At 39.0% G+C, this 62,524-nt stretch overlaps 1 protein-coding gene across 1 annotated transcript; it reads right to left on the bottom strand.

Annotated features, from left to right (window-relative positions):
* Positions 1 to 21,387: 21,387 nt before the first annotated feature.
* Positions 21,388 to 57,573, bottom strand: LOC139742460 (uncharacterized). The gene is made up of 20 exons (XM_071653001.1): positions 57,504 to 57,573; positions 56,170 to 56,363; positions 54,910 to 55,097; positions 52,999 to 53,124; positions 52,024 to 52,189; positions 51,298 to 51,423; positions 50,723 to 50,815; positions 50,025 to 50,245; positions 48,293 to 48,404; positions 47,243 to 47,364; positions 45,309 to 45,522; positions 44,310 to 44,472; positions 43,577 to 43,766; positions 42,741 to 42,889; positions 29,014 to 29,117; positions 27,842 to 28,058; positions 24,976 to 26,910; positions 24,283 to 24,354; positions 22,445 to 23,120; positions 21,388 to 21,514 (listed from the first exon to the last, which is right to left on the bottom strand). The coding sequence occupies exons 1-20, from the start codon at positions 57,571 to 57,573 to the stop codon at positions 21,388 to 21,390; spliced, it is 5,265 nt and encodes a 1,754-aa protein (XP_071509102.1).
* Positions 57,574 to 62,524: the final 4,951 nt, after the last annotated feature.

Below are 62,524 nucleotides of genomic sequence, written 5' to 3'. Positions count from 1 at the left end.
ATTTCTCAATTTTTAATCTCTCCCGATCAATCAATTATTCAACTGATCGCCCATTCAATTCATCTTCACGTATCTGTTTGAGTTGAGTTGAGCTTGCTACTTACCAGCTTTAAGCTGTATTTCAGCAAGGCCGTCTGTCTATCTATAGTGTACATCTGAATATATGTGCCCATCTATTCATTTATCTACATGTATACACACACACACACACACACACACACACCTATATATGCTTTTCATCAAAAACAAAACAATTCACTCTTTCTCAAGTGTCGTTATTGCTCTCTCAGTATCACACTTGAGAAACAGCGAATCGCTCGAAAATTTGTGTGCCGAAATATACTGTTGGTGAATACAGCATGAACTTTGTTTTTGATGATATATCACGCCAACATGTGGACAACTTATTCAATAAATATATACATGTATATGTATGTATATATATATAATATATGCCTGAAGAGGACAGTTGAGGTGAGAGAGTATTATGTACAATGTATTAGCAAATAGATGTAGACACACGCATACATAAACACATACATACAAACATACAAACATGCATACACACTTATATGCATACATAAGTACATTCATACATAAAATCATGTTGTTCGTAAATACATGTATTTATGCAGGACTTAAGTTTTTATGTATGTACTCAGTACCCGCTGCTATAAGAGATTAGAACAATCACTGGCTACTGTATCGGGCAGAAGCTGGGCAGTCTAGTGGATATTACTGTAGAAATCAGCAGGTCATTGATTCAAGTCTCAGTGTCCATTACTGTCCGACCCGAGTATGTTTGCCAAAGAGTTTTATCACGGCTATTACTAAAACAATGAAAAATTGGTTTTTATTAACGTTTATGTTGGGCAATTTTTCAGTCAATAAAAAAAAACTCGATGCATTTGATCACTCTTTGAATTATGCATACATAAGTTGCTAACACATTCATTCATAATACACTGTACATGTACATTGATTGCTTCAAGGATATGACTGAATGTTGCCGTATATCGCTTTGAAAACTGACTATGTATCATCTCTTAGATGGAAAAACACATTCAGCACTAGAAGCAAGCAAGCAAGCAAGCAAGCAAACAAACAAACAAACACAAACAGGAGTCAAAAACTAAACAAAGGAAGCATGAAAATTATGTTGGGACAGACCCCCTTTTTTCAACTACAAAATGAGGGAGATCCTTGTTTTATTGTTGCTAGAATCTCTAAACTGTAAATGAAAATTTGAATAATAGCAGTGATGCATGTTTAAAGCCCTACTGTTATCCTGGGGCACTATACCATGAGTCCTCACAGTCAAAATGTCTGACTTTCTGACACGCAAGTGTTGGAGATGAGTTTGTTAAAACATTGTTATTCAGCATAACATAGAAAGGTTCACTCTGGAAGACAAAGTATCGATATGACATTATGTATACAATAGTATTCATGCTGCTGATAAGGTGGAACATGACAAATCTTAAAATAAATGATGTGGCATTTAACGCTATTTTTTGTCATTGCTACATTTTAAACCACAACACTGAGTACATTTTTGCATATTTTCTTCTTGCTTGCCACATCTCACAGAGTGAGGAGAAATGAAACATACATTAGTTGGTAACTTGGTGGCTGTTTGGAATTGGAAACAGAAGTATGAGGAACAGTGTCTACGTCGGCAATTGTGAAATAGACCACCTGTACAGATGCGTAATGAGAGTTGTTTATGACAGCCACAGCTCAAGCCAGAGTCTTGTCCAACATAGCAATAAGTACAACATGCAAATTGAATTCAAAATATATGTACTTAAATGTTCAAATAGAGTAAGAGTGAATGAAACGAGTACGTTATTTATCATTTTGAACACAACGCAAAATATATACATATGGAGTACCGAGTTACAAAGAAGCAGTGAACAGACCTATTGATGCATGTACATAAGAAAGATACACAATTTATATTTCTACATACATTATTTATTGATTAAAAAAATGACACGTATGCAAAATGTGCGATATGGCATGCTGGAAAAAATTTCAAGTTCTAAATTCCTAAGAAAGCTTAAAATAAGCTATTTTTTATGCCTAGATATTCTTTATAGTAATACAAATGAATTTACGTGAAAAAAATGAGGAATTGAAATTGTTTTCTTATGTATTTTATTGGTTTGAGAATTTCTTATGTATTTCTTTGTTTGAATTCATTACTTTTTTGTTATTATCGTTTTTCATCGTTTCTATTAATCCCGGGTATTAATCTAGAAAGATTTATAGTAACCCAAATTAATATTATCTGAGAATAAACAGGTAAAAACATTCATCTGACCAAAGAAAATCTTTGGATACTGCCATTTTCGGTGGCATTGGTCACAAAAATGTGTTCAGTAAGTGTAACTCCGATTTTTACGAATAGGGTCTCAAAATGTGCTCAAGATATGTAAGAAAATAGAAAAAAAAAAGAATTAAGCACTTTAAAATTAAGGCGAAAATGTCAAGAGGATCCTTGTTTAGCCACCGCCACCCCAGTTACAATTAAAAGACTTCAAACATTAAGTAATAATAAGAGCTGAATTTTTACTTCACCTAAATTTCGCAATTTGTCACAACTGTCTCATGTTCGTTGTAACGGGACCATCCTTTATCTGATATGAGAACGACATCTCCATAATCTCAAACAAATCGTTAGACAGGGGATCCCCTGTATTACTGGAGTGATATTGTTTATCTATGTTCATATAATTGAGTATGACGCACTACATAATATAATGATTGTATCAAGATTGACCTTTAAGTGCAGTAATAACTGTTATGTGTACTTAATCTTTAGGAAAGAAGTTTTGTCCCTCTCCATTGAAGATGGTCATTGAACAACTTAGTCTGAGTATATTCTCTCGCTAGTACGTGTGCTCCTATCCTTGCCTCTCTACGTTGACAGTGAATGTCTATGTATCCATCCCCTTCAACTTGCCTCTCTGATTGTTTGTAGGCGCTCTCAAAAGAAGGCGTCTAATCTTGTTAGTTCCGCCTACTGAGATGGTTGTGAGAAATCGCTGCAGCGGCTTTTAGGAAATCCACGTGACGCTGATTCATGCTTTCTTTCTCTCTAAAACTCGAGATGATCTAGTCGTTCGATGTCATTTTGGTAGACACAGCTCGAAGCAATGTCGACTTCTTCGTAATTAGATTCGTTCGAAGACCTGATTGGCACAACCTCGAGGCTGGTGGTCGTGTCGTTCGCTGTGACGGGGGTCTCCGGCGAACTCGAGTTCTTCGGGGAGAAGACACCCATGGATGTCATGTATTCATGTTCGCTGGAAGCACTAGAATCTTGTTGATTCTCGCTTCTTGAAGTCGGGCATCAAAACAAGGAAATGGAAAAATACGTTTTGTAGAAAATGCGAGACGAGAAGATCTCAAAATACGCCATAAATTATGAAACGAGTTCCCGCTTTAAATCAGTCATAAGTCATGGTAGTAAAAAATGAATATATATTTAATGATAAATACATCATTATGGACATCTTTCATACAACTTTAGCTTTGTGTCGTTCTCCAATTCTACATCGAATGAAAATAAGAAAAATCGCGTTAATTATGTGATGTCTTGCTGTGTGGAACGAAGAAAATAAATTAATGCCAACATGATAGGCCTGTTGGGGTCCACGGACCCAAACTTGAGTGTTCCAATAAGTACAACCAAAAAAACATACACGTTGGAAGATGAGAAACACACAAAGAGAAGCAAAATAAACAAACTCAAAATGCAAGACTCATATACTACCACTTATGAATATAAAGTATTTCATCTAAATTAGCATTCTCTTAAAGGAATAAGGCATACCATGTAATGATTATTTACCTTTGCCTGTGCCGATGAAAGATACACTGACCGATAATCGTAAGAGCGAGGACTAAGCATATGGCTGTCAAGATGACTGTCGTATTTTCCACAAAGAATCCCTGACGTTCTGCTCCTGGTACGGCTTAATCAGTGCAGAATAAAATAGACAAATAAATATCGGATGAATATTAACATATAAATCCTCCCCTTGGAAATTTTCAAACCCTCGACAATCATTTGACTCGCATTTCAGATTATCAGATAACTTGATCGGTGAATGAGAAAATCACGCAGTGATTAAAGAAAAATGGATATTTATTTTTGTGTTGTGTTTTTGCTAATTATATTTCTCGTTATCCTTGTGTGGAAAAAACAGAATACTATATTGATATCTGTCACCACTCCATTCACTGTTGTTTATTTTGCCATAGCTCGTGAGCGCCAAACCCCTCCATAACACCTGAATTCTCTCGTGTTGGAGTTGGAGGGGAGTACCCCCTCCTTACATCACCCCTCTCGCTCGCTGCGCGGAGACTCCCTGCGAAATTTTGAATTTCAAAATTTCGCAGGGAGTCGATCGCCACGGATGCAGACTTGATACGCAAGTAACAATTAGTAGCTTCGGGACACAGACCATCCAGGAACATTTTTGAAGGCCCTGTCACACCTTTCCAGGCAAGCTGCAGGAATTTCCAACACGCAGGATAATTTTCTGAGAGGAATTGGGCGAGTTTCTTGCGCGTTTTACCTGCTGGACTTGTGCTACTAACGTTCTACTTACGTTCCAGTAACGGCCGACATACGGGCACTGCGAAGTACGTGCGTAACAACTGTGTGTTACCGGCTTGGAAGTTGCCTGCGAGGTGCTGCCGCTACGGACCTCGTAATGGCGTTCTGCGTGGACCTCTGCGAGCAATCCCCGCGATTCATCTGGAACAGGTTTTGAGCACTCTCAAGGGCCTGGGACATCTTTCGCGGCAAGTCTTGCTTGTGACTTGCGGGGGATAACTTTTACTACCCGGAGGTCCCCCATAAATGGCCCGCACCTGACAGTACCTAGCACGTAGTCGCCCGTAGTTTCCCGGAGGTGCCCAGCCAAGCTTTATGAGCCAGCTCAAAGATTTGTTCCGGGTGAGTCGCGGTGATTGCTAGCAAAGGGTTCACGAAGAACACCAGTAGGAGGCCGTATAGCTTCCGCTTGAAGTATACGTAGTTTGCCTCTGGATCTGTGCCCTTGCGCCGGACACTCGTTTAATCTGCAGGCATTCTACGATTATAATACGGGTGTTTAGTACTGGCAAGGAACGGTGTCAATACTGCCAACATCAGCGTACTTGCTCAGTTTTGCGGGCGTGGAGCGAGATAACTACGAGTAAAACTATTGCTTGCATGCTGAGGGTCTTACTGCATGAACCTCTGCTGGCAATCCCCGCGACTAACCCGGAACAAGTTTTGAACATGCTCAAAACTTGGCTGCGGACATCGGACTTGCGTGCGCACGGGCGACTACGGGCGACTACGGGCGACTACGTGCAAGATAATATCACTGTCTGTGAGGACCGCCGGGTAGCAAATATAATTGTTCCCCGGAAGTCACAAGCAAGGCTTGCCGGGAAGCGTTTTTTTTTTTTAAAGACGGCACAGATTGGGGCATGGCGCGTGTTAAACCTATGGGAAAAACGTCGGGTTAGGGTTTTTGGTTAGGGTTAGGGTTAGGGTTAGGGATTGATGGTTAGGGTTAGGATTAGGATTAGGGTTAGGTTTAGGGATAGGGTCCCCAATAGATTTTTAGGGTCCCCAATCTGCGCCGTCTAAAAAAAAAAAACACGCTGCCGGGAAAGATATGACGGGCCCTTGAGCATGGCCAAAATTGTTCCCGATGAATCGCTGGGATTGCCCGCAGAGGTCCACGCAGAACACCAGTAGAAGGGCCATAGCGGCAGCACGTAGCAGGCAACTCCCGCTCAACTTGAGTAAATGAAAATAGCACACGTCCGTCAGGTAAGACGCACGCGAAACTCGCCCAAATCCTTATCCGCCAGCAAAAAATTATCCTGCGTGATGGAAAATCCATGCACGCAACAAGCCCTCGATCATACCTTGCCCCGAAAGGTATGACCGGGCTTTTGCACCAGAAAACATCACCAAAATAATTACAACTGACCATGAAAAAAAGTACTACTTTCCTACCGCGGAAGAACCCAGTCAAACGTCTGGAATACCATCGTTGTTTTGAAGCATTTGCGTTCGACTTTTTTTAATGCCATTTGTGCAAGTGTATGTATCTGTGCGTACTAATATTCGATTAAGCTTAATATGTCGCTTGTGGTAACCATCTTTATACAGTTTTCGAAAGTGTTGTGCAATGGCTTTTCAACATGGTGCTTATATCTAACAGTTTTGATAAGTAATTCTGAAAGAAGACCGCTTCCATTGCCAATCAAAAGTCACTTCTCACAATGAGTGGTTTAAAAATACGAGTCAAAACTTATAGCTGCAACATTACACGACGCAATCACGGATTCGAAGACAAACACATTTCTCCCACCCCCCCCCCCAAAAAAAAAAAAACACTTACAATTAATAACCCCGTCACGGGCAGAGCTAATGACTTGTGTGGAAGAAAATTTGTTCGCATGGCAACGACTGAAGACGTCATTTACCAAAAAAAAAAAAAAGGCAACAGGTGGATTCGTGTTCATCACCCTCCAAAATAGGGGAAAAAAACAACTCAAAAATGCAAAGAAAAATTAGTAACTCGCCGTTGACTAAACCACGAAGAGTTCGGTCTACATAATTTCTACATCGAAACAAAACTTCAATAACTGCAATAAATGTTGTTCGGATTCGTATACAACTCAGCACCACCAACCCGCCCCCCCCCCCCCTTGAACATTAAAAAAAGAAAAAAAAATCTTCAGAAAATTGAGAAAAAAATTAACTCGCCGTATACACACGCAGGCTATTAAAGCCGAATAGAAACAACGGTCTACATGTGCCTAACGCCAACTAATGTAGAAATTTTCTACATTTGTGGTTGATGTTTGAATTTTGTTCGTGGGCGTTTTCTACAGTAGTGGGCACTGTTCGTTTCTACACTTGTTGGCAATGTTTTCTACATTTATGGGTAATTTCTACATAAGTGGGCGTTTCTACATTATGTTGTGGGCCTTTTTTACATTTGTGCGTTCAACAATCCTACATCAATTTTCAGCTGATGATGATACTAATGGTAATGATGAACGGTTATAATGATAATGATAATAGTAAGTAGTAAATGATAACGATGACAATAGTGATAGTCATGCGATACTTATCAGTTTCGTAATTGTCAATGTTTTCTACATTTATGGGCAATTTCTACATAAGTGGGCGTTTCTACATTATGTTGTGGGCCTTTTTTACATTTGTGCGTTCAACAATCCTACATCAATTTTCAGCTGATGATGATACTAATGGTAATGATGAACGGTTATAATGATAATGATAATAGTAAGTAGTAAATGATAACGATGACAATAGTGATAGTCATGCGATACTTATCAGTTTCGTAATTGTCAATGTTTTCTACATTTATGGGCAATTTCTACATAAGTGGGCGTTTCTACATTATGTTGTGGGCCTTTTTTACATTTGTGCGTTCAACAATCCTACATCAATGTTCAGCTGATGATGATACTAATGATAATGATGAACAGTTATACAGTTATAATGATAATGATAATAGTAAGTAGTAAATGATAACGATGACAATAGTATAAGTACTATAGTCATGCGATACTTATCAGTTTCGTAATTGTCATAATTGTCATAATTTTCATCATTATTTTAGAAGTGGAATTGTGAGAACTGCTACTTCAATTACTGAATGTTTTTGAACTTACTCTTTTCACAGTGAGTTCCTTGGAAGCCTGGTAGACACGTACAGTTATAGTGATCAAACCCAGACCGACACCATCCGTTCTCACCACAAGGCGAACTTAGGCATTCGTCGACGTCTGTGAAAACAATTCAAAAGTTTTTACGAAGTTAGATGTTCTCTCATCCGTATAATGAAAAACACAAGAAACTACTGATTGCAATAATCATTTTGATTTTGATTTAGGCAGTGACGGTCTGACTTGGATATTGGAGAACGAGGCGATAGATAGATTTTTCATAGTGGTTAAGTAATAGAGCTATCTAGATTTTGTAAAATACATTGAATGACAGCTGTAAATTTGCATAACAACAATATAAAAACATTCTATCATGTAGTATTTTAAACGAAGTATTGGGCAATTACCAGGAAAAAAAAACACTATCCACTTTTAACTAACACTCCCGCCAAATAATAACAATAATAGGGCTTAATAAAATAATATTATTAATGATATTGATAATAAAAAATAATATCATATATGCATATATATATATATATATATATATATACCATATCCCCCCCCCCCAAAAAAAAAATAATAATAATACAGCGATAACCTCCGCAAAAAAAAAAATTGTGAATCAATCCAAATACAATTTCAGGGTGTGAAACTATAACTCATTGCCCACATCTAATACAGAAAACCCCATTCGATTTGCTTCAGTGGTCAAAGAGAAATTTGGAATTTTGTAGAGCATGTCAGAAATCCCTTCCCTCCAAGTTCTGTCTATTGTGTTCACACATTAATATGCATTTCCAAGAGCATCCAAGTGCTAAACTTGGAAGAATCAGACTCATGACATGCTTTACAACAATTTTAAGCGGTCACATTTCTCTGTGACCGCTTAACCAAATTGACTGCTTTACCAAATTGAATGAGGTTTTCTTCAAAATAGAGCTAAGATGTTATATTTTAAGACCCTGACTGTCTGAAGTAGCATTAACACGGTTAAATCATTATTGGGTTTAATCAATGCGAAAAGTGGATTGTAATTTTTGGGGACATACTGTATATATATACAGTGTACATTCAGTAGAATACAAAGAGTAGAGAGCAAAGTTTTACTTCAAGACATTGCATATTTCACATTTCAGATGTCTCATGTCTTCTACAGGTGATGATAGACATTGCGTCTGAATGACTACTTTACAAAAGTTGAAGAATGCCAATAACAAATAAATTTACTACCTACCTTCATAGCAGGACGCTCTGAATGTAATATTTCCGGTGATTACGAGTATTCTACCACTTATGAAAAACTTCAAGTTATTTCCCCGCGTTAGGAAAGAGAAGTCCGTAAAATTCCTCAGTCTCACATAGTGGTTCGTACTTATAACGGTGTCAGTGCTTTCCACCAGTTCAATGTTCAAGTCGTCTCTGTTAATAGAACGAACAGATAAACGTATCCGCCAGCTGTAGGGTACAAATATTTTAAAACTAATTTCGCCCACGCGTCTTCCTTCATCCGCCATAACCTCACGGGAGAACGATCCAAACGGACAGTGCAGTGTATGGTCTGAAATAATGAACAAAAACATTGCAAAGTCTGAACAAAACAGCCCAGCATTTGTTCTAAGATATAATGAGAAGACAACTGAATATAGAATCGATGAAGTTAGATATCTTCTTTTTTTCACTTGAAGTTTTTAAGTAAACATGTTTGCCTTTCAAGCAAAGCAAAAGTCATTAACATTCTATAAGGCAGAACCCTCTGGAAGAACAGTGAGAACACCAGAGAGACGTAAACAAAATATTCAATTCAATTATAGTTTATTTCCAATCAACGAAAATCAGAAACATAGTACAAAGTATACATGTCATGAAATAATATTGTTCAAACGTTTGCAAAAGATTCATGTGGTATACAAGATAAATTTCAGAACAACATATAATATATACAAAATAAACAAAATATCATTATTGACAGCATTATTATCATTTAATTCAATTCAAACTTTATTTCATATTTTCGAAAAGAACATAAAATTTTTCACTTTCATTGTCATTATCATTGTGAACGTTATAGGCCCTAATAATCCATATTGCTTCTCATTATTTTTGTTGAATCATTAGCATAAGTAGTGTTAACATTATGTACAGTAAATATCATTCTTACTGCAGTCATTGTTATTGCATAATTATAATTGTTATTATCGTCATTATCATTGTCATTATCATCACAACCGTAGCAATACACTGTAATGTCATTCTACATATAGTGTACTCTAAAGGAATGTATTTATGTCAATTTCAAAAAGTGAACATATTGAAAAAAAAAGTACTGCGCAATCCCATGCGCAGAATACGCAGATAAAGTCAAACCCACGCAATGAGGATCGTTACAGTTCGTCATTCCGAAGGTTCGTTATTCCGAAGATTCGTTATTTCAAAGGTTACGAAAAATGAAAAAATGAAATAAGTTTTGTTATTCCGAAGGTTCATTAAACCGAAAATGAAATAAGGTTCATTATTCTGAAGGTTCGTTGATCCGAAAATGAAATAAGGCTGGTTATTCAGAAGGTTCGTTACGGACCCCATTTCATTTTCGGATCAACGAACCTTCGGAATAACGAACCTTCGGAATAACACCACAAATGTTCGCATCAACGAACCCTTTTTTCGTTTTCGGAGTAACGAACCTCTAGGTATAGGGAATTTGTGTTTCGGATTAACGAACCTTCAGAATAACGAACCTTCGGAATAACGAACAGCACCCATGCATTAAGACAACTAAATTTTAGTTGTTCAAAGTGATGAATTCTTGCGTCGAATTGCTTCTGTCGCAGCTGACTGACAAATTGCCCTTCATTGACGTAAATAATCAAAGAATATTACAGTGCTGTAGTAATAACCATGATACCAAAATAATAATGGGCATGGCATACATACTCAGGCTGGATCCGAACCAACGATTCCTGATCACCGAGAGGCGTTGTATCCACTAGGCTATCGAGCTTCCCTCAACAATCATTGCTGGTTCTATTCCTTATAACATTCAGTGGGTCCTGCGTATTTATTCAGATTGATCTATTTTTGCATCGAGTTGTTGTTGGAACTGTTTTGACTCTTTCTTTTTGTTGTTGTTGTAATCATGACTATCCCAGTACAACATTGAATAATATTTGCCTATTTTACGTTGATGAAGGGCAATTTGTCAATCTTGCAGTTGCAATGATTTCAGTTATCATTGGAGGATGGGACGTATTACTTACTGATCATTCATGCAGCCACTATACTTTCGGAAATTATAAATTTAGATAGACTATCCAATTCTTCTCAAATTTCAGTAATGCTGCTTGCTATGACCAAAGTATAAATTTCCATGTATACAGTTAATTCGTTGTACAATTATATAAAAGAAAAAAGAAATACAGTAGAATATACTCACTTGTTGTCGCGCATGACGTCACAATGAGATGGTGTAAAACGCATGCCGACAATATCATGTATTTGTTCAAGTTTGTCATGATGATGGAAGTCGAGGATTTCGCATTTCTCTCCTACTTATATTCGACTTCCCTACTGATGGATAATCTACTTCAGAACGGGTGTTGAGGTTTAGATGCCTTTATGAACTGCTCAAGAGGTGGAGAAGAGGTCAGTCTGTGCCTTTGAAAGGAAGAAAAAATTATTCAAATCACGAACTGAAGAGGTTCTTCTCCTCAATAGCCCTCCTCATTGATTACTCAATTCAGTGTGGATTTTTAAAGGCACTTCGTGTATCACTTGTGTATAAACCGAAACCATCGACATGACACAATTGTTCTTCAATGAAATGCAGTGTGATGTGATAATAGAGATCCCGGGTGTCCCCAGCACCATTCTACCATGGGAACAGCAGGAGCGACAGTGGTAAATACCAGGGATATTACATGTCATCTCGCTTTAATCACGTTATTGAATATTGATAGGGGTGCAGTGATGGCAATGATACATGTATACACATTTCTCAGATTCCTAGCTCTCCTGATCAATCATTCATTCAATAACCATATTATTCATCATCAAATTAATTCATCTGCATGTACAGACTATCAGGGGCCGCGGAACGTTTTTCAGTTTGGGGGGGGGGGGGTATCAAGGTCAAACCCCCCCCCCCCCCCCCCCCCCCCCCGCTTAGACGCACCGGCGTAGCCTGGATAATGATCTTCTGATCTTGGGAGGGCGGCGGTTAGGCCTACTATGCGAGGGAGCCAAGCGACCGAGCCCGAGCGAGCGGAGGAAAGGGGGGGGGGGTTCCCCCTCCCACGGTGAGAACTTTTTACATTTTTATGTTGTAAATGGTACAATTTGATGCATGTTTTCCGTCTTTTATCGACTTGAAACGGCCCCACTTGTTTGAGGTAGCAGGATATTTTGATGTTGATTATTATTGAACAATTTGCCTATAAAGACTTGAAACCCCCGCTTACACGTACCGACGTAGCATGGATAATGATCTTGTGATATTGGGAGGGCGGTGGTTACTATGCCAGGGAGCGAAGCGACCGAGCCCGAGCGAGCTTAGGGAACGGGGGGAGGGTGTGGGAGGGGGGTGTTCCCCCTCCCACGGTGAGAACTTTTTGCATTTTGATGTTGTAAATGGTACAATTTGATGCATGTTTTCCGTCTTTTATCGACTTGAAACGGCCCCACTTGTTTAAGGTATAGCAGGATATTTTGGTGTGGATTATTATTGAACAATTTGCCTATAAAGTGGTAGCATATGAATAATTTAACTTCTTATATAAAATTTATTGTTACAATTAATTTCATGAATGTTGTCTATTAAGCAATCAAACACAAAAGGCATGCTCACGAGGGTGTATATACAAAAGGGATATTTCTCCTCCCACACGAAGGTGATTTTACATTTTCAGACCTGAAATTCAGCGATCTGGTGCAAACTTTTGGTGCAATACTTTTCTAGCTCCCCAAGCCCCCCCCCCCCCCCCACACACACCTAAAAAAAAAAAAATGTTTATGGAAATAATTTAGATTTTTTTCAGGAAAGTGTTAATACTAAATAGCAAAATCACGGCATTTAGCTCTTATTCCGCGTGTGCATCATCTGTGTGTATGTACAAAGTCTAATTAGGTAGAGGGGGAGGGTGTGGGAGGGGGATGCCCCCTCCCAATCGACGGAGCTTTTGCGTTTTTGAAATCAAGATAAAGCGATCTGAAGCACACTTTTTGTGAGAAATTCGGGTAATGTGATTTTCCCCCGATTTTTCCCCTTTCTTTCTTTTTTTTTTTCTTTGATTTTTTTCACGATCCAAAAGTGTGGGGGGGGGGGGGGGGCTACAGCCCCCCAGCCCCCCGCTTCCGCGGCCCCTGACTATAACTGTTTAAGATGAGTTTAAGTTGAGCTTGCTAATCAGTTGTATTTCAGCAAGGTCGTCTGTCTACAATGTACAACTGTATCTATCTGCCGATCTATCATTTAGAGTGAATCTTTCAACCTCGTATGGTCCACGTGACCTGAAGAGGATAAGTGAGGTGAGGGTGTATTTTGTACAATGTATTAGTAAATAGAGATGTAGACACATACATACATAAACACATATACATGTATACAAACATACAAACATACATACCTGTACATGCATACACACTTATATGCATACATAAAAACATAAGTCATGCATAAACACATGTATTTATGCACGACTTAAATGTTTATGTATGTACTTAGTACCCGCTGCTATAAGATATTAGAACCATCACTGGCTACTGTATCGGGCAGAAGCTCGGCAGTCTAGTGGATATTACTCCCATCTATAGCAATCAGCAGGTCATTGATTCAAGTCTTATGAATACTGCTACTTCAACTGTCGAATGTTTTGAACTTACTTGTTTCACAGTGAGTTCCTTGGAAGCCTTGTTTAGAATAAGACGGTTTTGCTTTCATATTGGAGAACGATGCGATATCTACATTTTACACAGTCATATGATTGTTTAGATTTCTTAAAATACTCTAAAATGACAGCAGTGAATTTATATAAGAACAATATAAAGCATCTTATCATAATATGCGGTACCTTGAACTATTGATTGACCGTTCATCGGAAAAAATCACTTTCCGTGACCCAGTACCTCCCCGCCCCCTCCAAATAAATAAATAAATAAATAAATATATATATATATATATATATATACATATATATATATATATATATATATATATATATATATATATATATATTCAGTAGAATTATACGAAGAATAATGATAACTTCAAAATTCTTGTGTCCTACTCTCCCAGCTGAGGATAAGAATTGCGTCAAAATCACTACTTTTCAAAAGTTGTGAGGAAAACGATGTTTAAAAAAAAACTGATTTACTTCTTACCTTCATAGCAGAACGCTCTAAAGATAATTTTTCCGTTTTTTGCAAGTTTTCTATCAAGCATAAACACCTTCAGGTTATTTCCCCGCGAAAGAAAAAAAAACCGCGTAAAATTCTTCACTTGCAGATAGTGGTTCGTAATTAATTTGTCTGTGCTTTCCACAAGTTCAATACTCAAGTCGAATTTGTTGATAGAATGAATAGTTAAACGAATCCGCCAGCTGTATGGTGCATATATTTTAAAATGTATTTCGCTGATTTGTCTTCCTGTACCCGCTATAACCTCACGGGAGAACGATCCAAACGGACATTGAAGTGTATGGTCTGAAATAATGAACAAAAAACATTGAAAAATCTGAGAAAACTGCCCAGCATCGATTCTACGATATCACGAGAACATACAAAATAAAGAATCAGCGGAGATTTTTTCGTATTTGTTTGGTTTGTTCATATAAATCAAAATGTTTTAAGCAAGCAAAAGGAATAATAAAACCAGAGTCCTCTGGAACAGACGAGACCGTATAGAGTCAGTATATAATCATCTGTATAAAACGAGATCATCATTTTCATTCTCATTAGCATTGTTAATATCATTACAATCTACAGAGTTGCCTATATCATTATCAGCATTAGCATTGTTAATACTATAATTCATATCAGTTCTATACCCATTGATCTCCCATAAGCTTCCGCCCTGCGAACGGTGCTGGTTCTAATCCTATAGGCCCTATGTCATGCAGCGGGTACTGCGTAAATTATTCAAATTGATGCGATTCTTGCATCGAGTTGTTTTTATTACCATGGCTACCTATATAACACTGAATAAACAGTGCCTATTTACATGGATGAAAGGCAATTTGGTCAATCATGCAGTTGCAATAATTTGAGTTGCCATTGGCAATTGGATAATGGGACGGGTTGCTTGCTGATCATTCATGGAGCCACAACATTTTGGATAAATCATATTAGGTTTCCAATATTTCCAATGTAAGTACGATGATCATGGCAATTACTGTACTATGTTTCTTTTCTTTTTCCTGATATTGACTGCTATGACAAAAGTATGAATTCCACTTATACAATTCATCATACAATAAAAAGAAAAGAAAACTGAAACAAGAAAATGCGGCAGAATAATACTCACTGGTGTTCATGCATGACGTCACAATGAATTGAAACAAAACGAATGTCAGTACCACGTATTTATTCATTAAGTTTGCCATAATGATGCTACAGTCAGAAGGAGGTGGGCTTGGCTCTTCCTCACCTCACGCGCCATGCATAAGCTCTCATGAGAAGATTTACTGTCCTGCGAAAGTAAGCACAATCATCGATCTTTCCGGAGACGTCTAATCTATTATGAGACACATAGTTGTGTCTATACCAGCATCGTCAAATAGGAAGTTAGGACAGTTGCCATCGATCAATGCGGGGGTGGGGTGGGAGGGGGGGGGGGGGGGTTACCGGTTCTAGTATCTCACTATCCCCTTATTTTGGGCTGGCGGCAGGCGGTTATCCTGTACTCATAACACATGCACAAACATTATGTGCATATATATTATATTGTATCTATATGTATATATATATATATATATATATATATATATATATATATATGATATATATATGTATATATATATATATGTATATATATATATATGTATATATATATATATATGATATATATGTATATATATATATATATGATATATGTATATATATATATATATATATATATATATAGAGAGAGAGAGAGAGAGAGAGAGAGAGAGAGAGAGAGAGAGAGAGAGAGAGAAGGGGTCCCGATTTTATTCATGTTCTTATTATTCGATAGCCAGAAGACGACACGGGGCTGTTGTACTGCGTTATACATGTACAGTGTATATAGCCACTTACGTCTTGCACTGCTGCCACATGTTGTATTATTGTCTACAACTTAAAAATGTTTATTTTTATATTACTATAGTTTTGTGTTATATAACACACAACATGAAGATATGAAATTGGCGTTTTTGTTATATATTTGTATACCTTCATTTCAATTAATAACACGAGTTTGATATGAAATGTATTCAGTAGTATGAAATTAATGTATATTATTATTGTATCCTGTTACATAACTACGGATTCATTGATGAAATAGTCATTATAGACTCACGCTAGTTAGATTTATATTGTTACGAGTGTAGCCATATGAGTGAGTCATTCTTGTATCATAACAGCCCTGATGAAGGTCCTAACGAGACCTAAAGCTCGACTATAAACACGCCGCGTTGATCACTAGCTACGTCCACGATTGCTCTTCTTCTCACACTGTATATATATATATACATATATATAGATAGATAGATAGATAGATAGATAGATAGATAGATAGATAGATAGATATACAGTCCGAACTCTCCTCGACATCTGGCCTCCGTTTATCCGGATCTCTCTATTATGCGGATGCAATCTCGTCATGATTGTTGTTTTTTCTTTCAATCCAATTACGGGAAAGGGAGGATTTCAAACTCAAACAAAATTCCTACTCAAACTTACATGAATTACATATTAATCCCAAGATAACTAACATACGTACATATACATATCTATTCATTTATTTATTCAGACTATATACAATTCATCATTATACAATTTTTTTGTGCGTGTGTGTGTAATGGGTATAATATACCCGTTACAAACGAGACCACGGTTATTGTGTAGATGAATAATTTTTCTTCTAAGGGATTCTGCTGATGACAATTTTAAATATACAGATGAGCTTTGATTGAAATAAAGAATACATTATTATTATATCTAAAAAAAAAACTCTGGCGATCGTGGGATCGTGTTGTAGAAAGTTCTATGATCTTTTGCTCGAATTGTGAAAGGGATTGTGTGGCTGTTTCTTCTGTTTGAAATCTCGTAGGCAGAAAAAGCCCTACTTACACATTCGACTTCTCTATGGATAATTTACTTGAGAACGGGTATTGAGGTTTAGATGCCTTTATGAACTGCTTAAGAGGTGAATAAGAGGTCAGTCTGTGCCTTTGAAAGGAATAACAATTATTCAAATCACGAACTGAAGAGGTTCTTCTCTTCAATAGCCCTCCTCATTGATTACTCAATTCAGTGTGGATTTTTGAAGGCACTTCGTGTATCACTTGTGTATAAACCGAAACCATCGACATGACACAATTGTTCTTCAATGAAATGCAGTGTGATGTGATAATAGAGATCCCGGGTGTCCCCAGCACCACTCTACCATGGGAACAGCAGGAGCGACAGTGGTAAATACAACCAGGAATATTACATGTCATCTCGCTTTAATCACGTTGTTGAATATTGATGGAGGTGCAGTGATGGCAATGATAATGTGTATACACATTTATCTCATTCCTAGTTCTCCAAATCAATCAATCATTCATCATCAGATTAATCCATCTGTATGTACAGACTATAACTGTTTAAGATGAGTTTAAGTTGAGCTTGCTAATCAGCTGTATTTCAGCAAGGCAGTCTGTCTGTCTGTCTGTCTGTCTACAATGTACAACTGTATCTATCTGCCAATCAGAATCAATCATTTAGAGTGAACCTTGCAGCCTTATATGGTCCACGGAACCTGAAGAGGATACGTGAGGTGAGGGTATATTGTGTACAATGTATTAGTAAATAGAGATGTCGACACACACATACATCAACACATATACTTGTATACAAACATACACACATACATACCTGTACATGCATACACACTTATATGCATACATAAAAATAAGTCGTGCATAAACACATGTATTTATGCACGACTTACATTTTTATGTATGTACTCAGAGATTAGAACCATCACTGGCTACTGTATCGGGCAGAAGCTCGGCAGTCTAGTGGATATTACATTGTACTCCCGTCTATAGCAATCAGGAGGTCATTGATTCAAGTCTCAGTGTCCATTACTGTCCAACCCGAGTATGTTTGCCCAAGAGTTTTATCATGGCTATTTACTAAAACACTAAAAGATTGGTGTTTATTTACGTCTATGTTAGGCAATTTTTCAATCAATCGAAGAAAACATACAACTCGATGCGTTTAATCATTATTTGAATGCATACATAAGTTGTTGATACATTCATTCATAATACATGTACATTAATTTGTGTGCTTCACAGATATGACTGAATGTTGCAGTATATTGGTTTGGAAACTGACTACACGTATGTATCATCTCTTAGATGGAAAAACACATTTATCACTGGAAGCAAGCAAGCAAACAACAAACACAAACAGGAGTCAAAAACTAAACAAAGGAAACATGACAATTATGTTGGGACAGACCCCCTTTTTTCAAATACAAAATGAGGAAGATCTTTGTTTTATTGTTGCTAGAATCACTACACTGTAAATGAAAACTTGCAGAATAGCACCAATGCATGTTAAAAGTCCTACACTTATCCTGGGGCACTATATCATGAGTCCTTACAACCTTAAAATTCAGTATAACATTATAGAAAGGTTCGCTCTGGAAGACAAAGTATCGATATGACATTATGTGTACATTGTACAATAGTATTTGTGCTGCTGATAAAGGTGGAACATGACAAATCTAAAAACTAATGGCGTGGCATTTAGTTGCTGCTTTTGATTAGTGCTACACGATACGCTGACACACCGAGTACAATAATTTTTTTGCCCTTTTTTCTTGCTTGGCATATAACACAGAGTGAGATCAGTATAAAAGATGTACCAAGGTCTCAAGGAGAAAATTACAGACACATACATTTGTTGGTATCTTTGGCGGCAGTTTGGTTTTGAAACCCAAGGATATGTATTATAAACAGTATCAAGTACATGTATTATAAACAGTATGCTGTTTTATATCAGGATACAGTATACCTTGTTACAAAGTATAACAGCGAAATACAGGAGACTCCCATTATAACAAAATTCTTAGGATTTTGTTTTGCTATACTGATATTTCTTTACAACAGAGGGGAATTTTGCACTGCAGAATTTCATGATAATGATTCTGGGACCTGAATTTTTACTTCGTTGGAACAAAATGTTGTTATAAGTCATAACCATGTCCGTTGTAAAGGGACCACAATGTACATAACATAACATAACATAACAAGAACATTTGAGTGGTCCCATACAGCTGGTTATACAAAGGGATCCCCAGCATCACTGGAACAATACAGGTTTATTGTACAATGTATGTTCATTAACAGTATGATTTAGTAGAATAAATTACATATGATCCTGTAATTATATCAAGATTGGCTTTCATGTGTAACAGGTTCTAAGTGTAATTAATTTCTAGGGGCAAAGTTTTTTTGCTCCCTGTAGAAGATAACGCGTACACTTTACACAGTAGCATGAAAGCTCTTGAGCTTTGTGTAGAATTTACAAATATCTCTGTCAGGAAAAAAACAAAACAAACAAACAAACAATAATGGAGTTTCACTTCCTTTGTTAGCATGCCAAGACAAGTGTATACATTCAAAGTAGAAAATGAGAGTAAGAGTTTAGTCACCGATGATAAAAAGTGCAGTCAAATTACCTGTGGCAGGGGTGGCAAAGAAATTGGTTTCAAGTGAACATGGACAGTATCACAATGATTTACAACAGCTTAAAGGGATGGCATAAGTTTGGTTGAGATTGGCTTCAGGTTTCCAACTTTTTTTGTGAGATAATAAAAAAAAATCTTGAAATATGAAAGAGCATACAATTCTAGGAGAAATTCAAAGTTTATTTGATGAACATTGGTTTTGAAATGGCTAAGATATCCAAAAACTAAGAGATCCTAATGAAAGGTGGGACCCACGCTTTATTAGAACCACTTTGTTTTACTTTGTTTTTGGATCTCTCAGTCAATTAAAAACCGATTTTCATCAAACAAACTTTAAATTCCTCTTAGAATTGTATGCTCTTTGATATTTTATAAGTGGTTGCTAATCATCTCACAAAAAGTTAAAATCTCAATCTCCATCTCAATCAGAACTATACAATCCCTATAACACAAAAAAGAGAACAAAAACCATGCGCCTAGTATTATGTGTAAGCATAAATACTTAACTAGTCCTTACAAACTGGCAAAAAAAAAAACACCAGAAATTATAGATCACATAAATCATGGGACAATATCTGGCGCAAATCGCTTTGATATTTCAGTTACAAATGCAGTAAGTAAATGGCATAAATTTTCAAGAGATCTTCCACCATAACACTGAACTGAGAAAGGAAAACTGAATAAAATTGCTTTCACCATGAAAATAACGTTTTGTGTTGGACTTCTCATTAGAACATGTCCAACCCTTCTGTAGACAACTTGATGTGTACATGAGGATCAGACTGATTTTTTTTAAAAGTACTTTTTCACATGATTTGTCAAAGAAAGTTAGGTCCTACTATATCACTCGTATAAAATCCATGTTCCCTGATCACAGAAGAGTATAAACCTATACAACCATGGAAATATACACAGTGGGTTTTTGATACTGTATAACACATACATGATACTGTAAAACGAGGAATGTTCGCGTGCATTTTAACTTGGCGAATTTCACGAGAGCCAAGATTTGTGAAATTAAAATGCACGTGAAAGTTCTTGTCTACACTATATGCATTGAATGCTAAAGGCAACTCGCAAAAATTTCATACCGCAAAAAAGACCGTCAGCTCCAATTCGCGAAAATTTCATGCCGCGAAAATATTGTGTTATTGACTATTTGCCAAGGAAACCTTGTAAAACTTGTTCAACATCTAACAAATTAGATGATCTTGTACAGACCAGGTCTACATGCAATCCTTTATCAGGACCTCATTATTTTCTTCATCATATCACAAGACATCAGTGCTTCTTTTCATTTGCTCGTTGTTAAGCACTTGACTGAGTTAGCATAATGCCAAACTCAAATGTAGTCATTGAGTTATTCAGTCATCATCTTCAAGTGTCATCCCCTCGTGTTAGTGTAGTGTTTCATCAAATGACATCATCATATTGAATACACAGCGATATATCCCATGGTGTAATAGTACAGTGTCATCATAGACACCATGTAGTGTCATCACACAGAACCATTGGATTGAATAACATTATTGTCTGTCACACAAATACGTTTGCTCCAGTTGGTGTCAATATCTACATTATACACAGGTATGTGTAAACTAATGAAGACACAGTGTGACTAGTACATCACTGCTCATCAGTGGCAGAACTGCGACACCTGTCGATCATGTTGCAGTGTGACTGATGAGCACACAACGTGTATATCTCCAAGGTTCCAGTGCTATCATTGCCAGGATAAAGTAGAGTTTTCACTTCTGCAGCTTCATCTTTAGCTTGAGGGCAATCAGCTGGAGTTTTTCGCTGCTTCCATCGATGCAGAGAGCCTGTAAGAAAGCTCTCAGGGCACCTTCCATGTTACCCTCAGCCAACTTTGACCTGGAAGTGTATCACATGGGAGGAAAAAAGGTTCATTAACTAATGTATAAACAGACAAATACTTCTTGTGTGTTGCATGTAGCATGGAATATGCAATACTAGTACAGTACTGGGCAATATGTTGGTGCCATTTTGTGATCAACAATGCTATTAAAAATTTTGCTTTGACTACTGTAACTCCAACACTGTAAAGTATAAGCATTTGTCAATCAAATTTTCATTTAAGATTGCAATTTACTTCTGAAAAATTTAAATGAGTAACTATTCATGTCAAAGACTATTAAACTGACTGAAGTAGATGTATTAGACCATTTTTTTGAGTGCACATTCTCTCAACTTGTCACTGATGTATGTTAAGTAATATTATTCCCCCTGCCTTCTGAAAGAGGCAAGTCATGTGTTCTTTTATTGTGCAAGAAAAGTGAAAATATGTTGCATTTTCATTGTTTTCTTTATATCATTCTACACATGTGACATCACAAGCTGTAGTAGTCTTCTCATACAGCAGTGACTGAACAGAAACTTTAAAATTTATAACTTTTGAATGGATAGCCTGATTTTCCTGAAACTTTCACTGATATATTCTAATAATATTGGTGCATTCACTCAATCTACATTTGTAGGAAGGTGGACTTGTCTTTTAAGACATCAGCCTATGCCTGCATACACTTTTGTTCTTAGTTTTTAGGTTAGTTCTTAGTTTAGTTCTTAGTTTAGTTATTAGTTTTGTTCGTATTATCATAATGCAGTGGAGTAATTAAAAGCTTAACTTTTGGTCTGTTTGTCTGTCTGCAATTCATTAGTCTTTTGAAATGCGTTTTTGTTTTTGAAAGTCTTGTGGCTTGCAATAATATTGTAATCTGATCAACATTAAAAAATGAGACTTAAAACTGACACTATCTGAAAACCAGAAAAGACAGCAGTACTTACTTTCCCTTATAAACAAGCTCCTTGTACTGCTCCCTCATCTCATCATCCAATTCATCCTCGTCTTCATCCTCATCGTCGCATTCGTCACTCTCTCCATCAAGTTCCTCCTCCTCCTCCTCCTCCTCCTCTTCATCATCCTCATCTGTTCCTGAATGCCCCATTGCTGCTGCCCTACTGTCATGTTTTTGTCTGGCCATCCCTGAAGGCTCATCATCTCCTCCAGCTCCCCCCTCCAGCTCTCCATTGCTGTCATCATCTTCCACCTCATCATCGCCATCGTCATCCATCCCATGATGCCCTTGCCATGACTGCTTCTTCATTTCTTCCATACTTGGGCTATCTCCAACATCTTCCCTATCATCACTGTCTTCGGCATCATCTTCGCTGTCCTCGTCTGAATCATGCACCACCAGTCTCCTGATTTTCTTTTTACCGCCAAGCTGATGGTGTCTTCCGAGGTCCTCCTCTTCTTCCGCACTCACCCTGTTCTCGCTTCTCCCTCCCTCATCATCTTCCTCATCATAGCTGGATATCTCCTTCCTTTGCCTCTGCTGTCTCCCTCTTGCCCCATGGCATTCTCCCATCTCTGATGTGTCCGACCCAGCATCCTCGGCCAAAGAGTTCTCTTCTTCCTCAGCTGATTCCCCATAGCTCTGGTCCACTGAGCTGTTCATCACTGTCAGTGTATGAATCATGACAGATAATTATGAGTGATTTCCTGACATAGAGTGGTTCAGTTCATGAAAGAGAGTAGTAAATCAGAACAAACTCCAGGTTTAATTGGCTTGGAAGAAAACGAAATGAAACTAAATGAAAACATTTCCCTTGGATGATTATGAGTGATTTCATAAAGCACAGCAGTAAATTGGAGTAAACTCTGGGTTTGTTCAGGGGAAAAATGAAACTGAATAATTTTTTTTTTCTTGACTACACCTGCACTGTGTTCATTAAATTGGATGTTTACTGGTAATAGAGAGGACCATTTCAATCATTCTGTATTGTTGCTATGGATACTGGCATGCAATTGCATTGTTTGTTTTTTTCTTTATTTATAATTGACAACTTTAATGAAGTAGGAAAATACACAATATGATGAAATCTGATTTTGAGGACCACAAAGCCTACTTTTATTCACAGTTAGTGACCTCAACAAGTAGATCTATCAGCAAATCTCCTAGCATTAGTATGAAATATGTTAATCCAATGCAAATCTTCTTGCAAAATTTGGGTGTATGCTACAATTAGAATGAGGAAAGACATTGAGAATCACAGGTATTCATTCCCTGTTAAAATTTCAGAAGCAGAGTTCAATACACTAGCTTAAGTCTGCATGACCTGCTAAAAGCACATCTAAAGACCGCTGACATGAATTAATGTGCAAAATGAACTTAACTCTGAAAGGAGGTACACGGATTTTATTTCTTCTTTATAGTAGTTACTTTACTTTTCTGTCCTTACTACGTTTTACTGGGTCATTTGTAGAAAGAGGGAGAGAATAATCCAAATAAGCAACTTCTCCTAGATCATGCTTATTTCATGCTGCAGAACTGCTAATACGATAAATGTATATACTGTACAGCAAAACATTTTCACGACATAGAATTTTCATTTACTTGACCCAGTGGTTTTCTTTGTTGCATGAAATCTGAAATTTTCTTGAATTGCCACTGGAATTCAATGCATATAGTGTAGACAAGTACTTTTGAATGCATTTTAATTTCGCAAATCTCGGCTCTTGCCAATTTGGCGAGTTTAAAATGCACGTGAAAATTTCTGGTTTTACAGAATGTCTAATAGGACATGACATGCATTAGTAAAATGAACATAACAAAACATACCCGCTACTGACTGATCTTCTGCATTTGAAAATGACATGTCAGAATCTTGCACTATGAAGTCAGCCATGCTGTCTGTGAATGAGACACAAATGAGAAAAATAATGCTTTAGTGTTAGTGCAGAACATTGTAATCTAGTGAAAGGAAATGTCTAAAAATGCTACAAGAGAGAGAGAGAGATGGAGAGCAAACTGGTCCCACATGATGTGACCCATTAGGGAAAGGCGTCATAAAGTTGTCTAGGAACAGAACAGTATAGTGAAGCTAGTGAAATTCTTTCATGAAAAAAGGAACAGTTACCAATCATGATTGAAGTTTGCAAGAGGCATGACAGCCTTGAGTACTAATGTATCATCTTACAGGACGTATGCACACAAATTGAAGAAATGATCTGTTTTTCTCAAGCCAGTGAAGACAGCATGCCCTAAATGGTCCAACATGCTGATATTCTGTGATTCTGTCTTCTTCACTAAAGATTTTCACGATATACCTGTAATGTACGGCTTTCATGCAAAAGATAACAATAAGGACAAAAGACTGCACATTTACTTTGATGATATCATGAAGACTGCAGAAAGATCTTAAACAAGAAAGATAATGAAACACAAAACTTAAAAGAAGAAGAGAAAAAAAAATCACTAAGGAAGACAACAGGAATGAAGGGTGAGGTTACAGAAAATGGGAATGATTCATACCTTCAAGAGCACTGTTTAGTCTAGAGTCCTTGCATCCTGTAGATGAAGAAGCCCTTTCACCATCATCTTCCTCCATTTCATCCTCACTGTTACCAACCAGGACGTTGGAAGGGGTTCTCTTGCGATTCCTATCTGTGTTTGGCACGGACACCTTCCCTTCACACTGTTCTTCCTCCTCCTCCTCGTCTTCATCATCCGAAACCAGTCTCCTCCTGGTCCCGCGTGTCCTAGCAACCACTGGTGATGACGTGTCGACAAATGGGCTGTCATCTGAAGTCAGACCAAGAAGTCTTGATGTTGCATTGAGATCAATGTCTGGCATGGATGGTTTCTCTCTAGGATCACCTTCTCTTGGCGACTTTTCTCTCTGATTCTTGGCTTCTTCCACACCTGATAGCCCCCTGCTATTTCCCAGCTCTTGTTGAAGATTGCTTCCTGACATGTCAAATGAAGAAAGCCGTCCCTTGTGCACATCCCTATCTTTTGGCTCCTGATCATGTCTATCATGCAAGGGAGATGAAGAGCAGTCATTCATGCTGGTATCCAGTGGTTCGGCTTGCACACAGAAGCTGGCAACAGACACAGCCACATAGCTCTCCTCAGCACTTGCCTCACATTCCTCCACGGACTCATCGCGACCTCTGCCTTCACCGTCACCAATGGAGCCAGGACTTCTTGAAGCATCTGCCTCCATGGGTGCATCTGCTCCACCGTCGTCCTCAGTCCCGCTGAGGCAGGCATCATCAGATACACTATCTACATCATCCTGAGCCTGGCAGCAAAAACTTGCAATGGAGACCTCCACCATCTCCTCACAGCTACTCCCATCTGCATCAGCATTATCCAACGTCTCATATCCTCTCCCTTCTGACTCTTCAAACTGTCCGTCACAATTCTCGAACGATGCCTGACTCTGGAGTCTCAATTCACAATCACTCATCCGTCCTTTAGATCCTTCTCCATCTTCCCACTCAATGGTGTGCCCTCTAGAATTGGCGTCACTGCTCCTGCTCTCGGCACGACTGAGAGTCAACGACTTGGACTCTTCCAGGGAAAGCTGTCTTGTTGCATCAAAGTAGGGAACATCTGACTGTCGTCCACTGGCCAACTCAGTCATGCCATAACTGTCTGTATCAGAAGGCATCTGATGCTTAGATGGTCTACTAGAAGTGTCGGCAAGTGCACTCCCCGATGTGAGGACTATATTGGATGTTGCCATGTCTAGAGAACAAGGATCCGAACCTTCTCCTGTGAGCAGTGAACCCGTTGAGCCCTCTGTGAGGTGCTTGGGAGGGCTCATCCCCACTACCAGCTCGTAGCTATCATCATTATCATCATCCATCTTGCGTGGTCCTTCCACCATCTTGGAAGGAGATTTGGGCGAGCCTTGATCGAAGTCCAGATCAAAGTTGACATCGTCATCATTCTGACATGATTTACTCCGTCCATCCTCATCACCATCAACACGTTGAGCTGACGAGTTGTCATGTTCTCCTCCTTCCCACTCATCCACACTCCTCATTGACAGGTTAGAATCCTCCTCAATGAATGCCCTGTCCCCGACGCGACTACCTGGACGGGAGTTGTCCTCAACGACAAAGACACTTGGTGGCCTCTTCACATCATCTCCAACTGGATCTAGACCATTCTCAAAGTCTTCTTCATTGGACATGAGTGAAGTGTCAATTATCACCAGATCCTCCTCATCTTCCTCTCTGCAACTCCTACCAGCTCCAAGCCCATCATCTTTATGGCAATCCTCAATTTTGACTGAGAATTCCTGTGGATCGTCCTGGAAACAGTCGTCATCATCATCGTCTCCACCATCTGTAGCCCTGGTTCCTCTTGTATCATCAAGAGTAAGGTCTTCCATGGTGCGGTCTAAATCCTGGACTGCATCATCAACCCTTGGAAGTCTTGGTGGGGGTCTATCCTCTATATTGTGGAAAGGAAAGGAGCACGTATACTGTATAACAATTCTGTGATGATGGTACAAGAAGTTTGAAGAATGGAAGTCTAGTAAGAGCAATGCATTACATACTGATTTGCCATCTAGTTTCCATGCAAGAACATGACAAAATACTTTGCCTCAGAAGTTATGCAGGAGAGTCCATGCATTTTTTGTGTGTGTTTCTGCTTCAATTCACTGGATGAAACAATTTGTCAGGCACAATTTAACGCATAGGATCAATATATTGTTAATCATATATTCACACATATATTCACACATTATTGACAGACTGTGTAAAATTTGATAATTACAAAGGACTTCATCAGTCTAGCACTACAAAGCATCCAACCTCAAGTTTTCTTTGCTTCTCTATTCTTGTGAGAGAGAGAGAAAAAAAAAAACGCCTTTACATGTAATTCTGGAAGTTGTTGCACACAAAAACGTAATTGATGAGAGAAAGCACATTTCATGTAAATCATTATGCTAAAGGGAAATGTGCTGTCCAACAAAACTTAAAAAACTTACAGAAACTGTGTGCAGATTGAAATGTACATGCAGTATTTGCAGACAAAGATCAGACATGTAGGGCTAGTCTATGTAATCATGCTCCTTATTCTAGGCTGTTCGGTTGTTGTACAATTGCTTTTGTTTTTCGACTTTGTCTCTTTCTGGGCTTCAGATAGATCAGTTATTCCATGACCAAAAATGTAATTCATCAGGTGTTTTCTCTGACTGGAAATTAATCATAGTCACATTACATCCACACTGAATATGCCATTAAACCTGTCTACAGTGGCCACCTATCTATAAAAGCCACTTTCTGTGTGTGTGTGTGTGTCCCTTGAGCGGCTGTATGTGTACATTTGTATGTTTACACTTACACCGACAGTTAGCCAACTCTCGCTCTTGACTTACCCGGTCTGTAATATTTGGGAATGTCCTCAAGAGGAGGTTTGAGGGCGCCCTCCCCACTCTTCTCCATCCACTCACTCTGCAGCCTCTCACGATTGATGTTCATGGAGTAGCGCTTCTTGAGGGCCGACCCGGGCCCTTCAGTCCCACGCTGAATGTGGTCGTTCAGCTTGCGGGTCAGGTCGGACTCTGCAGCCACTAGCTCCTGCGCCCTCTGGACCTGTTCATGTACAACAAAACGCACACACAACAATTGCTTACTATGGGGAGTCTAGCATAAATCATGCTGACTGTACCTAAGTGGCATTACTTGTGAAGATGACCAAAACTACAAAATCACTTCAATTGACATTATAATATGCCATAATGCAGTTTCAAGATTATGCAGGGCTCGACACTAACGGTGGCCCGGGGCCACCAAAAATGAAAGTCGGGCCACCAAATTTCAAAAGAGGGCAAATTTGGTGGCCCGCCTCGGGCCACCAAATTTTTTTGAAAAGTATGTCAATAAATTCGTAACTTTTTGCGCCGGAAATTAGCAGTTAAATTTGTTTAAAGGATGGATGAAAAGGACTGAATGAGTGCCTGAGAGTGAGTGTTGCAAGTTTGTTGAAGTTTATTATGAGTAGATATTTCGAACTTCTAATTCTTACTATCATAAAACTTAAATATTTGACTCATTTAAAAAAAAAGGACTTTTAATGTTTTTTATTGTTTTTTTCGAGACATCAAATTTTTCTCTCGGGCCACCAAAAATTTGAAATTTAGGATTTTGGTGGCCCCATCGGGCCACCAAACAAAAAAGTTAGTGTCGAGCCATGGATTATGACTACATAACAAGCTGCCATGAATTTTTGAGAGGATGGTCATACTGGTAAACTCAAATATAGTGCTAAAAAGCAGTTGAAGATCTTGTCTGTGCATATGTATTTGTTTGCTGGTTTCTTTGTGTTTTTTCTCTTCTAATGCAAACTCTTACTGTTGACATCACCCATATTACATCTATGCTAATAAGGTTACAGTACCGTTGTGTAACACATGATTAGATAGTCTCCCAAACCAAAGCAAAAGCCTCATAAAGTACAGCTGCGGTAACTTCGAGCAAAATTTCATGAATGCTCAAGTGTTGCTCCTAAGATCCCGACATCCTAAGCTCCACACTAAGCCATCCTCACCCTCTGCTGAATGTAGTGGTTCCCTTCCTCTTCGTACTCGTGGTTTTGCTCTGCCTGCGCCTCTTGAGAGAACATGAGATCATGGTCGCTGATGCCAAAGATATCTAATGCAAGAAAATGAGAAGGGAAGCATTGGAAAGTCAACAAGTTCTCATGAGCAGAACTTTACCTCTACAAGATTTCCACCTACATGATTGGCAGCATTTGATATCAGATGCAGACTCACCGTGGATAAAGTGAGGGCAGGATCAGTCTATACAGATGTGGAGGTCACTCACTTAACCCTTTAATGTGCCCAGTCACTTCACTTTCCGTAATAAAGGACCTTCAGTTGATTGGGATGTAAATGCATGTTCAGTTAACTTGATTTATGAGTCAATCCACATCAAATCAACAACTGCTTGTACCCGACCACCTTCACTTTTCTTTAAACTCGCACCAGATGTTCCCCCAAGTGTCTGACAGAAGATTCTGAAATATTTTGCCCCAAGGTCAAACAGTTGTTATAAAATGGGCTTTAGAATCTGTGCAATCTGATTGGACAATTGTCATGCATTGATTTTTTACTGATCCACACTGAGCCATGCATCTGGTAAAATCTGAACGCATGGCTCAAGTCTTGTATAGTGTTGTAGGTGTAACGGACACATGATGGAGAAAATATTTGTATTTCATGAATTTACGGGCCAATTTTATAACACAAATTATGCACAGGCCTATTTTGTGGATCAGTGAGAATTGGATGCTCTCGTTTAACTTTGGAACAGTCTAAAACCCACTCGCTGCGCTCATGGGATTAAACACTTCCAAAATTAAACTTGTGCATCCAATTCTCACCGATCCACTCTGTCCTGTGCGTCATTTGTATACTGATATACAGCTTCCCTTAGCAACCAACATGTCGTCAAACAACAGAGGTTGAATAAAATTTGCCACAAACTGTACTATCTAATGAAAGGGTATACAAAGTAAATGGGAATAAAAGGGCCATGGAAATTAGCCTGCAAAATAAAAGGGCATACAAAGCAGCTGGGAATAAAAGGGTTATAGAACTGGCCTGCAAAATAAAAGGGTGCACAAAGTAGCTGGGAATAAAAGGGTTATAGAACTGGCCAGCAAAATGAAACGGCGTACAAAGCAGATGGGAATAAAAGGGTTATAGAAACTGTCCTGCCAAATGAAAGGGTATACAAAGTAGATGGGAATAAAAGGGTTATAGAAACTGTCCTGCCAAATGAAAGGGTAAACAAAATAGCTGGGAATAAAAGGGTTACAGAAACTGGTGTGCCAAAATGAAAGGGTGTACAGAGCAGATGGGAATAAAAGGGTCAAAGAAACTGGCTTGCCAAATGAAAGGGTGTACAGAGTAGACGGGGATAAAGGGTTATAGAAACTGTCCTGGCAAATGAAAGGGTGTACAAAGCATATGGGAATAAAAGGGTTATAGAAACTGGCCGGCCAAACGAAAGGGTGTACAAAGCATATGGGAATAAAGGGTTATAGAAAGGGTATACAAAGTAGCTGGGAATAAAAGGGATATAGAAACTGTCCTGCAAAATGAAAGGGCGTACAAAGCAGATGGGAATAAAAGGGTTATAGAACTAGCCTGCAAAATGAAAGGGTGTACAAAGTAGCTGGGAATAAAAGGGTTATAGAAACTGGCCTGGCAAATGAAAGGGTGTACAAAGTAGCTGGGAATAAAAGGGTTATAGAAATTTGCTTGCCAAATGAAAGGGTGTACAGAGCAGATGGGAATAAAAGGGTTATAGAAACTGGCCGGCCGATTGAAAGGGTATACAAAGTAGCCGGGAATAAAAGGGTTATAGAAACTGGCCGGCCAAATGAAAGGGTGTATAAAGGAGATGGGAATAAAAGGGTTATAGAAACTGGCTTGCAAAATGAAACTGCCTTGCAAAGTAGCTGGGAATAAATGGGTTATAGAAACTGTCCTGCAAAATGAAAGGGTGTATAAAGGAGATGGGATTGAAAGGGTTATAGAAACTGTCCTGCGAAATGAAAGGGTGTACGAAGTAGCTTGGAATAAAAGGGTTATAGAAATTGTCCTGCGAAATGAAAGGGTGTACAAAGTAGCTGGGAATAAAAGGGTTATAGAAACTGGCGTGTCAAATGAAAGGGTATAAAAAGTAGCTGGGAATAAAAGGGTTATAGAAACTGGCTTGCAAAATGAAACTGCCTTGCAAAGTAGCTGGGAATAAATGGGTTATAGAAACTGTCCTGCAAAATGAAAGGGTGTATAAAGGAGATGGGATTGAAAGGGTTATAGAAACTGTCCTGCGAAATGAAAGGGTGTACGAAGTAGCTTGGAATAAAAGGGTTATAGAAATTGTCCTGCGAAATGAAAGGGTGTACAAAGTAGCTGGGAATAAAAGGGTTATAGAAACTGGCCTGCCAAATGAAAGGGTGTATAGAGGAGATGGGAATAAAAGGATTATAGAAACTGTCCTGCAAAATGAAAGGGGGTACAGAGCAGATGGGAATAAAAGGGTTATGTAATTGGCTTGCAATATGAAAGGGCGCACAAAGCAGCTGGGAATAAACAGGTTATAGAACTAGCCTACAAAATGAAAGGGTGCACAAAGAAGCTGGGAATAAAAGGGTTATAGAAACTGTCCTGCACAATGAAAGGTGGTACCAGGTAGATGGGAATAAAAGGGTTATAGAACTGTCCTGGCAAATGAAAGGGGGTAAGAGGCAGCTGGAAATAAAAGGGTTATATACACTGTCCTGGCAAATGAAAGGGTGTACAAATTAACTGGGAATAAAAGGGTTATAGAAACTGTCCTGGCAAATGAAAGGGTGTAAAAATTAGCTGGGAATAAAAGGGTTATAGAAACAGGCCTGGCAAATGAAAGGGTATACAAAGTAGCTGGGAATAAATAGGTTATTGAAACTACAACATTGAAAGGGTATACAAAGTAGCCGGGAATAAAAGGGTTATAGAAACTGGCCGGCCAAATGAAAGGGTGTATAAAGGAGATGGGAATAAAAGGGTTATAGAAACTGGCGTGTCAAATGAAAGGGTATAAAAAGTAGCTGGGAATAAAAGGGTTATAGAAACTGGCTTGCAAAATGAAACTGCCTTGCAAAGTAGCTGGGAATAAATGGGTTATAGAAACTGTCCTGCAAAATGAAAGGGTGTATAAAGGAGATGGGATTGAAAGGGTTATAGAAACTGTCCTGCGAAATGAAAGGGTGTACGAAGTAGCTTGGAATAAAAGGGTTATAGAAATTGTCCTGCGAAATGAAAGGGTGTACAAAGTAGCTGGGAATAAAAGGGTTATAGAAACTGGCGTGTCAAATGAAAGGGTATAAAAAGTAGCTGGGAATAAAAGGGTTATAGAAACTGGCTTGCAAAATGAAACTGCCTTGCAAAGTAGCTGGGAATAAATGGGTTATAGAAACTGTCCTGCAAAATGAAAGGGTGTATAAAGGAGATGGGATTGAAAGGGTTATAGAAACTGTCCTGCGAAATGAAAGGGTGTACGAAGTAGCTTGGAATAAAAGGGTTATAGAAATTGTCCTGCGAAATGAAAGGGTGTACAAAGTAGCTGGGAATAAAAGGGTTATAGAAACTGGCCTGCCAAATGAAAGGGTGTATAGAGGAGATGGGAATAAAAGGATTATAGAAACTGTCCTGCAAAATGAAAGGGGGTACAGAGCAGATGGGAATAAAAGGGTTATGTAATTGGCTTGCAATATGAAAGGGCGCACAAAGCAGCTGGGAATAAACAGGTTATAGAACTAGCCTACAAAATGAAAGGGTGCACAAAGAAGCTGGGAATAAAAGGGTTATAGAAACTGTCCTGCACAATGAAAGGTGGTACCAGGTAGATGGGAATAAAAGGGTTATAGAACTGTCCTGGCAAATGAAAGGGGGTAAGAGGCAGCTGGAAATAAAAGGGTTATATACACTGTCCTGGCAAATGAAAGGGTGTACAAATTAACTGGGAATAAAAGGGTTATAGAAACTGTCCTGGCAAATGAAAGGGTGTAAAAATTAGCTGGGAATAAAAGGGTTATAGAAACAGGCCTGGCAAATGAAAGGGTATACAAAGTAGCTGGGAATAAATAGGTTATTGAAACTACAACATTGAAAGGGTATACAAAGTAGCCGGGAATAAAAGGGTTATAGAAACTGGCCGGCCAAATGAAAGGGTGTATAAAGGAGATGGGAATAAAAGGGTTATAGAAACTGGCGTGTCAAATGAAAGGGTATAAAAAGTAGCTGGGAATAAAAGGGTTATAGAAACTGGCTTGCAAAATGAAACTGCCTTGCAAAGTAGCTGGGAATAAATGGGTTATAGAAACTGTCCTGCAAAATGAAAGGGTGTATAAAGGAGATGGGATTGAAAGGGTTATAGAAACTGTCCTGCGAAATGAAAGGGTGTACGAAGTAGCTTGGAATAAAAGGGTTATAGAAATTGTCCTGCGAAATGAAAGGGTGTACAAAGTAGCTGGGAATAAAAGGGTTATAGAAACTGGCGTGTCAAATGAAAGGGTATAAAAAGTAGCTGGGAATAAAAGGGTTATAGAAACTGGCTTGCAAAATGAAACTGCCTTGCAAAGTAGCTGGGAATAAATGGGTTATAGAAACTGTCCTGCAAAATGAAAGGGTGTATAAAGGAGATGGGATTGAAAGGGTTATAGAAACTGTCCTGCGAAATGAAAGGGTGTACGAAGTAGCTTGGAATAAAAGGGTTATAGAAATTGTCCTGCGAAATGAAAGGGTGTACAAAGTAGCTGGGAATAAAAGGGTTATAGAAACTGGCCTGCCAAATGAAAGGGTGTATAGAGGAGATGGGAATAAAAGGATTATAGAAACTGTCCTGCAAAATGAAAGGGGGTACAGAGCAGATGGGAATAAAAGGGTTATGTAATTGGCTTGCAATATGAAAGGGCGCACAAAGCAGCTGGGAATAAACAGGTTATAGAACTAGCCTACAAAATGAAAGGGTGCACAAAGAAGCTGGGAATAAAAGGGTTATAGAAACTGTCCTGCACAATGAAAGGTGGTACCAGGTAGATGGGAATAAAAGGGTTATAGAACTGTCCTGGCAAATGAAAGGGGGTAAGAGGCAGCTGGAAATAAAAGGGTTATATACACTGTCCTGGCAAATGAAAGGGTGTACAAATTAACTGGGAATAAAAGGGTTATAGAAACTGTCCTGGCAAATGAAAGGGTGTAAAAATTAGCTGGGAATAAAAGGGTTATAGAAACAGGCCTGGCAAATGAAAGGGTATACAAAGTAGCTGGGAATAAATAGGTTATTGAAACTGTCCTGCAAAATGAAAGGGTGTTCAAAGTAGTTGGGAATAAAAGGGTTATAGAAACTGTCCTGCCAAATGAAAGGGGGTACAGAGTAGATGGGAATAAAAGGGATATAGAAACTGTCCTGGCAAATGAAAGGGGGTACAGAGTAGATGGGAATAAAAGGGTTATAGAAACTGTCCTGGCAAATGAAAGGGTGTACAAAGCATATGGGAATAAAGGGGTTATAGGAACTGGCCTGGCAAATGAAAGGGTGTACAAAGTAGCTGGGAATAAAAGGGTTATAGAAACTGGCCAGCCAAATGAAAGGGTGTACGAAGCATATGGGAATAAAAGGGTTATAGAAACTGGCCGGCCAGTTGAAAGGGCGTACAAAGCAGCTAGGAATAAAAGGATTATAGACCTGGTGTGCCAAATGAAAGGGTGTATAAAGGAGATGGGAATAAATGGGCTATAGAAACTGGCCTGCCAAATGAAAGGGTATACAAAGTAGCTGAGAATAAAAGGGTTATAGAAAGTGTCCTGCAAAATGAAAGGGTGTACAAAGCAGATGGGAATAAAAGGGTTATAGAAACTGTCCTGGCAAATGAAAGGGTGTACAAAGCATATGGGAATAAAAGGGTTATAGAAACTGGCCTGCCAAATGAAAGGGTGTACAGAGCAGATGGGAATAAAAGGGTTATAGAAACTGGCCTGCCAAATGAAAGGGTATATAAAGGAGATGGGAATAAAAGGGTTATATAAAATGGCGTGCCAAATGAAAGGGTATACAAAGTAGCTGGGAATAAAAGGGTTATTGAAACTGTCCTGCAAAATGAAAGGGTGTACAAAGCAGAAGGGAATAAAAGGGTTATAGAAACTGTCCTGGCAAATGAAAGGATGTACAAACTAGCTGGTAATAAAAGGGAAATAGAAACTGTCCTCCAAAATAAAAGGGCATACAAAGCAGCTGGGAATAAAAGGGTTATAGAAACTGTCCTGCGAAATGAAAGGGTGTACAAAGTATCTGGGAATAAAAGGGTTATAGAAACTGTCCTGGCAAATGAAAGGATGTACAAACTAGCTGGTAATAAAAGGGTTATAGAAACTGGCCTGCCAAATGAAAGGGTGTACAAAGCAGATGGGAATAAAAGGGTTATAGAAATTGGCCTGCCAAATGAAAGGGTGTACAGAGGAGATGGGAATAAAAGGGTTATAGAAACTCGCCTGGCACATGAAAGGGTGCACAGAGTAGCTGGGAATAAAAGGGTTATAGAAACTCTCCTGCGAAATGAAAGGGTGTACAAAGCAGATGGGAATAAAAGGGTTATAGAAACTGTCCTGGCAAATGAAAGGATGTACAAACTAGCTGGTAATAAAAGGGTTATAGAAACTGGCCTGCCAAATGAAAGGGTGTACAAATCAGATGGGAATAAAAGGGTTATAGAAATTGGCCTGCCAAATGAAAGGGTGTACAGAGCAGATGGGAATAAAAGGGTTATAGAAACTGTCCTGGCAAATGAAAGGATGTACAAACTAGCTGGTAATAAAAGGGTTATAGAAACTGGCCTGCCAAATGAAAGGGTGTACAAAGCAGATGGGAATAAAAGGGTTATAGAAATTGGCCTGCCACATGAAAGGGTATATAAAGGAGATAGGAATAAAAGGGTTATATAAAATGGCGTGCGAAATGAAAGGGTGTACAAAGTAGCTGAGAATAAAAGGGTTATAGAAACTGTCCTGCGAAATGAAATGGTATACAAAGTATCTGGGAATAAAAGGGTTATAGAAACTGTCCTGCCAAATGAAAGGGTGTACAAAGTAGCTGAGAATAAAAGGGTTATAGAAACTGTCCTGCGAAATGAAATGGTATACAAAGTATCTGGGAATAAAAGGGTTATAGAAACTGTCCTGCCAAATGAAAGGGTGTACAAAGTAGCTGAGAATAAAAGGGTTATAGAAACTGTCCTGCCAAATGAAAGGGTATACAAAGTATCTGGGAATAAAAGGGTTATAGAAACTGTCCTGCCAAATGAAAGGGTGTACAAAGTAGCTGAGAATAAAAGGGTTATAGAAACTGTCCTGCGAAATGAAAGGGTCTATAAAGGAGATGGGAATAAAAGGGTTATAGAAACTGGCCTGCCAAATGAAAGGGTGTACAAAGTAGTTGGGAATAAAAGGGTTATAGAAACTGGCCTGCGAAATGAAAGGGTGTACAAAGTAGCTGGGAATAAAAGGGTTATAGAAACTGTCCTGCAAAATGAAAGGGTGTACAAAGTAGCTGAGAATAAAAGGGTTATAGAAACTGTCCTGCGAAATGAAAGGGTCTATAAAGGAGATGGGAATAAAAGGGTTATAGAAACTGGCCTGCCAATTGAAAGGGTGTACAGAGGAGATGTGAATAAAAGGGTTATAGAAACTGTCCTGCAAAATGAAAGGGGGTACAGAGCAGATGGGAATAAAAGGGTTATGTAATTGGCTTGCAATATGAAAGGGCGCACAAAGCAGCTGGGAATAAACGGGTTATAGAACTAGCCTACAAAATGAAAGGGTGCACAAAGAAGCTGGGAATAAAAGGGTTAAAAAAAATGTCCTGCAAAATGAAAGGTGGTACAAGGTAGATGGGAATAAAAGGGTTATAGAACTGGCATGCAAAATGAAAGGGGGTACAAGGCAGCTGGAAATAAAAGGGTTATATACACTGTCCTGGCAAATGAAAGGGTGTACAAATTAACTGGGAATAAAAGGGTTATAGAAACAGGCTTGCCAAATGAAAGGGTATACAAAGTAGCTGGGAATAAAAGGGTTATAGAAACTGTCCTGCAAAATGAAAGGGTGTACAAAGTAGTTGGGAATAAAAGGGTTATAGAAACTGTCCTGGCAAATGAAAGGGTGTACAAAGCATATGGGAATAAAAGGGTTATAGAAACTGGCCGGCCAAATCAAAGGGTGTACAAAGCAGATGGGAATAAAGGGGTTATAGAAACTGTCCTGGCAAATGAAAGGGTGTACAAAGCATATGGGAATAAAAGGGTTATAGAAACTGGCCGGCCAAATCAAAGGGTGTACAAAGCAGATGGGAATAAAGGGGTTATAGGAACTGGCCTGGCAAATGAAAGGGTGTACGAAGCATATGGGAATAAAAGGGTTATAGAAACTGGCCGGCCAGTTGAAAGGGCGTACAAAGCAGCTGGGAATAAAAGGATTATAGACCTGGTGTGCCAAATGAAAGGGTGTATAAAGGCGATGGGAATAAATGGGCTATAGAAACTGGCCTGCCAAATGAAAGGGTATACAAAGTAGCTGAGAATAAAAGGGTTATAGAAAATGTCCTGCAAAATGAAAGGGTGTACAAAGTAGATGGGAATAAAAGGGTTATAGAAACTGTCCTGGCAAATGAAAGGGTGTACAAAGCATATGGGAATAAAAGGGTTATAGAAACTGGCCGGCCAAATGAAAGGGTGTACAAAGCATATGGGAATAAAAGGGTCATAGAAATTGGCCGGCCAATTGAAAGGGTATACAAAGTAGCTGGGAATAAAAGGGTTATAGAAACTGTCCTGCCAAATGAAAGGGGGTACCAAGTAGATGGGAATAAAAGGGTTATAGAAACTGGCCTGCCAAATGAAAGGGTGTACAAAGCAGATGGGAATAAAAGGGTGATAGATATTGGCCTGCCAAATGAAAGGGTGTACAGAGCAGATGGGAATAAAAGGGTTATAGAAACTGGCCTGCCAAATGAAAGGGTATATAAAGGAGATGGGAATAAAAGGGTTAAATATAAAATGGCGTGCCAAATGAAAGGGTATACAAAGTAGCTGGGAATAAAAGGGTTATTGAAACTGTCCTGCAAAATGAAAGGGTGTACAAAGTATCTGGGAATAAAAGGGTTATAGAAACTCGCCTGGCACATGAAAGGGTGTACAGAGTAGTTGAGAATAAAAGGGTTATAGAAACTGTCCTGCGAAATGAAAGGGTGTACAAAGCAGATGGGAATAAAAGGGTTATAGAAACTGTCCTGGCAAATGAAAGGATGTACAAACTAGCTGGTAATAAAAGGGTTATAGAAACTGTCCTCCAAAATAAAAGGGCATACAAAGCAGCTGGGAATAAATGGGCTATAGAAACTGGCCTGCCAAATGAAAGGGTATACAAAGTAGCTGAGAATAAAAGGGTTATAGAAAATGTCCTGCAAAATGAAAGGGTGTACAAAGTAGATGGGAATAAAAGGGTTATAGAAACTGTCCTGGCAAATGAAAGGGTGTACAAAGCATACGGGAATAAAAGGGTTATAAACACTGTCCTGCACAATGAAAGGGTGTACAAAGTAGCTGGGAATAAAAGGGTTATAGAAACTCGTCTGGCACATGAAAGGGTGTACAGAGTAGTTGAGAATAAAAGGGTTATAGAAACTGTCCTGCGAAATGAAAGGGTGTACAAAGCAGATGGGAATAAAAGGGTTATAGAAACTGTCCTGGCAAATGAAAGGATGTACAAACTAGCTGGTAATAAAAGGGTTATAGAAACTGTCCTCCAAAATAAAAGGGCATACAAAGCAGCTGGGAATAAATGGGCTATAGAAACTGGCCTGCCAAATGAAAGGGTATACAAAGTAGCTGAGAATAAAAGGGTTATAGAAAATGTCCTGCAAAATGAAAGGGTGTACAAAGCAGATGGGAATAAAAGGGTTATAGAAACTGTCCTGGCAAATGAAAGGGTGTACAAAGCATACGGGAATAAAAGGGTTATAGAAACAGGCCTGCCAAATGAAAGGGTATACAGAGTAGCTGGGAATAAAAGGGTTATAGAAACTGTCCTGCAAAATGAAAGGGTGTACAAAGTAGTTGGGAATAAAAGGGTTATAGAAACTGGCCTGCCAAATGAAAGGGTGTACAAAGCATATATATGGGAATAAAGGGGTTATAGGAACTGGCCTGGCAAATGAAAGGGTGTACAAAGTAGCTGGGAATAAAAGGGTTATAGAAACTGTCCTGCAAAATGAAAGGGTGTACAAAGTAGTTGGGAATAAAAGGGTTATAGAAACTGGCCTGCCAAATGAAAGGGTGTACAAAGCATATGGGAATAAAGGGGTTATAGGAACTGGCCTGGCAAATGAAAGGGTGTACAAAGTAGCTGGGAATAAAAGGGTTATAGAAACTGGCCAGCCAAATGAAAGGGTGTACGAAGCATATGGGAATAAAAGGGTTATAGAAACTGGCCGGCCAGTTGAAAGGGCGTACAAAGCAGCTAGGAATAAAAGAATTATAGACCTGGTGTGCCAAATGAAAGGGTGTATAAAGGAGATGGGAATAAATGGGCTATAGAAACTGGCCTGCCAAATGAAAGGGCATACAAAGTAGCTGAGAATAAAAGGGTTATAGAAAATGTCCTGCAAAATGAAAGGGTGTACAAATTAGATGGGAATAAAAGGGTTATAAACACTGTCCTGCACAATGAAAGGGTATACAAAGTAGCTGGGAATAAAAGGGTTATTGAAACTGTCCTGCAAAATGAAAGGGTGTACAAAGTATCTGGGAATAAAAGGGTTATAGAAACTCGCCTGGCACATGAAAGGGTGTACAGAGTAGCTGGGAATAAAAGGGTTATGGAAACTGTCCTGCGAAATGAAAGGGTGTATAAAGGAGATGGGAATAAAAGGGTTATAGAAACTGTCCTGCCAAATGAAAGGGTATACAGAGGAGATGGGAATAAAAGGGTTATAGAAACTGTCCTGTGAAACGAAAGGGTGTACAAAGTAGCTGGGAATAAAAGGGTTATAGAAACTGTCCTGCGAAATGAAAGGGTGTACAAAGCAGATGGGAATAAAAGGGTTATAGAAACTGTCCTGGCAAATGAAAGGATGTACAAACTAGCTGGTAATAAAAGGGTTATAGAAACTGTCCTCCAAGATAAAAGGGCATACAAAGCAGCTGGGAATAAAAGGGTTATAGAACTGGCCTGTAAAATGAAAGGGTATACAAAGTCGCTGAGAATAAAAGGGTTATAGAAACTGTCCTGCGAAATGAAAGGGTGTAGAAAGTAGCTGGGAATAAAAGGGTTATAGAAACTGTCCTGCAAAATGAAATGGTATACAAAGTATCTGGGAATAAAAGGGTTATAGAAACTGTCCTGCGAAATGGAAGGGTGTATAAAGGAGATGGGAATAAAAGGGTTATAGAAACTGGCCTGCCAAATGAAAGGGTATACAGAGGAGATGGGAATAAAAGGGTTATAGAAACTGTCCTGCGAAATGAAAGGGTGTACAAAGTAGCTGGGAATAAAAGGGTTATAGAAACTGTCCTGGCAAATGAAAGGGTGTAAAAAGGAGATGGGAATAAAAGGGTTATAGAAACTGTCCTGCAAAATGAAAGGGTGTACAAAGTAGTTGGGAATAAAAGGGTTATAGAAACTGGCCTGCCAAATGAAAGGGTGTACAAAGCATATGGGAATAAAGGGGTTATAGGAACTGGCCTGGCAAATGAAAGGGTGTACAAAGTAGCTGGGAATAAAAGGGTTATAGAAACTGGCCAGCCAAATGAAAGGGTGTACGAAGCATATGGGAATAAAAGGGTTATAGAAACTGGCCGGCCAGTTGAAAGGGCGTACAAAGCAGCTAGGAATAAAAGAATTATAGACCTGGTGTGCCAAATGAAAGGGTGTATAAAGGAGATGGGAATAAATGGGCTATAGAAACTGGCCTGCCAAATGAAAGGGCATACAAAGTAGCTGAGAATAAAAGGGTTATAGAAAATGTCCTGCAAAATGAAAGGGTGTACAAATTAGATGGGAATAAAAGGGTTATAAACACTGTCCTGCACAATGAAAGGGTATACAAAGTAGCTGGGAATAAAAGGGTTATTGAAACTGTCCTGCAAAATGAAAGGGTGTACAAAGTATCTGGGAATAAAAGGGTTATAGAAACTCGCCTGGCACATGAAAGGGTGTACAGAGTAGCTGGGAATAAAAGGGTTATGGAAACTGTCCTGCGAAATGAAAGGGTGTATAAAGGAGATGGGAATAAAAGGGTTATAGAAACTGTCCTGCCAAATGAAAGGGTATACAGAGGAGATGGGAATAAAAGGGTTATAGAAACTGTCCTGTGAAACGAAAGGGTGTACAAAGTAGCTGGGAATAAAAGGGTTATAGAAACTGTCCTGCGAAATGAAAGGGTGTACAAAGCAGATGGGAATAAAAGGGTTATAGAAACTGTCCTGGCAAATGAAAGGATGTACAAACTAGCTGGTAATAAAAGGGTTATAGAAACTGTCCTCCAAGATAAAAGGGCATACAAAGCAGCTGGGAATAAAAGGGTTATAGAACTGGCCTGTAAAATGAAAGGGTATACAAAGTCGCTGAGAATAAAAGGGTTATAGAAACTGTCCTGCGAAATGAAAGGGTGTAGAAAGTAGCTGGGAATAAAAGGGTTATAGAAACTGTCCTGCAAAATGAAATGGTATACAAAGTATCTGGGAATAAAAGGGTTATAGAAACTGTCCTGCGAAATGGAAGGGTGTATAAAGGAGATGGGAATAAAAGGGTTATAGAAACTGGCCTGCCAAATGAAAGGGTATACAGAGGAGATGGGAATAAAAGGGTTATAGAAACTGTCCTGCGAAATGAAAGGGTGTACAAAGTAGCTGGGAATAAAAGGGTTATAGAAACTGTCCTGGCAAATGAAAGGGTGTAAAAAGGAGATGGGAATAAAAGGGTTATAGAAACCGGCCTGCCAAATGAAAGGGTATACAGAGGAGATGGGAATAAAAGGGTTATAGAAACTGTCCTGCAAAATGAAAGGGTGTACAAAGCATATGGGAATAAAAGGGTTATAGAAATTGGGCGGCCAATTGAAAGGGTATACAATGTAGCTGGGAATAAAAGGGATATAGAAACTGGCCTGCCAAATGAAAGGGTGTACAAAGCATATGGGAATAAAAGGGTTATAGAAACTGGCTGGCCAGTTGAAAGAGTGTACAAAGCAGCTGGGAATAAAAGGATTATAGTCCTGGCCTGCCAAATGAAAGGGTGTATATAAAAGGAGATGGGAATAAAAGGGTTATAGAAACTGGCCTGCAAAATGAAATGTTGTATAGAGCAGCTTGGAATAAAAGGGTTATGGAAGCTGGGCTGCCACATGTAAGGGTGTAGAAGGTAGCTGAGAATAAAAGGATTATAGAAACTGGCCTGGCAAATGAAAAGGTCTTTCAAGTAGCCAGTAATGAAAGGAATATAGAAAAAGCTCTGCTAAATGAAAGGATGTACAGGGGAATTGAGTACCGGGTACAAAAGGATTATCTAAGGGGTACTGCCAAATCAAAGGGTCTATGAAAGAGCTGGGAACTATAGGGTTATGGAAACCATTCTGCTCAGCGAAAGATTGATGTAAAAGATCCCACTTTATTCAGTCATTGCACGCAAAGAGCGAGGGTTCATATCTTACATCCATTCAGTTGGAACTTACCAAGCGAGTATAGAAATGCAATGTGTGCATCCAGCTCGGTGTCTGTCTTCCGCTGGGCCGCATGCATCTCTTCCAGCTGCATCTGGGTCCTGGATGACTTGGGGTCGTCCAAGACAAAGAGCTCCCGTAACTCTTGACGGGTGAAGTACCTGCGGAGTTAGAAATGCTGAGAGACTGTGGCCACCACTTGCAAAATGTGTCTTATTTCCAATATTTCTTTCATTATCCTAATGTTATTTTTATAGAGAAATAAAATGTTTTAGGTTTGGCAGAAAGGACAAATGTATCATTTCTTGAGAAAGGCAAGATCCTCAAAATGGTAAAAGTGTAGGTCATGTAGTACACTGTATCAACAATACCTGCCTTCAGTTCACCATGGCTGTTATTCCCCATGTCCAAGTCGGGACAAAAAACAATACACATTGGGATAGAAAGATTGTATGCTCTACTACTGCTCATCTCCTCCCGGACTATCTAACATTATTCTAATATCATTCTCAGAGTGAAAATGTGAGAAAATGTGATATCATAATAATACTTATGATATTACAATTTATTTATACAAAACACGAGAAATGCCAGAGCAAAGAATATGAAATCATTCAATTTGCTCATCAGGTTTCAGCAAAGTTCACTTGCCATAATTGTACAGTTTAATCTGCAGCTCGTAGCCCCAATGCAAAGCATACTAGTTCCAGTAACTTCTTCACAAAGGAAATGGGTTTATGATCATGCTCAGAAGAAAAGACCTCTATGGAGAAACTCCTATACTTGGCAGAAATCACACCACCTTCATTTTTACAGCGAAGAAACAAGTGGGACAGCCAGAGACAAACCTGTAAGGGTTCTTGGAACTTCCCGTGGTCTGCTTGGTGAGGGACTCCTTGAAGATCTGCCTCCGATAGATCTTCTCCTCCACCGTCCCGCACGTGATGAGCCGGTAGATGACCACCGAGCGCGTCTGACCGATGCGGTAGGCCCTGTCCACTGCCTGGTTGTCGGTCGCCGGGTTCCAGCTGGGGTCAACTGTGGGTCGAGGTTTGAAGGAACCATGTAAAATACTGTAAGGAAAATGTAACTGTGAGTTCCCACCTATGCTTTGAACCGTAATACATAAACCTTCCAATCTTGTCTAGTTTACCACATGCTGGTGACATTCAATATCTCACAGTTTCATTTGAAAATCTGATTCATCCCTACCAAGGGCCTGAACAACATATTAATATGACTTGTGCAAGTTCAACATTTGTAGTGGTACCGAGATTGCAACTTAAAAATTCTTACTGGGCTTACAGACCCTTTCTTACACTACACCCAAGCCTGTCGGTCTCTGAAGAGCAAAGAACACTGATGCACAGTAAAATCAAGGTTTAGAAATTACGCCACATACATATTTTGCTTAATAAAAATGTGACAATTTGTGAAAGCAGCCCTGTTCAATCACTTCAGTCAGGGTACAGGATCAAAGTACAGGATGAATGATGGACTTATGTTTATTAAGGCGATACTTATCAAGTTAAAACAAAATATTTTTCCTTTGCAATCTTCCATCATCATCACATTACTCACTGATAACGACTCTGTCAGCTCCTGTCAGAGTCAGACCGACCCCGCCCACCTGGGTGGTGAGGAGGAAGACACTGTAGGATTTGTCGCCTTGGAAACGGCTGATGATGTCCTCCCTCTCGGCTAGCTTGGTGATGGTTCCATCCAGCCTCATCAGTTTGAAGTGCTACGACATCGTGGTATTGAAAAAGAACAAAAAGTCGACATCTTTACAGTTTCTACACTTTTTGCAGTTCAAACTAAATGTGACCATCACTCAAAAAAAGAACAAAACAAAGCCAAAATCTATGAGAATTCCCCATCCTTATTCCCACACTAACAGAATGTTTATGTAGTCCTGGCTACATTATGTGGATTGGACTTCATGCGTACATATACGCAAGACATACTATTAAGCATGAACAAAGCGACCTGATGATGGGCACTAATTGCATATTTTGATAATGCAATCAATAAATAGTGTCTCAGTTAGTACAGTATTTAGTTTTGTAATATCATCATGAAATGTGTTTGAAAAGGTCAGCATTTCAATCACCATTAAATTGAGGGAGACATCATGAAAATGCAAGAGCAGATTAGACTTGGAGACTTCAAGACCAACACATTTGCCAACAAATCATTTACACTTTATTTGCACTACATGCTAACAAAGTATGACACCATAAAAACAACATAATCATGTGTCTTAATACTGGATATTTTTGGTGATGCCAGCAAGTTTTTAATATCATGTAAAGGAATAAGGTTCATACCATGGATAGCATATATCTAAGAACATTCAGAGTTAGCCACTTTCAAATGTTGAAAAAACCTTCGATAAAGAAATTCCATTACGGTTTTAAATACTTTTGTGAGACAATGTCATTTAGCACCAGGAGGTATTTCCAGGCAATCTGCACTGATCGTCAGGACTCCTGAACGGAAGAAGTATCCTCCTCTCTTTGACACTATCCCAGGAGGTAATGTGGGAGGGAGGAGTTGTCATGACAACAGGACACCTACCCGAGCCCTGAGCACCTTCTGCACAATGTCCAGCATCTTGCGGGACTGGCTGAAGACCAGGCACCGGTGACCCTCGCCCCGGAGGTTGGTCAGCAGGTGGACCAGGAACTGGAGCTTGCCAGACTCCATGAGGAGCACCTGGTCATCGATGGTGTGGATGTTGGTGGCTGCACTCTCCATCTCACTGGAGAGTGGGTCACTATTCTCATCATGTCTTTCGAAGAAGAGGGAAAAAGAGGACGAAAGTACTGACAACACAAGTATCAAAGGACAAGTCCACCTCTATAGACATGTGGATTGAGAGAATGCAGCAATATTAGTAAAACACATCAGTGAGGGTTTGAGGAAAATTGGACAACCCATTCAAAACTTATGAATTTTTGAAGTTTCTAAGTCACTGCTGGATGAGAAGACTACTACAGCTTGTGATGTCACATGTGTACAAGGATATAAAGAAAACATAAAGGAAATTAAACATATTTCCACTTTTCTCGCATAATAAAAGAACGATTGACTTGCCTCTTTCACAAGGCATGGGAAATAATACTACCCTTATCCCTCACTAGGCAGAGGGGGGGGGGCCTCCGAGGCCCCCCCTCAACGTTCCGCGCGATGTATCGCTAACGCGAAAAGCTATTGCCGCGACGTTTCTTGACTTTTTTCTTTTGAGTCTCCCGCATCTTTGCACCAAATTTGCGATGTCCGGGCGCGCGGTTCCGAAGTTGCGCATAAATATGTACGTGCATGTCAGACCAAAAATTGCTCAAAAACGTGAATTCGTGTACAATTTCAATGCAAACTGTGCTTACAGGCAAATTTCATAGAAGTATGATTATTTTGGGGTTTTATTGATTAAAATCAATTAATGACATATTTTCTTGATCTGGACAATGTCGTGAACAAGTTTCATCGAAAAAACAATGAAAAACATAAAGTCGAAAAAACACAGAAATACATAAGAAATTCAAGAAACAATAAAATACTTAAGAAATTTTATCTGATGGCACAATTTTTTTCACTTATATTTGTTCAGGATGCTAAAAAGAACATTTACACAAAAATGTGCCCATTTTGAGCTTTGTTTTAAATAGTGATTTACACCAAATTGTCTGATTTCATGCATCATTATGAAAAAATTAGGATAATTTAGCATAAATGATAACTTTTTTAAATCTAACATTGTGGTACTTTAGATTACATCATAGGCAATGTGTGTGCCAATTTTCGTCGCGATCGCACGGGCGAGATCTGGAGGGGGGGCCTTCATCGTTGCTGATTAGCTGCAGTTCTATTTTGCTTCGTCTTTGGACACATTGCGCAGATCTACATGGTGGGATGACTGAAGATACTGGATAATCAAGATGGTGTCTGGTACCTAACCCGTTGGGGACAAGTCCCGAGTATACCCGGGCAAGTGTCTATGGGAAATGGGTGTTGTAGCAAAATCAGCCCATCCTCAACAGGTTAACAGTCAAGTTCTTTCAAGGTGCCCTTCAACCCTTTCTGTGTTTTGTTCACCATTTGGCATGCATACTGGAGAGTTTTCTTTGTTAATTTGCACAGATGATTGGAAAGTAATTGTCAATGAATGGAGATTGCCTCATCCTTGTAGTCCCTATTGTGTCACCATGGCTGTCCTGCTGGAATTAAGCTTCACCTGAATGGACTTGCTAATATTACACCTGGGCAGGTTTGGATGGATTACTAAATACTGAATACTGAAGAAAAGGCTTGGCAAGACAAGCTTTGTGTATTTCTTTTTTTTATGATCATTCAACTTTGGCTTCATCTGTCATCGGGAAACCAGTTTTCATTACTTTCATTACAAAATTGGCAATGTTGTTAGAGAGTAACACCAGATTTTTCTCCAGGTATGCTACAACTTTGGCTAACATCTCTCACAAGTCAAACTACAGTGGCCCAGCCTGTCTTACCCTTCTTCAGACATCTCAAGGCCCAGCTGCCTGCAGGCTCTCTTGGACAGAAGGCGTGGGTGGTCGCACAGTTTCTTCAGGATGGTCAGTTCAGCCAATGGAGAGCGTTTGGTCATAAGCAGCTGAGCAGGAAAACGGCAGCAAGACAAGTAATCAAAAACTTTCCACTTTTCAAGTTTGGTGCTAGTGTGGGGGGCATTTCATTAAGTGTTTTCTCAGATATTTTTTTCCGACAAACTGTTATAAGCTACTGAAATCCTTGCATCTGATTGACTGAAAGCAAATTTGTCTGACTTATCTGACAAATATGTCAGACAAAACACTTCATGAAATGCCCCCCCCCCCCTTGGGTTAGTGTTATCTCAACACAAGCAACAGCAATAATCTCGATTTTTTTTTTCCATCGTTCTTGCCAATTTTGTGTACCTATTGCCACTTGCTGCAAACTATATCTAAGAATGACCATCAGGACTGAAGCTTTTTCTTATCATACCTGATCACTGTTATCATCATTATCATTATTTTCAGTTTCACTCTTAGTTTCACTTTTTATTACCATCAAAATTCATGATCACCATTCAAAATGCACTCCTCAATAGCCTGTTTTTACAATGCTGTTTGCATCAATCTCAGCTACCAGACTTGTCTTTGAATGAGTTTATCTGCACTTTCTCCTGGTCCACCAAGTGTTATATCAAATGACAGAGCTCTACTAAAATGCTACATTACAGAGGCAGATGCAGGGATGTCAACCTTGTAAATGGCATTCTGAGGTAGTGGGATAAGCAGAGTTTTCTGTTTGTTTGTTTTTGTTTTGAACAGTAATTTTACTCTAACTGCAATATACGTTGTACATGCTTAGTAATACAATCTAGTTAACAATGCTCATCTTTTGTATTAAACTTGCAGATTTTTTTTTTGATTTTTTTTTTTTTTTTTTTTTTTTTTTGGGGGGGGGGGGGGGAAGAGTACAAAATAATGCAAAAAAGTAATAGTCGGAATCTCTGCAGATACTTGTGGTGTTGGAAGGCAAAGGGTGTTGTCACATACCTCTTTGACCCTGTCCAGACTGATGAAATCTTGGTAGATCTGGACCTGTGTGTCGGTCAGCGACAGCCACACGATCAAGTCATTCTTACGGGTCAAGGATGGGATGACATTCCTGTATATAGACATCAAAGTAATACATCATGTCACAATCTTTCCAGTGACACTCACAATATTGGCTGCATGCAGACATGCTGTGTTAGATTTTCCTACGACACAGTCTCAATGCATCTCCCCTCGAAGTTGAACTCTCAAATGAATTTTATTAATTTATATAACATGACCAGAGATTGGAACAAGTATAATGAGAACTTAGCTGACAATGTAACAGTATATGCACTGTTCTTGAAACAATGTGTTTGTGCCTGACAAACTGGCTTTGACTCACATCAAACATTTTGCAAGAATTTTTTTTTTTTTTTTTTTTTTGGGGGGGGGCACAACTCACAATATTGGCTGCATGCAGATATACTGTGTTAGTTTTCATCAGACATTATCTCAATGTATCTCCCCCTGATGGTAGCTTCTAAATGAAATTACATGTTGCATAGGTTGACTACAGATTGATATACAATAAAAAATAATGAGGCTTAGCTGAAAAAAGTAACATAATATGTTCTTGAAGCACTTTGAAGCAATACATGTGTGCAGGACAAACTATCTTGAGCTCAAATCAAACATTCAAGATATGAAGAAATTTCAGATATATGTTAAAAAAAGGAAAAAGCAAGGGGACAACATCCACATAGTCACTGTCATTCAGATATATTCCGGAGAAACCCATGACATCATCTGCATGAAAAACTATCTTTGCTGAAATAAAAACAAATGAGGTAGAAGACAGACACAAGGGTAACTTGGTCCATGTGCATGGTTTCAAAATAATGCAAGCGGAGTAAAGCTCTTGGACTTGAGCAAACCATACGAGTAATATAACGACTACTAAAGACACCATTCCACAGACAAGAGACCATTGAGCAACCAGTGAAAGATGGAAAATAGATAAGATCTCTAAGCAGTCTCCACAGGACCAGAGAGAGAGAGAAAAAAAACAAACATGTCTATGTGGAATTGCTCCAGAGATCTCTGAATGATCTTTGAGGGACCAAGGGGTCAATTTTCAGCAAATTTAAGTGAGACCTCTGAGCAACCATGGTAATCTTTGAGCATTTGTTGAGAGACCTACTAGACTATTAGAGATCACTCAGAGCTCATCTGACAGACCAACAGAGATCTCTGAAAGACCAACTGAGATCTCTGAGAGACTGACCAAGAGACTGACCAAGATCTATGTGAGACCTCTGAAGAACCGTGATCTTAGAAAGACCAGTTGCAACCAACAGGAGTTCATGACAATTTATTGAGATACCTTGAGAGATCATTAAAAGACTAATGAGACTGTTCAGTGATTGTGAGAGATTGCTGAAAGACCACTGAAAGATGGCTTCCCTCAGAAATCACTGCGAGGCTATTTCAAACCAGTTCAAAATTTACTGGAGACCACGGAGACCAGAGTTCACTGATAGATAGTTGAGAGATCAAATAAGACCTTGAACAGCATTGCAAGTTCACTAATAGATTTTTAACAGATCTATCATTTTTATTCTTTTTATTTTATTTATTATTATTATTTCTTTTATTTATTTATTATTATTATTTTTTTTTTTTTATTTTATTTTTTTTTTTTTTGGGGGGGGGGGGTATCTCTTGTTGGTATTTCAAATGTGACACTCACTGTGGGGACAATGATCTGCCATCTCTGGTGGAGCCACTCCTGACACTGTCCATCTCATCATTGTCATCCGCCCTCTCCGCTCCCCGTTCCTCATCCCCCTTGTTCTCCAGGACGTCTGCCTTGGTCCTCCGCAGGAAGTACGGCGCTATCAGGAGCCGGAGGCTCTCCGCCATCTCGTTGCCTAGCAACTTCTCACTAGCAGTGGCATCTTTCTCCCTGGCCTGGGGAAGTGAGATGTCAGGCGCATAATACCATCAAGCACTTGCTTATATTTATTGCTATTATCAGCCACAGAGAGGAAGTCAGCTTCACTGAACCCATTTGGTATGAGCTCTACAGATTATCTTCTATTCAATCATTCAATTCATGGCATTCTACTGTGTGGGAAAAAAAATATTGTTTGTACAATTGCAACAGATTGAATGGGAGATTCTACACAGAATAGTTTTCTTTCAAAAAAATGCAAATATAACTGAACAGCAGGTTTACAATCTGCCACACTGTCTGCAGTTTGCTTATATATTTTCAACCTCGCAAAGAATAACAAAGGAAAAAACCCCGAGATCATATGGACTAAAAATGAAATAACTTACTAGCAGTACATCCATATACTCATTAATATTAATCATTCATAAACATCGGCATTGAGTGCCAAACAAAGAATGTCAGAGGTGTAAAGAGTTGCTCAGTTCTCTCACCCGTGTGATGGGGTTGTCATACTCAGCCTTGAATGTCTGCTGTGTGCCAAGTAGGGTACCATGGGTCACAAAGTTGAAGAGAGACCACAGCTCCTGGAAAACAAGGAAATAAAGCAAGGAAAAACACACACCATTTCAAAGACTACCCTTTCTGGTGTCATTGCAAGCTCTCAATCTTTTGTTTCAATTGTTTTCCAGTATATTACAAACAATTCCTTTTTCTGATGAGGAGAGTAACTTGTCAAAAAATAAATGCCAACTTGATGAGTCTCTTGCCCCTCCTGCGACCACTAGTCCCTTCTCCCTGGAAAAAAAAAAACACAAGAATGACAATGATAAAGACATAAATATAACTAATGTTGTTGTGTAAGGAGAACTTAAAAAACAACGGACACAACTGAAAAAATGTGACTATCCTTAGTAATTCATGTATACCTTGGTCAACATGAATGGGGATGTTGCTGAAAATATCAGAAGACTGTCCAAAATGTTGAGAACTCCCAGTACTTAACATCTCTTGCCACAATTTCCAAGATACATTTATGAAATTTGTGTGACCTTTGACACCAACTGACCTTGAGATTGTTCTGGATGGGTGTGCCAGTGAGGATGAACCTGTGGGTGGCGGAGATGGCATGGACGGCCTTGGTCGTCTTGTTGGGATTCTTGATCTTGTGTCCCTCATCCAAGATTACATAATCCTACATGAGACGAAAGTGGATATGATGTCATTGTTGTCCTTCATTCCTCGATCATTTTCTTTTTATCGAGTGAGGAAATTTTGGAAATAACAGAAGTACATCTTTTGCACTATTGGCTTTAGTGTATGACAGCTATTACAGCATCAAATGAAAGTGAGAGCATGGGACATATAAAGATAAAAGATTTACCAGGGAGTGTGTGTTTTGTTCTTGGGTTTTAATAAACAAAATCTGTATAATTTCTGTTGGCTGAACATTGTGCTGTCATATTATTACTCTATGAAAGGTAATGACAAATGCAAGCCTCACAGGATTCACAATACAAAACTGTCTTCATCAAACAGAGGATGGCAAAGATAAAAACACTTTCTATGTGCCTTGCTTCAAGCTTATCACAATTTGATGGCAATCCAAATGTCACATGAGCACAAGTAGTTTGGTTTATGCACATAAGTTCTGTTTAACAAGACTAGGCAGGATACTCCCCTCTCATCAATACATAACTCTGCCCCATGGCACCTGCCGAATCTTAACAATGTGTACATCAAAATGATACTAGTCTTCTTTCAAGACTAGACAAAGATAGCAGCCACCTCTCACCCATACAAACTCTGCCCCGTGGTGGTGGTTGATCTGCTCCCAGCACGTCATGACCAGGCCGTAGCTGACCATCAGGACCCCACCCCTTCGTTGCACTCTCTCCAGCAGCCTCTCCCGCTCCTTCTTGCTGGCACCATGGAAAGCGTACACACCGATGCCTGGGGCCCTGTCACAAGGGTGAGATGGGACAGTCAATCCCACTTATTTCGATCAATATATCCTGGCCATTAATCCCATCTAAAGTCATCACCTAGCCTCCAGCTTCCAAATAAGCACAAGTAACCCCTCTTCATAATTGTCTTAATATGAATATGCCATATCCCGAGAGGGAACAGTATGAGAAGCATTTTTCCTGGGGAGCACAGATCATTGATTGGGTTTTCTGTCTGAAAGTGGAAGTGGGGTGACATACAAAGAGATAGTAGCAGTGGTGGGAAGACAGTTATAATACCCACCAAACTTGAACCACATATCAAATATTACAATAAGATAGATTTGAAATTCAGGCAAACATTTTCAAATTTGACTGAAACTAGTCTTTTCATCAAGTAACAGGATTGCAGACAATTAAGGGATTGGCAAATGAGAAATAGGACCTACAAAATTTTAATGAAAAATCCAATACAAATTCTAATGTCAAATAGTACTCTAATACATTTCTGAAACTGCTACATCATAAGTTGCAGTTGATCAAAAATCAAGAAAAGAATGTGTTATCTGGTATGGCAATTATTATTGCTGTCTCTGTTTATTATCATTTCAACATTCAAGCAGCAGCTATTTCTTGATGTGTGCAAAAGGAAGCACCCACTCTTGACCTATGATGAAGCATGTGCAGGAATAATACATTTATTGAATATGAAAAAGAAACAGCTTTCCCATCTACAAATGGCACAGGACAAAAAAAAAAATTGTAATTATTATTGCATTCAACATGTTCTACGAGAAAAGAAAAACTACAAGGTGAAAAATTACCAATTCTGGAATTCTCGTTGCCAGTTGATGACTAGAGCTACTGGTACCACAATGAGAACACTGCTCACTTGCTCCATATCAAACAGACCACTCAGGAAGGCAACAACCTGGACAGTTTTTCCCAGGCTGTACAAATATAAAATGCAGAACAGCGCACTCTCATTGTAATGAACATGGTTATAAGTTAACAAAATTTTGTTACAATGATGGGAGGAATTCAGGTCTCAAAATTTTATCTGTGAATCTTTATATACTTTATTTGTTCAGCTATAATGAAATTTTGATATACCGGTAACGCAAGAAAACATTCGGCCCATGGATTTTGTTACAATGCATAACAGGAGTAGCATGTACCATGGAGATACAATTCTGATGTTTTGGTGACATTCTACTTTCTTTCTTTTTGTCATTGGAAAGTTATAATTAACTTATTCTGCTGGAATGTCAAGGATTTATCAATATGTGAATTACTGGCACAAACATACAACCAATGATAACAACACAAAAATGTAAACAATTAAGCCAGTGTTTCAGTGCTATTGTCGTTGAAAATTGTGAGTGTTGAGTGTCGAAAGTACCAATAGTTGAATCTGTGGAAGAGGTACAGTATCATACCTGGATATTCGATACTTATCCTCAGCATCAATATCCCAGCCTCTTTTCAAGTTTACTATAATGTAGAGTTTTGGCTTGTTTGGGCACGTATGTTTTTGATTTTTTTTTTTTTTTTTTTTGCTGGTTCAAATGATTCCCTAATAAGTAGACAATATAAGTTGTGTGCATAAAGTTCTATTATTTTGATAATCATCATTACAACAGGGAAGTTTGCTTTCATTTGAAGAGATTGCAGGTCAGCTAGCCCCGGAGACCCGCCGCTCTGCGGCGGGGTCCTGGCGGCTACCCCGCAGTTCTGTTCAAGTGAGAATCACGATCAACTCCCTATTGCCACATATACGGCAACTTCACAAATAAACCATGGCTAAATGTCCATCATAAACACAGTGACACTATAAAATGAAATATACACTACCCCATTGCCTTGGTCCTTCTCACCAATTTATCTGGAAACTGCATAATTTTCCACATTTTTTAGGAGTAGGCGGTCTGCCCTAGTGGAGAGCTTTGCTGCTATTTTGAACGTGTATATCCATCAGTACGCATCTACGCATGCGTAAACAATGACGTCGACGTTACGGACGCAAAAGGATATGAATAATGCATCATCGCACGGTGAATATGCATCAGCATTGTAGCGAGTACTAGTAATACAGCTGTCAATGCACTGCACTGAATGCATTGTGTGCGCATGTGCAAGTGATTGTGAGTTTTAGTGAGCATCGGTGAGCTGAAGATATTTGCCTTATAAGACAGCATTTTCTGCATCATAAGCAATGAAATGCATCAAACAGTCGCCGATATGAATCATTTAGGTTTAGTCGACCCATGTAAGTATTCCCAGTAGTTTTTGTTGAAAAATTAAGGAAATACAGCGCCGGAACGGCACCCGTTTGGTACAACATTAAAATACCGATGCCAAAACGGCGCAGCCCCAACACTGTACGTTGTACGTTGGGGCTGCTGGTCGCAGTTACAGGTCAGCCAACAATTACATACACATCAAGCTTTGGGAGATATCCAAGTGTTACATGCGTCTCAGAGAACAAAACTAGATCACAAATCTGGCAAGCTGCTATATTTCCTTGTCAGAACATGGTGGAAAAAAAAAAGAAAAAACCCTTCATGTTCTCTCTGACACAATCAGATAGACTTGGGTGGCTCTGAGATTGCATACTTTGTAGTCAATGATGAAAGCTGCTGACAGAGATACTGTGATTGAGATTTTCCCGAAATAAAAATTTGAAACAAAGAATAATCCTAAAGTCTCTCCTCAGGACGCTTTCTCAAACTCACCCCATGTCGTCACCCAGTATGCCTCCCTTCTGCTTGCGGTGGAGTCTCCAGAACCAGAGCAGGGAGTCTCTTTGGTAGTCGTAGAGCTTGTCGTAGAGGTCCTTGTAGACGTAGAACCCCTTGCCCACGTGAACCATGTTATCATCCTCTTCCTCATCGTCCTCAGACCCATTCTCAGCCAGGTAGGCCTTGGCAGAAGATGAAAAGATTGCATGGCTCACTTTGAGGCTAGTTTATCTCTAATTCTGGGGCCAAATCTCGGTGATTTTTTATTACTGCTCATCCACTTAACGTTTGTCTGCACTCAATCAATCTATAATTTTAAAGGACAAGTTCACCTTCATAAACATAAGGATTGAGAGAATGTAGCAATATCAGTAGACCACATCATTGAAAGTTTGAGGAAAATCGGACAATCCGTTCAAAAGTTATGAATTTTTGAAGTTTTTGTGCAGTAACCGCTGGATGAGAAGACTACTGCAGTCTGTGAATAACTTAGATGTCACATGCGTACAACAATATAAGGAAAATATAAAGAGAATTTCACAAAATGTCATGTTTTGAAAAAAGTACACATTCCCCCGACTCGTTACCGACAAATGTTATGGGTAATATTATTCCCCCTGCCTTTAGGAAGAGGCAAGTCAAGTGCTCTTTTATTGTGCGAAAAAAGTGAAAATATGTTGAATTTTCTTTACATTTTCTTTATACTGTTGTACGCATATGACTCACAAGCTGTAGTAGTCTCCTCATCCAGCGGTTCCAACACAAAAATTGTAAAAATTCATAACTTTTGCATCGATTGTCCAATTTTTCTCAAACTTTCACTGATGTGTTATACTAATATTGCTGCATTCTCTCAATCCTTATGTTTATGAAGGTGAACTTGTCCTTTAATCACGAAGAAAACATAATACAGGAATATATGCAACTTCCATTATAAGAGAGTCCTCGGGACTGGCACTTTTCTTTCATTGTATTTTAATTTCGTTATAGCCAAAGAGATAAAGTAATAAAGATATATGGATCATTTTGGGATCTGAGTTTTCACTTCATTGTAACAAAATTTGCTATAACTGTATTCATTATAATGGGAATGCACCGTAGTATCCACTGGACCACATGTTGATAACCATTGCACACTGAAGTGCACGTAATTGTAAGTAATGAACTCCCATTCTTAAACAGAATGGACCAGCCTAAGCAGTAAATGATATCAAGAACAGACACAAATTTCTGGCAGAAAATTGCAGCACCCACCTCCAGTTTTGCTATCCTCTTCTGAACCTTCTCAGTTGGCTGAATCTTGGCAGCCTGCTGAAGAATCTCCAGAGCAGCCCTGGGATGGCCCTCTTCCACTGCTTTCCGGGCCTTCTTCATCAAGACGGCCACCCTGGCCTGGTCCTCCTCTGAGCCCTGTCCAGAACGACTGCTACAATTCTCATGTTGGATTTCTTGTGACAACAGAAGAGATGAAAGCAAAAGAGTGTAAGTTTCAGTGCTAGGTGAGTACTGTGCTGGAGATTGGCTGAATTCTTAATGGCTGAATGAGCACATTTATCAGTTTATTTGCAGAATTGGAATGAAATTACTAAAGGTTCAGGGAACTGCGTAAGTTACATCATTATAATAAAATTTGTGGCAAATTTGTCTTTGAAAACTTGCTTATTAACACGAAGAAATTAGATCTCTGAAGAGAGGCTTGAGAGCATTACTTTGTCAAACTGCCATTTCTGTAAACATGGTAACATGTCTTCTTCTATTTTATCAGGACTATGAAATCTTGAATACCAATAGACAACAATTCTGTAAATGTTTGGAAAACAATACTTATGGCATAATTATAGTAATGCATCTTCCTCTGAATCTTGAGCTGAAATTTGAAGCAATAACTTTACATAGATTTCATCCCTGCTCTGAAAAGCTCTTCATAACATGACTTCATTTATCCCCATTTCAGGCAGGAATTCTGACCTGTCTTGGCAAAGGATACCCTTGGAAATTTGAATCATTTCATATTTCAAAACAAGTTCTGACACCAGATTTTTGACATAGAGTATTTGGAATATGAAAACTTGATTTTAAACAAATCAAAAATTTTCTATTTTCTCCAAAATCACTTGACTTTGAAATTTCTAAGGATTTGCATCTGTGATGAGTGGTGACACTTAACTGACAGATCACAAATAATACCCACTGTACTGAATCCCATGTGCATTGTCATTCTACCAAAGTGAGAGCAAGAGAGAGAGAGGGAGAGAGAGAGAGAGAGAGCATGTGTGTGTGTCTTCCTCTATATCTCACTATGGCAGGACCATAATTATTATTTATACAGATAAATCAAAATTTTTCGTCTCTTCTTTGTAGATTGAAAGGTCTTTGGGCACCATGGCATGGTGGGACTACAGAACTGTACTTAGATGAACAAAATGATGTCTCATTTTTATTGTTGTAAATATAAGCACACAAACATATAAACATACTTTGTGCCCAATAAATCTGAAAATGAAGGAAAACATCTGTGTATGGGACTAGCTTTTAAAGCTTCTGGATCATGTTAGGCATCAAAAAATGTCCACGAACCATAGATCTACCTTTCAAGGGTTGTTTGTGTTCTCCAGTGAGAGAGATTCCCTCGAAGTTCTTCTCTAGGTCAACGTCCATGATTTGCTCACAAATCTTAAACCCTTGTTCACTGGTTACTCTGCAGGTAGAGATATCATAAGAAGTGTTGCACAGCATGATCCTTCAAAGACGTCAATCTTTGAACTTTTTAATATATTTTACACATGAGTCCTCTTTCTGTTCACCCACTGCATGTTGATTGAGCTGGTAAACGGGAAACTGTTAACATTCCATTAGGAAATATTTACAACTTGCAGGTCATACATAGATCTAGAATTTGATGTCAATGCATATTGAATACAGAGATGTGCACTTTCAAAACAAAGATGTTCTATGAATAAAATCGATGCAACCATCAGTGACGGTTTGTCAAACCAAGGTCGAAATATGTCTCTTTGGGTTTTCTGTGGAAGTGAAATTCCTAAACTCGAACCGAGTGCAGGTCAACTTGAACCTTGAAAAGATAATCCCTGCAGCAGCTCGTAGAAAGCGACACTGGGATTCTGTATTAGCTTTCTATGAGCTGCTTTAGAAAATATGTAATTGATATATTCACACAAATGAAGTACAATATGTAGAACTCTACTGTACCTAAACCATCCCATAAGATTGTGGAAAAAGACACATCAATGGCAACGCAAGAAGTGCTTTCCTGCATTCATTCAAGAATAGTAATCATCAACTATATATACACAGCCCAGTTGCTGTAAAAATGCGACAGGGCTGTACCAGGATGGTGCACAACAACAAAGCGAACACGAAGTGAACATGTCGATCGCGTTGAGTTTTGATACTTGACATCATTTTTGTCCCCCCAAACTCATTAAAGACAATCTTCATTAATTAGACTTCATGTCTATGTTACCGATATTGACATACACAATTCACAACTTACCGAAAACGAAGATTATTGATTGTATTGATATGCAGCGTGTGCGAATGGTAGGACATATCATCTTTTACTGACGCCCATTTTGAATAATCGGGAGTTCACGCGATCAAAGCTGCTGAAAGTGCCGCTCCGATCGCGTGAACTCCCAGAGTCCCAATTATTACAACAAATTGGCATTAGAATAGCTGGCCATGCACGCACGGCCCAACCAATTTTGTAAATTGAATTTGTAATTTATTTTTTTTTAACACACTCAACGCACATTGACGCATGTCACTGTGACTTCGGGACTTAGAATCTACAGTGACTAACATGTTAGAGTCTTTGCATTACAGATAGTAGATATCTAGTAATTAGATCCTCTAGATCTAGAACAAGTAGGTCCTCTAACGTTACAGAAACTTTAACCGTTAACGTTAATTGTTAGGTTAGGCAGGCCCAGCCCAGCCCAGCCAGCCAGGCCAGGCTAGAAATACTAACGTTAGAAGAGAATGTGGCATTTATGGATCTTTAAACCAATCTATGAATTGAACACACAGCCACATCCATTGGTAAACGACCTGCGTTTTCTTGGGAAAATATCTAATTCTAGCGCGTTATCCTTCAACACCTGGGTTTTGGGCGTCTTCATACCCACGAAACGATAATGATATTATAACGGTCCCATATGTATGATTCCGTGTTAGTTAAGACACTCGAGGCCGCCTTCGCAATTCGCAGCCGAAGCCAAACATGCAAATAAAACGTCTGAATCAATCCATAAAGGTAACTGATAACCAACTTGCTTTTAATGCAGTAAAACCACAACAGAATATCTATCTATACTACTAGTAAGTGACGAACTTCATAACGGTAAAGCTTACGTGTGCACATTTCGTAACTTGGATCTGGTGGATGCACAGTGCGATATTCACTGTGTGAGATTTTTAAATTATCCGCTCTCTAGCTCTCGATGTGTGACGTATGGGGGAATTTTGAAATCAACAGAGGGCGCACTGATTTTGGACGAATTCACATTCACAATCAATCGCGACTTTTCTGGATGTGCAGAGATGAGGAAGCGGATGTACATTTTGCTTTTTATCGCTTTCTTTCTCTTAGTCATTCTTCTCTTAAAGTGTTAATATCATTTGTAATGTCATTATCACTGTTACATGAATAATAATAATAACAATGATGATGATAATAATAATAATAATAATAATAATAATAATAATAATAATAATAATAATAATAACAATAACAATCGGAAGACAAGAAAGATGCTCTCGATCTACAAAACCCACCAAATGAGTGCTGATGTCGACAGGTTGTACCTGCCAAGGAAAGAAGGAGGCCGAGGGCTCGTGAGTGCGTCAGATTGCGTTGAAATGGAGCAAATCAGCCTCAACAATTACATAAACAACAGTGAGGAAAAACTCCTTCGAGCCGTTCTGGTTGAAAGTGGAAATAATGTAAACGCCATTGATCCACTTACTTTCAAAAGCCAGAAACGAACAGAAAGATCTGCAAAGTGGAGAGAAAAGCAGCTGCACGGGCAGTTTTGCAGAGAGACGGAGAACATCAGCAGTAATGACATATGGTTATGGCTGAAGAAAGGAGAACTGAAGAAGGAGACAGAAGGACTGATCATCGCTGCCCAAGAGCAAGCACTGTCAACCAATGCTCTGAAAGCCAAGATACAGAAGAGAGATGTGGATGCCACATGCAGGATATGCCGAGAAAGAGACGAGACAGTGCAACATATCGTATGTGGCTGTAGTAAATTGGCGCAAAAGGAGTACAAAAGACGACATGACAAACTGGCACAAGTCCTTCACTGGGAGCTTTGCAGAAAACATGAAATACCATGTGAGAGCAAATGGTATATGCACGAACCACAGAAAGTTTCTGAAAATGATCAAGTTAAAATCCTGTGGGATTTCGATGTTCAAACTGACAATGTCATCCAGCACAGGCGCCCGGATATCATCGTCGTAGAAAGGGCTCGACAGATGTGCACAATCGTCGATGTCGCGGTACCGGGAGACAGCAGAGTAGCCGAGAAGGAGAAGGAAAAGATAGAGAAGTACCAAGACCTTGCCAGAGAGCTTCGCCGCCTGTGGAATATGAGAACGAAGGTGATCCCTATTGTCGTTGGAGCACTCGGAACAACGCCAAAGCAGCTGCGACGGCACTTGGACGATGTTGGTGTGCCAAATCGAGTGCAAACGCTCCAAAAAGCAGCATTGCTGGGGACGGCACGAATCCTGAGAAAAGTACTGGAAGTCTAAGGTTCCAGGATGGAACTTGACGTGATATTAATCTCCAAGAGATATCTTGTGAAGATAGAGATAACAATAACAATAATGATAATGATAATGACAATAATAATAATAATAATAATAATAATAATAATAATAATGATAATAATAATAATAATTAGTAGTAGTAGTAGTAGTAGTAGTAGTAATAGTAGTAGAAGTAGTAGCAGTAGTAGTAGTAGTAATAGTAGCAAGGAGGAACTAGGCTCGCCATGTACCTCCTTGGAAGTAGTATCATCATTATTGTCATTCTATATAATCATGATATTGGATCATATTTCTCTTCTCAGATTAAAATGTAAAAGGCTTTATTTTCGCTTTCTTTCTTTCGACTTTTTTTTAAAACATGCATATTCATGTTGATAAAGTCTAATATTCATTTATTTGTGAAAAAAAAACATAGGATGATTTTGAAAAGTTATAAAAAAAAATAATGTAATATTTCTGGGGTGAGAGTTTCTTGAGGGGACTGAGTGTCCAAATTTTGGACTACTAGTTTAATGCCTAATGATCAGGAGCCGCGGAACGATCTTCAGGTGGGAGAGGGGCTGCGAGACCGGGGAGGGGGTGCTTCAAAGTCAAGAGCCCCCCCCCCTCCCCCCCCCCCCCCCGACAAGGAAGAATCAAAAGGAACCAAAAACCTTTTTGAATTCTGTTGTGATTTTTCCACGATTTTTTGCGTTTTTTTAACGAGCCGAAACTGTGTACGTGTGTGTGTGGGGGGGGGGGGGGGGGGAACTGCAGCCCCCGCTCCGCCCCTCATTGCCTCTGTTCCTGATGGTACAAACTATTTTGATATGATAATTTTAGGCGTGATTCTATGGAAGAGTGTGAAAATTCGGCGATGGGTTACATGGCGCTCAAGAGATATGATAGAATTAAGACATCAATTACGACAACATATGATAACATTATTTTCTCACACATTTTCCATAATTATCACAAACAATGAATTGTCCTTTAACTAGTCGTTTCACAGTCCATCAAGCCTTTTAGATTATTTTCTGTGATTCTATTGTTTCACGATTTCGCTGAGGAACCGTTTCCATTATAATCTACTGATATTATAGAACATGGGGTAATCAATAGCCAATAGCAATCTGCGTCTTTTTTTTCAAAACTGTGCCTCTCGCTTGCATTACTTGTACATAATTTGTATGTCATGCGTCTTATTGTATTGGGTCTTACCATTCTCCTAACAGGTGCTCTACAAGAGATATACATTACATGTGGTATTAAGTAGCCTCTGTTGAAGTTCAACCAAATCTCTCTCTTTATTTTGAAATCCTTTCCTCCCTCCCCCCCCCATCTCTCACATATATACACACAGACACGCTCACCCTTACTGACTCACCTTACAGTACTACTCTCTTTTGAAACTCTTTCTTTCCTTATTTTCTTCTTTCTCCACTCTCCTTATTTTCTTGTCATATCTCAGATACACGAGTACAACGAAACGCGTATACATATGTATAGAGGGATGGTACAGTATTGGTGAAGATGAGAATTGTGCTTTTAACGTTTTACAAGATACCAAGAAAACACTTATGAAATAGTACAGAGCATACCATTTTAAGAGGAATTCAAAGTTTATTTGATGAAAATCAGGTTTGAAATGACTGAAGGCGTCCAAAAACAAAGTAAAACACAGCGATCGTAATAAAAGTTGGGTCCCACACTTTATTAGAATCGCTCTGTTTTGGATATATCAGCCATTTCAAAACCAATTTTCATCATATAAACGTTGAATTCCTCATGGAATTACATGTTCTTTCATATTTCATAAGAGGTTTCT

This window comes from Diadema antillarum, unplaced genomic scaffold (assembly GCF_040938485.1).
Source record: "Diadema antillarum isolate AM-2024a unplaced genomic scaffold, OU_Dant_1.0 scf00000032, whole genome shotgun sequence".
Taxonomy (NCBI): Eukaryota; Metazoa; Echinodermata; class Echinoidea; order Diadematoida; family Diadematidae; genus Diadema; species Diadema antillarum.
The sequence above is the reverse complement of the archived record's forward strand: the minus strand, read 5'-3'. Positions and strand labels throughout refer to the sequence as shown.

Bases quoted from the DNA above. Each gene is read 5' to 3' on its own strand.
- LOC139742460 (XM_071653001.1), bottom strand. From the start codon at position 57,573: ATGGACGTTGACCTAGAGAAGAACTTCGAGGGAATCTCTCTCACTGGA. The intron at 45,523-47,242 runs GTAAGACAGGCT...CTTCTTCGAAAG, and splicing joins CTTGAGATGTCTGAAGAAGG to ACATGATGAGAATAGTGACC. The intron at 44,473-45,308 runs GTAGGTGTCCTG...ACGATGTCGTAG, and splicing joins AGAAGGTGCTCAGGGCTCGG to CACTTCAAACTGATGAGGCT.